The following is a 72,089-nucleotide window of genomic DNA, read 5'->3' as shown; positions in this document are numbered from 1 at the left end:
TGTAAATAGTTGGTTTGGGCTGCTCATTTTTAAGAATTACATGCAAAATAATTGTACCGCTTTCAGCACCTAAAATCGGAAAGAATCATACCGCCAGGGAGGTTAATGCATACAGTAGAATGCATTAGCGTGAAAAACTTTGAGACTTTACAATCGCTTTAAGTATTAATATTAAGAACAACCTAAATTGAAGCAGTACAGTGGCTGGGTGCTGCTTAGGGGTTATGGGTTCTACCCCACTTCGGAAACAATGTGCATTGAGTCCAAACTGGTTTTGTGTTTTTTCTCCAGAAGCTGTTTTTTTTCCCCAAAAACCTAAAACCATTCTGGGAAGGTTTAGTATTAATATTAAGAACAACCTAAATTGAAGCAGTACAGTGGCTGGGTGCTGCTTAGGGGTTATGGGTTCTACCCCACTTCGGAAACAATGTGCATTGAGTCCAAACTGGTTTTGTGTTTTTTCTCCAGGAGCTGTTTTTTTTTCCCCAAAAACCTAAAAACATTCTGGGAAGGTTACTTGGCATCTAACTATATACAGCCCTCGGCTCAGTTTCCTACTCTAGTATGGCTGATCCCAAGCTTGTGCTGAGAAATGATGTGAATATAGTAATCTGGGATTTGGCTGTTATAGTTTATAGCACTTTGCATGTACAGCAGTTACTGCATTTTGCTCTGCCATGCTAATTAGGCTAGTATGTGTTGCTAGTTTAAGCTTTCACAGTAAACTAGATTTTATTTTGCAGATAGATATGCTCTATTCCGCAAAGAGATTACGGGTTAACCCGTTATAAGTCATATGGAATTTCACACTCTATAATTTAATAAGGCTGTAATTGAAGTTTAACACAAACTATTTAAGCTCACTCTAGAGTCAAGGCTGCTCATAATGAAATATGCCACTTTTAGAATTATTTTTCTTTTCTGTTGTGGTAAGATTCATCCCTGACATTTCATTAAATATGATCATTTAACTGTACAAGTACAAATGCATTTTTAATTTAGCTTTCTGCAGATATTACAGATTTGAGGAAATGAATTCCTATTGCTCTAGGACAAATATATCGTTCATATATGCAGTGCCACCGAAGAAAAATTATTAAAAATTGCTGAAACTTCACTGGCAATTTATATTTAACTTTTCAACATCAAAAATTGGTGCTGAGAGTACCAGACATTGCTAGTTACATAGCAACATCGTAAAAGAGGATGAAAGAAGACCAAAGTCTTATTGTAGTACTGCTGTAAAGAATTGGTCAACATACAGCACTTTGCACAGAGCTATTTCATCTCCGAAATGTCAAAAGTTCATTTCTTCTGATAGCATACCCTTTGTAATGTATTTGTGCATTGAGTAAGTGTTTGCATGTTCTTTATTCCTTATGACAAGAATTTCTCGATGTGCGGATGTAAAAGCTATTTTGTTTATTATTATTAGGGCTGCTGTTAGAAATCATGGAGCCTTATACAGCCTTCCAGACGGTGCACCCCCCTACCCTTCGAATTAAAATGAAACAGTGGCGCTGACTTTATCCACCTACGCTCTATAAATGAAAAAAAGTCCCTCCACTGCTCCCACCTCCTTGGCCCCTCTATTGACCTGATGGGGCCCAGGGAAATATATTTAAGGCCTGGTAAGCAAGCAGAACTGGGGGTGTGGTCTGGTAAAATCAATTTATTCACTTAGGCAGAAATGAACGATAAAGCTGCCTCGGGCCCCCCTGTTTAGCTGATGGGGCTGGGCCCAGTACAACAGGACTGGTTGTACTGCCTTATCAGCAGCCCTGATAATAATAACAAATATGTTATTCCTACCTGCCCTGGGTAATGGTATTGCACAGATTTAATTCAAAAGGGAAAAATAGAACCATACCTGGAACCTAATTAAAGTTTAACTACTGCACTGCTGCTGCACTGCTAAGATTAAAAAATAAAAGGTAGCTTCCATGCTATCGACCTAAGAGAGTGTATGTCACTGTAGCTGCTGCCTCCACTAAAACAAATACCTAGGTAGATGTCAGTTTTGAAAAAAAAGAATAAAAAGTGAAGTGGATGTGGCACTCCTTGTGATAAATAGTGCTATATGTATTATAACAAAAACAAATGTAATTGAAAATAAAGTATAATGGTAATAGATCAACATCTATAACAATGATGTTCAAAAAATAATAATAAAATACACTTGCACAAAATCTGCAGGTGCAAAATAATAATAGTAGTGCAAAAACATAAAAGTGACAAGTGTTTTGATTGGTGAATCCATGAGTGGTTCAACATAAAGTGACAAGTGCTTTAATTAAACAAGTCCAGGCCTTTTTTTCAGCTGGAACTTGGTGGAACTCAGTTCCACCACCTCTGGCTCAAGCCCTCTGCTCCCTGCTCACCACTATCACTTGAAAAACAGAAGTCTAGCTTACGTGCTTACAAGTGATAGCTTGTCTCCCGGTGGCTCCCATTGAATGCAGGATGGGGACAAGGGAGATGCAGATGCCAAGGGTGCAGCGGGGATTATGACATTCCCAGTGGATGATCTCCCTGCAAGTAAAAGAGTCAGAGCCACCTACAGTGTGTGGGGGGTTACTAGAGCCACCTGGGTGCTTCAGCTTAATACAGCAACACAACTAAGATATGTGGATGGGGGGGGGGGCAGTGGAGGGGGTTCTGCATGCAGGGGTCAGAGCTGAAGAGTGGTGATGGTGAGGTATGGATGGGGGATGCAGGGGTAAGCAGCTGTGGGAAAAGGCTGAACTCTGCACTCTGTGTGTAGCGCACCCCCGAACTCTGCACTCTTTACGTAATGCACTCCTGGTATTTATTGCCCCTTTAAGACCCTTCCACTGTTTGTTAAATTTGACCACACCCACTATATGATGCAGTTTGGAGGGTGTGTGGAGGGGGAGGTGAGTTTTGGGGGTCGGGGTTGAGTTCCTGCACCTATTTTCTGATTTAAAAAAAGCCCTGAATAAGTCCTTTTAAAAGATATTACAGAAACATTGCATGGACTTGAGGTTAGTGCTGCAAAGGGTCACGCAATCATGCGTTGTATTAGTGCCTCCACTCGTGCTCCCCCTTTCTTGCTGCGCTCACTAGGGGGTAGCCAGCATTCACAGTGTCAGTGACTTTAGGCAGTTCCTAAGCCAAGCGGATGTCTGTGTATCCTTAATTTCCACTGCCCCAGCAGTCTCATGCAAAGACAATAAAAGCCTCTATAGCATAATTCCATTTAGCAAAATATATTCAGCAAATAAGGTAATGAATTTACATGTATGCAGAAGATTACAGGCGTTTGTCAAACCAGGAAGTCCGGGAAGCAATGAGCTCCACAGACATGAAAACCAGATGTGATCCAGTGACGCTGTAGCTCTTCCTTACGTGTTTTATCACTAAGACGTCATCAGAAGCAGCCACTGCTGAGATTAACTCAACTTAAAAATGATATGTTTGTAAAGTGACAGCGCTATGAACATTTGTATTATACTTCAATAAATGCCTAATCATAAATAATGTATCAACAATGTATATAACAATACTATGAATGTATGTGTTTATAAAAATATGTGAAAATTGTTATTATCCTCAATAAAGTGCTAAAGTGCAAACAGAAATGGATCATTATAATATCTAGTGGTATAGATCTGAAAACTGGTGGATATAGTGTGAAATATCTCTAAAATATTATAAATCAAACAATAACAAACAAAATGCACAAAAAGTCCCACAAAAAGAGTCCTCATATCAAATATATCATTACACTCCATGTGAACAACACAAAGCTTCTTCAATGTAGTGAATCTTGTTCTTTTAGTAAACCCTCTGTGCAAAAACGTATGCCTCAATGAACTCCCCAAATAGAAATGTCAGCAGCACGTTTTCTTTGTAAAATCAACTCTGCATGGACCATATGCAGTAAAATCAACTCTGCATGGACCATATGCAGACAATCTCTCTCGAATAATGTAGATGTCTCAGAACCTTAGTTAGGAGCTCAACATGCAGATATGAGGAAAAAAGCTTACATAGTGTAAAAACTTTTTTTAACACAGCTGAAAGTTTATTAAAAATAGGTGCACTCACATTTTAAGGTGTCTCTCTTGACACCGGTAAGTAGGCATAAAATCAAATCACAAGCCGAGTACCTTCCTACTATACAAACACTACTTGCGGATACACATTCAGCTGAGATTGATAGTAGCACATCAATACACCCACCCTACGTATGTTTCGTCATTTGACGTTTTCCTGGAGCAGTCTTTTGATTGACTTTTAATTGACTTGGCTCTCCTTGTTGTGCCATACCCTCAATATTTATATCTATGAGCATATTTTTTTTTTTTTTTTGTCTGGAGGCAGGACCTTTAAAGCACCACATAACAACAAACAACATAAAAAAAATTACAGCTTTATTAGTACAAAATGTATAAAAGAGACATACATTTAAGTTAGTGAATGTCTCTTTTATAAATGTTTTACTAATAAAGCTGTGTCATTTTGGAAAAAAATAAAGTTATCTTTGTTTTGTGGTGCCTCAAAATTCTGGCCTCTAGACAAAAAATATGCTTATAGAAATGGTATTGCAAAGAGTGGCCGCAAACCTCCTCTTCTGGGGTCCCCCACCAGCACTGTCCGCTCTTCCACTTCAGTGTCTGCCCTCACAGCAGTCATTTGCCAGGGGGGCAGATGTGCAGGCTCACTCCTGGGCCAGGCTCTATGTGTGTCTTTAGACACATATAGTGTGGCCTGGCCTTGCCCCCCTCTATGTTGTGGCCTGGTATGGTTCAGCCCTATAACCCCCCCCCCCCTATCCTGGCCAACCAGGCTGCATGCTCAATTAATCCATACCAGAGTCAAGGGTCCTATGCATTTTCCAGGAGACGCTACACAATTATTTTTTTCATTTTTGTTGCAGGACAGTTTAAATTGCTGGCAAATTACATTATTGAGCTGTTGGCTCTTCTTTTTAGGCTCGGTTCACATACAGAATATGTGAATCGGAAGCATTTCTACTGCATCTGATTCACATAACATGTAAATCGGATCGGCTTTCAATGGAGCCAGTTCACACATGTCCGGGGTTGCTGAAAAATGTGTAAAACAAGTAAAATTTGCATCTGAATCGCACCTGAACCGGTAAACAAAATTGCACCTGACTCCAGACTGCAAACTGCAGCTGGACAAGTGTGAACCTAGTCTAAGGCCCCTTTTACACATGTGGACCGTTAATCAGTTCAGTTATGTCAAAATTGATGAAGCATTTATGTATTTATTCAGTGCTCAGCAATTTTTCATTTTTTTTTTCATCAGTGCTCATCAATTTTTTAATTGTTTTTCATCAGTGCTCATTAGTTTTTCATCCGTTTTTCATCAGTGCTCGTCAGTTTATCATCAGTTTTTTTTTACATCCACTACCAATGCAAAAACAGATAAAAAAACTGACCATTTGGCAGTTTACATCCATTTTTCGTCATATCCGTTTTTTGTTTTTTTTTTAAACGGAAGAAAAATAGAGCTTTGATCAGTTGATGGTGGATGTAAACTGATGTAAATGGATGATCATCCATTTACACCTGTTTTTCCATAGAGATACTTGGATGTCCGTTTTTCATCCGTCAACCGATGGATGAAAAACTGACAAACGGACAGCATGTGTGAAAGGGGCCTTGGAGTTTCCAATCAATTTTACATACAATGTCCTCATTAACCATCACCTAATTTTCTACCATGAGGAATTATTCGGCCTGTATCTTGGGCAGTATCATAACCAGTGGTAGCACCAAAGTAAAATATTGAAAGTTGGTGTTTACATGTTATTTTGCCACCTTGGAGTACTTGTGGATAACCCCAGCAACATAAATTACTGAAAAAATGATTCAAGACCTGCTGGAAAGGATTAGAAAACTCTCTGGAACTTATTTCCTTTTATTTTTTCTTTTTCAATTCTGACATTTTCTCCACTGGTAAGATTCAGCCTCTCTTTTTTGGTTGACCTTTGTCAGCAGGACAGAATGTGATGGGAAATACAAAATTTTACACTTGTCACTGTAGCTGGAGATGTGGGGAAATATTTCAATGGGTACACCTGTTCCAGTGACAGCTGTCTCAAACTGGCCATACATTATACAATTTTCTTGTTCAATTTCTATTAGGTTTACCTTCAATCATGTAGTACAAGGGCCTGCCTGATTGCATACAAATTGAAAGTGTTTAGGTTTGACCTCATATTATATGGTTTTGGTAAATCTAAAGGAAAATTGTGGAAGATAATTGTATAATGTATGGCCAGGTTAAGAGGGGATCGCACTATAGAAAGACTTTCTCTCACTTCGTGCTGGTGTCCAGAACAGGATGTAAGAGGAGACAGCAACAAAAAAAAGAAGAAGAAAATTCTAACTTGCTAAAACATTTAACTAATTACCGTGCTTTAAAGCAGAGTTCCGGCCTCAAATACCTTTTTTAACTAAAAAATCCCCCTATAATACTAATCCCTCGCCCTTTACAGAACCGCTATTCTCATACTTACAAGGTGTACAGTATTGGATTTTAGTCAAAATCTTACTTTTAAAAATGCTGTCTGGGCGCGGCCATCTTAGACGTGGGCATCTGAAGCCGCAGTGTAATCTGCTGTGTCCTTCTTCCTGATTCCAGGGAGTGTTCTGGGAGTTCTTCCTGATTCCAGCCTCCTGGGAGTGATGACAAACAGCTTCCAGGATGCAATGCAAAGGCGGAAGTGATGTCGGTGGTACAATCAAAAATGCCCTGAAAATAAGGTAAGGGACCCCCGGGAAAAAATGCTTTGCTGAAAATACCCAATTGTTGATCAGCATAGCGAGCACACCAGGAATCACTAAAGTTGCAAAATAGGCCGGAACTCCACTTTAAAGTGATACTTATATATAGTTACATAGTTAAATAGCTAGGTTGAAAAAAGACACCAGTCCATTCAGTTCAACCTATGATGTGTGTGTGTGTGTGTGTGTTTATGTCAATAGTACTAAAGTCTATAAAATATAAAAGCAAAGGGTAGTGCGCTATTCAGGTGTGTGATGAAGCTATAACTGTGTGATAATCAAAGAAGTGTAATAAATTACAATTCTCAATCTAAGAAACCTTATCCAAGATAATAAATATAAAAGGCATGAATATAAATAAAATACTAAATGAGTAGAAGGCACAGATGTATAACTAATAATCCCAATTGCAGTGAATATCTATACGTGCAAACAATGCCAAAAAAATGTATAAAAATGTAAGTCCAGAGACAAAAATCTTATTTTATAAAGTCCAGAAGGAGAAAGTTCTAAAATATTATGTTAAAGTTCATCCACTCATTGATTGGGTAATCTGGTGATCTCACCTCTATAATTAGAGTCAATACTTGTAACTAAATGTGACAAAATTCCACTCCGTGGAGTGACTTCTCCTCTCGACGTATTCTCCCCAGATATGTAATTGAAAATAAACAATATATAGTGTAATATTGTCAGGAAAAAAATATATTATCTTTGAGTGACAAAAAAAGGTTCATCAATCAGTGCAATGCATATGAACCAACATGCTGTGAAAAGGGAAATTGTGCCAGTAAAGTGATATCAAGTGGAAACATCTATTCCACCTATGCAAAAAACACTGTGCAGTGTCCCGAAAAAAAAAAATTAGGTGAATCTTCTTCCAACAAAGTGTGTGGCTAAATTGCATGCTCACTTGAAGCATATAAAGACAAAGCCTTTAAATATCCTATGGTGTCTCTTGAGAGAGAACTGGGCTGTCTTCATATAACAATCAGCTCAATGTGTATAGAAAAGAAGAAAGGTCCAAATTAAAGTAGCATTCATAGACTTTATTTCTTTAAAAACACTTCTCACTTACAACTAGGAAAGGGTTAACCATCTGGTGCATTGCTCCCCTGAATGGTCAGTAGATAAATTGCAGTTCAAGTTTCTTTTTCTTTTTTTCGTTAAAAATAACAAACATGTTATACTTACCTGCTCTGTGCACAGAGTAGCCCAGATCCCCCTCTTCAAGTGCTCCTGGCCCCTCCCTTCTGTTGAGTGCCCCCAGAGAAAGTAACTTGGCATAGGGGCACCTGAGCCGAACCACAGCTCCCTGTGTCCATTCAGACACAGAGCCGCAGCCCGGCCCTGCCCCCTTTCTCTCCTCATTGGCTCACTGACTTTCATTGACAGCATCAGGAGCCAATGGCACCACGCTGCTGTCTCGGCCAATAAGGAGGGGAGTCCAGGGAAGCTAAGTCTCTTGTGCAAAATCACTGCATCTAGATGGGGCTCGGGTAAGTATTGGGGGGAGGGGGCTGCTGCACACAGAAGGCTTTTTTATCTTAATTATAGAAATTTGGTAACCCAAAAGAAACTGCGCAAATGGTGATATCTGACAATAATAAACAAATAAATATATATGTCAGTGTAATTAATTAAATTCAAATAAATATGTGGGGAATTCCTTCCACAGTGCAAGCTGCAATAAAAAACGTGTAAAAACGCATAAATGTGAAATAAAATTGTTAAATTGCGCTCAACACTCAAGACACAAGAAAGTGCTTGTGTGCATAAATATAAATATGAATAGTAAATATAGGTATAAAAAAGATAAATTCAAATAAATAGTCCTTAGGTGAATAAATACAGTGATAAAAAGTCCTTAAAGTGCCCAGTGCAACACGGATCTCTCAGCAAAGACTGAATACACTTTATCTTCATGTGAGGGACCTCCACCATAAAAAACTCTCTCCACCCAGTGCTCAGGGTAAATACTCCTTACCGAAACTGGTGGACCCCTTGATTATAGGGGGTCTCAAACAGCATAAATAATCCACAGATGCCTCCAAGCTATCCTTAGGATGTCCTTATAGGTCAAGCTCAGCTAGCATAGGGAACTCCAGGATGTATAGAGAAAAGATAAAGGAAACTCCAATAGCGTAATACGTTATGATACTCGGGGTTTAATAATCGAATTGCACTTACTCAAAGATAGCTGAGCTTGACCTATAAGGACATCCTAAGGATAGCTTGGAGGCATCTGTGGATTATTTATGCTGTTTGAGACCCCCTATAATCAAGGGGTCCACCAGTTTCGGTAAGGAGTATTTACCCTGAGCACTGGGTGGAGAGTGTTTTTTATGGTGGAGGTCCCTCACATGAAGATAAAGTGTATTCAGTCTTTGCTGAGAGATCCGTGTTGCACTGGGCACTTTAAGGACTTTTTATCACTGTATTTATTCACCTAAGGACTATTATTTTAATTTATCTTTTTTATACCTATATTTACTATTCATATTTATATTTATGCACACAAGCACTTTCTTGTGTCTTGAGTGTTGAGCGCAATTTAACAATTTTTTATCTTAATGCATAGAATGCATTAAGATAAAAAAAACCTTCTGACTTTGCAACCACTTTTGCTGAATTAATTGAAAGATCCGGACTACACTGAACATTTGGTACTGTGAGCTGAAAAGAAAAAAATATCACTCTCAATCTTTAAAACCTTCATATTAGAATTCTTAATTTCCAGTGATACAACCATATTATAAGCACACTCGCATTTTACTATCATTACAAGTATTCACATCAAAGATTGAATTAATGTTGTAATTAAAATACAGCTTGGCATAAGACAAAGTCTGAATGTTGAGGATTACAATAACAAGCAAAAAGAAATAAATTAAACTTGCCACTACCTCTGAAGTATGTTAACATCCGCTGGAGGAGTTTATTTTTCTGTAAAATACTGTACCATGTAAAGTGTGAATCTACTAATAAATAATGATTCTTTGTATACATTAACTTTGGATTGTGGATGTGCTACAAAGTCACCAAGGAGTCATCTTCAACTTTCAGGATATGTTCAAGAAAAAAATTGCAAATGACCAACTTACATACATAACTGTGACACCAAGCAAGAAAATGAATATCTCTTATGTGGAATACATTTTTTTAAGTTGCAGGTAGATTCAAGAGTGTTGAGAGTGCAAAGAAAGAAATCACATTAAAAACAACTTTGTGCAGTATTTTGCCTCTGGGGTCTTTACATTGAGTGAACAGGTAAGTTAAAGTGACATGTTCATTTTTATAACTGGGAACTTGTTTGCGCATTAGCTTCTGCGGTGTGCTTGCCTTGTCATTTTTCTGAAAAGCTGTGATCACCCGTACCCACTCATTGCTTAGTGGCACTGGCACGGTGATGGCAGAATGCATTTCTTTCAACCACTAAAGTGGGAGCTGGTATGATAATCCAATTAAGTAGTGGTGACTGTTTGCAAGGGAAGTATCAGGCAGGTCATGAATTAATTGAATTAGTGAGTGCTTACCATTAGGATGTAGAGGAATGTAAGCGGACAAGGTTCTAAAGCTGTGGGCAAAGCAAGCAATTCCACTGGTGACAAGAGTTCACACCACCCTATGTGTGTGCTCTCTAGTATAAAATGATAAATACTTTAAATGCAGAGCACAAAATGCTTTGGTTACGACCAGCGCACTATTTATTTGCTTACGTATTCACAGAGGAAAAAACGTTTAGTGATCTGCAGATATACTGCTTAAAGGGTAATTGCAATTTATATTTTTAGCATATACTGCAAATCTATTATATCTATCTATTATATATACACTATATTGCCAAAAGTATTGGGACGCTAGCCTTTACACACACATGAACTTTAATGGCATTGTGACGAAAGCCCCTTTGTCTGGACGATCGGAACGAGCTTCTGGAGGAGTGTGGAGGCTAGCCTCCTGTCCACTGACTATGGGTCCTGGAACAGGCTCATAAAAAGACTTGGTTTGTGGGATTTATTTGTAATGTTCGGGCACCGATCCAACCCACGAACTGCGGACCACCTCAGAGCTTATTAACCCCTGTTAACCTCAATGGACACTGAGAATATGGTTTTGATTACTTCAATGGGGACAGTGATGTTTATCCACAATACCCCTCAAGAAATCTATGATACATTAATTCCACTGTATCAGAATGATGGGACATTGTATGAGAATTGCCTCAAAGACTATTGTAGACCATTACCATGAAGTCTGTGACTTCTGAATAATCAAAGCATTGCTTAGATGTGGATTCCAAATACTTCAATGAAGAAGACGGACATTCTGCTACTGGGGTCTTCTGCTATTGTCTGTTTAATAAGGTGTTCTGTGTTTATACTTAGGATAATGTGTAATGTACTTTGTTTTGGAATCGTTGCAGTGCTGAGTTAATTAGCATGGTAATTATAACATTGTCTGGGTCTGGTTTCCCGATCACCTATTGTTTCTGTCCAGATGGCTAGGTAATTAGCTCAGATTAATTATGTTTCTGTATACAATTTAATTTGCTGAGTCACGGTGACTTTGAATTTTGGGGACAATTTGTGGGTGTGTTTAAGAGAGTGTCATGAGCATGTTTACTGTGTCTCTGTATTGTATAAAAGTGAGCCATTGAGCCTGGATTAAAGAAATTTGTTTTACCCTTCATCAAGTCTAGGCTGATGTTTGGGGAACTGGAGAGCTGTAATCACTACATCACTCGGGATTTGGGGGACGAACAACGGATATACTCAGCGGGAGTATTGGGGATCCTTTTAGGTTGTGGCAGCGGTGGGATATTTCTCCCATAGTCACCCTGTGCCCCTAATAGACACATGTAAAACAGTCACAAAAATGGCGCCACAAGCTTGTGGCCCGTGCCAAACAAATTAGGCCATCCATCCCATGTCTCCCCTCATAGAAATAGACAGACCTGTGGCCAGACCCACGACGGGCCTGCAACAAGTCGGGTTGGACCCCCCTCTGAGTCTACAGTCCAAGTCCTTGGGGGCCCAATGTGACTAGACAAGTGGGTGGCCACACGTGGGTATGGCAGTCAGTGATGGCGTTTCCTCACAGCATTCCAGTCTTGAAAATAATAAATAATTTTTTTCCTTTGCAAATAACTTTATCATGCTTTGTACCAGAAACATCATTTTAGTGTAATTTTAAACGAGAACAATTAAAAAATAAAATATATACTATTTATTTACAGTAAAAGTACCTTAAAATAAAAAAATAACACTGTTTAAAACCTTTTTAAAAAATGTGCTTTTCATTTTAATATTTTTGTGTATATATTACATAAAAAAAAAATGTTGCCAAACAAAAGCCTAGTTGTCTCCAAAAAAAATATGTATTGATTACTTTGTTATCATAAACACTGACAAAGTTATCGCCAAAGAAATAGGGTGATCATGGTAATGTAAAATGTGCTCTAGTCCATAAAGGGTATAAACGTACAAGAACTGAAGTGGTTACAGCATATGTAAACCCTAACCAGGAACTTCTCTTATTTGTTCCTTTTTGGCTATTTAATCAAAGCATTAAAAGAATGTAGTATCTTTGTAAGTTATTAAATGTTGTGTATCACACCTAATGTAGGAGCTGCAGATTAAAGGGATCCCCCACTCCTCCACAGCCAGGCACACTGAATCTTCACAGGCACACAGAGTCAGAAAACAATCTGTAGCTTTGTTTTTGTTATTTATTAGTGGGTTACCAGCTTTGATAGAGGTGGGAGGTTATGGGATGCACACTTGACATTAGCAATCTTCAGGAACAACTTCCTATATACAGCAATATGCAGTCTCCTCTACACTTTCCTCCTACGCACTCTTAGCGTCTGCCGGTACACTCCTGAGGGAACTTGGCAGTCTCCTTGTCAGTTCAGTAGCAACCCATTACAGGCAGGAACTCATAGTCCATTAACAGTAGCACACATTGAGTGACACAGCATGTAACTTTACCCTCTGCTTCTTTTGTGGTCACTGGTCCCAGCACCACCTCTTCAGGTCCTGCCATCCCATCTGGCTGCAGCTGCCTCTCTACATCAGTCCACCCGACTGACTCTTCACCAGCCCACCTGGCTGACTCTTCACCAGCCCACCCGGCTGACTTTCAGGAGATCTGTCAGGGAAGGATTGAAGACTTAAGCACACCGCTGTCTTCAAGGGAGACTGGCTACATGTGGCAGCCTCCTTGTTAATCCCTAACAGTGTTGAGCTACTCAATCTGTCCTCTCTTGCTCCCGTGCCTTCAGGAAGACCTCCTCCTTTGTGTTTTGTCAGGATTCTTCCAGCACCAGAACCTAGACTAGGGGGCACCCTTTAGGGCCACCGACAGCCTCCTCAACATTACATGTCCATCTTACACCTGACTGCACTTGCTGGCAAGGCCTAAGTCTATTTATGAGGTATTCTCTGCCCCCTGCCAGCCCATTACTGGCGATTGGCTGAGGCCTCATAAATATGCATAGCAGCTCCTCCTAACCCCCGCCCACAAATTCTAGAAGATTCTCCAACCTTCCAGACCAAGGGAAGGCATCAGAGAGCTGCCAGGATGAGTCATCCAGCCCTGAACTCTAATAAACCCTGACCCAATTAAGACTCACCAACTTACAATGTGAGTCAAAGTATGGTTTGCCTACTCTAATTCTAGCACACACACTAAAGGATGCTACAGCATACATACCTTTTGATCCTCTCAGAATATCAGAGCAATCCTGTGTCCTGTAAACTCTTTCTGTGCTTTATCATGGAGTTCTTTATCTTATAGTTCTTATGTTAGATTACAGAACAATTCTTTCCATCTTGCAAAGCTGAGCAGAGGGGGGTTTAGATTCTGTAGTTTAGAAAATACACCATTTCTTGCAATATCAGTGCAAAAAAAAAAAACTCCCTGGAATTCATAAATAGTGTCTAAGACACTCTTTAACATTTTCAGTGTGGGTGACAGATTCATGTTCCTGTTGTACAGGTCCCTGCTGCTGAAGCAGTCATACAGACAGCGCAGCAGCAGACAGTTTTGTACCTGGGGGGTGGAGCCTGATAGGGACTGACAGTTGACCATCAGCTCTGCTCCCTTTGTGATTGGCATCAGGCAGTAGGTGGAGCCTTAGCCAATAGACAGCCTGCTATTGGCTAAAGATTCAGCATACTGTCTGCCAATTACAAGGCAAGAGCGGACCTAATGGAGAACTAATGTCTCAGCTTCCCATCAGTTTCTGCCCACAACAGCATCATTGATTTTTAAAAAGGCCAACGGCTGTGAACTGGTGATGGGGGGGGGGGGGTAGCGGCAGCAAATATGCTGCTCTGCTACACTGAAAACAGGGGCAGGCAGTCTGCCGGTCTCTGTATGCCAATTTTGATTAGGTCTTAATTACCTCCAGTTTTGTTATCTACAAAATGGATAAAATTATTTTTGAATTTGGTGCATTAATAGTACCACTTTGTAAAAGTGGTTTTATTGGGAACTACCTAAATCTGTTGCCCGTGTTGGTAAAGTTAACAAAATGGGCAGTAGAGATTTTTTAATTTGGTGCAGGCCAATTGAAAGGGCCATAGTACCAAAAAACTGCCTCTATTTCTTTAATGAATTCCCCTTACTGTATTGCCAGCACTAAAATGAAATTAGGAGCTACTGTAAGTACATTTTTGACAGTTCAACAAGTTGCAGTGTGCCTAACCTGTTATGGACATGCTAGCTACGCATGCCCCAAAAGAATACACAGGCAGTAGTTTAGTACATGTGGGTGGGGTTTAGGGCACCCTAAAGAGGAACTAAAGGAAACTTTGGTCGGTAATGCCCAACTATGTAAGTGGAGGCCCCGGTCCTGAGAAATCTACATTTAGGTGCATTTTCCAATTTAGGAGTGAGCCAGCTGGCAGCTTAATCACCAACACACTACCAGTTACTAATGGCAACAGCAATTAGAACTTCTCTTGAAGCATTCTCCACTTGCAAACCTTGGTAGCACATACCTCCTGTTGTAAGCCCTTGTTCTTTTGACACACCTACACACATGCACCCCTTTGAGAGACTTCAGATCAGGTACTTAGTGAATTAGGAATTTTTACTGAGATCCTTGCAAATACAGGGTTAACAGATCACAGTCTTTCACAGTTCATAGCACACTCAGTTCCAGTTCATTTTAACAAACGAGAGCTAATTCAGGCTGCCAGTGTCATACCTCTTAGCAAGGAGGAGTCCACTAACAGAGTCCAAGTTCTGACTTCAGTACCCCGACTGGGTACCCAAAGAGGGTGGCCATGTGTTCCTGCAGGACCTACATCTTGCAGTAGGGCTTTCTGCTAGATTCCATGAATAAGGAATGGAAACCTTGAGAGACTTCCTCACCCTTGTATTTATAATCCAGCACAAGGGGCAGACTTAAACCCTGCCTAACTCCCTAAGCAGATTGTACACAGAAACTCACTAACACAGACTTTACATGGTGCAATACAATAGAGTTGTTGTAAACATAAGACATGAAATATGAACAAAACATATCCTTCTATAGTGTGTACTAACCTCAATTAAGAGCACCAAGTGTCTTTTCTGCCTTTCAGTTTATTCTATTAGCTATCAGTATGAATCACTTCTGACAAGTTATTCTGACACCTAAAGAAAAATGGTGACAGATAAGGGGCCTTCAGAAGATTGACAGCTTCAGCTCGTTTTCTGTGTGTTATGTAAAGGGGGGTGTGTCCCTTCCCTCCAATCAGCTCTCAGAGCTCTCCTCACTGAGCTCTGCAAAGTGTAATGTCAGCTCTCTGCCTTTTTTTATACTCTCAGACAAGCTTATAAAATCTGCACTTTGAACAGATGTAGAGAAGAGAAGACTGCAGATAGACAGATACAACATATTTTGCAGTATTTGTTTCATCAACTGAGGATACTCCCTTCATTGGGTATGTCTAAGGGTTTACTACCACTTTAACATAACATAGTGTGCACCCCAGAAGTTGGCACCTGACTACATGTAAGCTCTGTTTTTCTTTCCTGCTGTCACCAATCACAGCAGATCACATCAAAATTGTACACAATAGAGGGTTTCCATTTATACACATTATTGTGTACTATTGTGTTGATTTCTGTGATTGGTCACTGTGGCGAGACCAATCTCGCCACTGGGCGTTGGAGAAGCCTGGTTGCTCGCCTCCTGCAATGGGACTATGGACCCTCTCATCAGCCCAGGCTAAACGTAAACCCCATGGCAATTTGACTGTGTTTGTGGCATCTGAGCGCTGTTTGGATATGTTGAGCGCTCAGATCCAGGCTATCTGGGGATGGGTTGAATGTAGGGGTTCTGTTCAGTAGACTGGGAGTTATGCATTTTTGTGTCTTTTTGTGTTTGTTTAAACATGTGGCTAATGGAGCCTTGCCTCTCCTGGAAGCTAAAACGTATTCCTGTAAACTGTAAGGAACAGGAAGCCAACTCCTAATATGGGCATTACAGGAAGTTCTGAGGAGACGGGCGGTCTATTGACACTCAGAGTACTGTGTATTGAGGGCTCGTTAGGGAACCATTGTTCTGTGTCTGACTATTGTGTACATTGATTGCCCCCTGGGGCTTCTGTCTCCTTGCATTGGTCAAAGCTATCTGACCAATCCCTGTTGACTCATTTTCAAGCCCTCATTTGCATATGATGGAGAGGACCTTAGTGAGAACTGCAAGTACTTTACAATTGACCAATGGGAAAGCGGTTGTTGGGGGAAGGATGTTCCAATTTCTGTATAAAAGTGTGCTCTGTTCTTCCAATAAATGTTGTTTCTGTTTTACCCTCATCTCGGAGCTTTGTCTCGTTATTGGGGGAATCTGCTGCAGGGATTGCTATGGTCTTCCATACTCCCTTAGAGAATCACTAAGCTCTTATAAGAGCTTGTGTAAGAGCTTGTTCGTGCTGCACTCTCTGGGGAAAGAGAGGTTCACCCACAGGAACCTGGGGCCTTGTCGTTGGTCCAGGGTGGATAGGAGATGCCAAGACCCTAACCAAGCTGCGGCGGTTCGTGTAGTCTGAAGTGCTTACGGTGTCTGGTGGAGTGCTTGGAGCCCTCGGGAAGCACTAGGAGCATCTGTCAACGGAGGTACCTGCTCAGGGGTGCCCTGTTCCGTAACAATTGGTGGCAAGCGACGGGATGGAACCAGCAGTGGAGTACAGATACTCTCTGAGAGAATATGACCGTATGGTGTGGTTACGGCTGAACTTTTTCGGACCCAATCCACTGGAGAGATCCAAGCGGTTCGTGAAGAACTTAGTGTTCGGGACTCTGCTAGACAGGGCAGAGAGAGAGGGCCAGCTGGCACGTTGGGAGGAACTCCAGCGGCAATTACAGTTAAGGGAAGAGGAGAACCCAGTCTCCATTCCCCAGCGGCAGCCTGATTTATTGGGAATTGGGAGCCCAGTCTCCATTCTCCAGCGGCAGGCTGAGTTAAAGGGGGCAGAGACAGTCGGTCCTGTCGCCCAGCAGCAGGACTCTGTGTTGGGAGGAGAGACAGTCGGTCTCCCTCCACAAAGACTGGAAGTATGTATGGGAGAGGAGATTGTTACCCCCTCTCCCCAGCGGCAGCTTAATGTACCAGGGGGAGACTGTAAGCCCCCCACCAGTGCAGATGGGACCGAGGTCTCTCCACCGGTCCTGCAGGGAATTGGGAGCCCAGTCTCCATTCCCCAGCGGCAGTGTAAAGTGCAGGAAGAGGAGAGCAGTGTCCTCCCTCCCCAGTGGCAGTGTGATGTGCCGGGAATTGGGAGCCCAGTCTCCATTCCCCAGCGGCAGAGTATCCTACAGGGAATAGAGAGCCCAGTCTCCTTTCCCCAGCAGCAGGACTCTGTGTTGGGAGGAGAGACAGTCGGTCTCCCTCCGCAAAGACTGGAAGTATGTATGGGAGAGGGGATTGTTACCACCTCTCCCCAGCGGCGGATCAATGATGGGCAGAGTGTTCTATCGGGAGAGGAGCTTGTTACCCCCTCTCCCCAGCAGCAGCTTAATGTACCAGGGGGAGACAGTAAGCCCCCCAACAGTGAAGATGGGACCGTGGTCTCTGCACTCACAGCACAGGGGGTAGGGACAGTCGGTCCTAACCCCCAGCAACAGGGATGTTTAGCCAAAGGGAAGACAGTCGGTCTTCCCCCACAGCAGCATGGTGGTGTATCTAAAGGGGAGACAGGCGGTCTCCCCCTCCAGCAACCAGGCTCCAACCAGACTACTCCGGTTGTAGTGCTGGCACCAGGACAGAGTACCGCTGGTCTCTGCCCACTCAGCAACCCACCAAGGCAGCCTACCAGTCTCCTACACAGCCGTGGTGAGGCACCTGGACATGGACAAGTTTCTCCTCTAACCAGGTGTAGTAACCATTTATTGTGGGTGGGCCGTACTGTTTTTTCTGTTTTGTGGGTGGGCTGCTGGACTAACAAGGGCACTGACCGGCAGGAGGTCAGGTACCCTGTTAGTCTTTTTGGAAAGGGGGAGAGATGTGGCGAGACCAATCTCGCCACTAGGCGTTGGAGAAGCCTGGTTGCTCGCCTCCTGCAATGGGACTATGGACCCTCTCATCAGCCCAGGCTAAACGTAAACCCCATGGCAATTTGACTGTGTTTGTGGCATCTGAGCGCTGTTTGGATATGTTGAGTGCTCAGATCCAGGCTATCTGGGGATGGGTTGAATGTAGGGGTTCTGTTCAGTAGACTGGGAGTTATGCATTTTTGTGTCTTTTTGTGTTTCTTTAAACATGTGGCTAATGGAGCCTTGCCTCTCCTGGAAGCTAAAACGTATTCCTGTAAACTGTAAGGAACAGGAAGCCAACTCCTAATATGGGCATTACAGGAAGTTCTGAGGAGACGGGCGGTCTATTGACACTCAGAGTAATGTGTATTGAGGGCTCGTTAGGGAACCATTGTTCTGTGTCTGACTATTGTGTACATTGATTGCCCCCTGGGGCTTCTGTCTCCTTGCATTGGTCAAAGCTATCTGACCAATCCCTGTTGACTCATTTTCAAGCCCTCATTTGCATATGATGGAGAGGACCTTAGTGAGAACTGCAAGTACTTTACAATTGACCAATGGGAAAGCGGTTGTTGGGGGAAGGATGTTCCAATTTCTGTATAAAAGTGTGCTCTGTTCTTCCAATAAATGTTGTTCCTGTTTTACCCTCATCTCGGAGCTTTGTCTCGTTATTGGGGGAATCTGCTGCAGGGATTGCTATGGTCTTCCATACTCCCTTAGAGAATCACTAAGCTCTTATAAGAGCTTGTGTAAGAGCTTGTTCGTGCTGCACTCTCTGGGGAAAGAGAGGTTCACCCACAGGAACCTGGGGCCTTGTCGTTGGTCCAGGGTGGGTAGGAGATGCCAAGACCCTAACCAAGCTGCGGCGGTTCGTGTAGTCTGAAGTGCTTACGGTGTCTGGTGGAGTGCTTGGAGCCCTCGGGAAGCACTAGGAGCATCTGTCAACGGAGGTACCTGCTCAGGGGTGCCCTGTTCCGTAACAGTCACAGTGATCACATGGTACAGACAGGGACAGTCACAGTCTATCTGTACCATGTGATTAGCTGTGGCCAATCACAGCTAATCACAATAGTCCATACTAAATAAATGGATTAAAAAATAAACAAAAAAAGCCTCCTTATCACTTTTCCAGAGTAGTACAGTGTTAATATGGTAACACTGTATTGCTCTGGTCACTGTATTTAAAAGAAAAAAAAATGTAATAAAAAAAGAAAAGAAATATTTTAAAAAATTGAAAAAAAAATATTCCATTTTTTTTACATACTGTCACCAGGCAATGTCTCTGATCACCGTCACGCCAGTTATATGATGACACTGTGCTGTACTGGTGACAGTATGTAAAAAAAAAATTATATGAAAAATACTTTTTTCTTTTTCCTAAAAATTGTAACAAAAAAATTACAACTTCAAAAAACTCACCATGTCCAATACCTTTAACTGTCTACTTTTCAAAAAGTGAAAAGGAGATAAGCCATCAGTACATCAAGAATTATTGATTTTCAGATACTGTATATATACTTTAGTTTGTGGACTTTATAATTTTCCTACAGACTAAATACTCTACACTATTTTGGGTTATTGTCACCAAAGAAATGTAGCAGCATACATTTTGGCCTACATTTATGACGAAAGATTATTTATTTTAAAAAAACATATAACAGAAATAAAGATATTTCAAAATTTTCAGTATTTTTTTAAAATGTATTTAGAAAAAAAAAAATAAACCTAGTGGTGGTTAAATACCACAAAAAAAAGCTCTATTTGTGTGAAAAAAAAATATTCATTTGGGTACAGTGTTGCATGACTGTGCAATTGTCATTCAAAGTGGGATCGCACTGAAAGCTGAAAATTGGCCTGGACAGGAATGGGGTGAAAGCGTCCAGTATTGAAGTGGTTTGATGAAATTTGTTCCTATTTTAGCCATTACTACTGGCTCCTATCGCCCCTTTTAGAGTTATTTGGATATTCTAAACAAATTTATTGTTAACAAAATTGAAAAGAAGATATATCTTGAAGCCCATTGCTACTTTCTGGAATTTAATTTGAATTTTTAGAATTGTCACACTTTTCCTCTTACTGTTAATGCCCATTGTACACTTCTGTATGCCATGATGTGGGAGATGCGTTTATTCCTGAGTGGGTTACACTTCATCTGAGCAGCAATAGCAGGAGAATCTTTCCGTTCATCTGTCTGATGCTGCGCTCATGCAGTGACCCTCTTGCTTCCAGCAGTGTTGCAGTGACAATGATGGATTTCAGGTGCATCCCTGAGCACTGCCATTTCTGAGTAAATGTCTAATTGCACGGGACATGCACAGAGAGGCCATATTGCTGCACTCTATGGGCAGTGTATCATCTGTGGGGGGGACAATATATCTAAGACCATCCATTTAACATCACATGTAGGGAAGATACATTCTTAACCTCCTGTATCTATCATCTAGCACATGTGCCTATCCAGCAGTTTCAGTTATAATAACGTCTGAATAACCTAACAGTGGGAAAAAAAGGTTTCCTTCTGCTGGCATGGTTACATGCAATATATAAATTAATGTCTGAGAACAGATGACTGAATGAATATGGTGCTTATGCCATGCAAATCAAATTATTTATCAGGATGTTCTGTATTTCTTTAAAGGGTAACTCCACTTCCGTGGAAAATAAAATAGCAAATAAAGAAAAAATGATTTAGCATATACAATTGCAAATCAAATTGTAAAAAATTACCTTTCCTTTACAATCTGCAGCCATTGTAATTTTCTGAAAATGCAATGCAATATGGCTACCTGGAGCTGTTCTGTACACAGAATGTGTACTGACCACACCCCAGAAACATAATTTCCTGCTTGTGTGATTGGCTCACCAATTTCCCCAGAAGTTTGCCTAAGATACAAGTCAGATTTCAGGCATCCCCTGCAACAAAAATGTCATTTTTGGTGATATACTCCCAATAGGAACTTGTCTAAAAGGATGCAGGCCCAGCAGATTTCCTCATTAGAGCCCTGCAGCTGCACAGCTAGTTGATAATTATGAAACCACTCCCATTAGATACACTCAGCACAGAGGAACAGAGAAAAAAACAAGGATTTCTTCAGAATAGCAAAAGGTAGGAATCTGCAACAAAGTTTGTTAAAATCCTTCTAATGTACATAGATCACCCAGAGGGGAATGTTTAAGTCTCAACAAAAGGGGGGTTCCGCTTTAATTTTGTGAGCCCCTATGCCTTATTATAATATCTGGAACTCGGTGACACATGGACATGCATTTGTAACAATGTGCTATTGCATTTGTAACGATGTACTATTCAATTTGCAAAGTTGAATATTATTGCACACTTGTTAGTGTCTTTTATAGCTAGGATATCAAGTGTATATAAAAAAAATTGCAGTACAGGGGTTTAGCAAGACCTTAAGACTTGTTTAGTCTATGAACATTCAAATTTTTAGATATTCATAACATACTGGGCATGATCTGTAAAACAAGTCCTCACTGACCTCCACAACTCCAGGCTCTGCAGAACATACCATTCTCAACATTTACAAGAAAATATTTTAACCACTTAAGCCCCGGAGGATTTGGCTGCTAAACGACCAGGGGGTATTTTGCGATTCGGCACTGCGTGACTTTAATGGACAATTGCGCGGTCGTGCGACGCTGTACCTAAACGAATTTGGCGTCCTTTTTTTCCCACAAACAGAGCTTTCTTTTGGCGGTATTTGATCACCTGTGCGATTTTTTGATCACGCGCTATAAACAAAAATAGATCGTAAATTTTGCAAAAATAGCAATATTTTTCCCTTTTTTTTATATGAAATTCCCCCCCAAAAAAATGTAAAAATCAAAATTTTTTAACATTTTTGGCCAATTTGTTTTATGCTACATATGTTTGGTAAAAAAAATCGCAAAAAGCGTATTTTGATTGGTTTGCGCAAAAGTTATTGCGTTTACTAACTAAGGGAAAGATTTTTGTCATTTTTGTTGTTTTTTTTTTAACGCGTAATGGCGGCGATCTGCGATTTTTTTTGCGGTACTGCGACATTGCGGCGGACAGATCGGACCCTTGACTGACATTTTTGACACTTTTGGGGTTACCAGTGACATTTCTACAGTAATCAGTGCTATACATATGCACTGTTACTGTAAAAATACACTGGTAGTGAAGGGGTTAACTTTATTTGAGAGGGAGGGGCTGTGTGTGTCCCTAGGGGCGTGATTCTAACTGTGATTGGCTGTGGCTTCAGCTGTATGCAGAGTGATCAACGGATCTACATAGTAGATCCATATGATCATCTCTCATACAGAGGGGAGAATGACAGGCAGCTTGTTTACACAAGCTGCCTGACTTTCTCCCTCCCCCCCGCCGATCGCAGAGTGGCCGGCGGACATCGGGTCCGCCGGTCACACGCGCGGGGGGGTCCGTGACCATGCGGGAGCGGGAGCGCGCCTCCGGCGGCGCGCGCTCGCTCCCTAGACCCTCACAAGCTAGTGACGTAGCCCTACGTCACTTTGCCTGTGAGGGGCTGACCGCCGCCGTAGATAGTCGTGCGGCGGTCGGCAAGTGGTTAATATCCAATTATCCATAACCTGTCCACTTTTGCACTCTTAGGTGTACTAGTGCCCATGTAGGGCAAAGTAACAGTTGCACATTGATATTATCTCCACCGGCTGCATATACGTTACTTACTTTCCCAATATTGGACCACTGCTTCTTTCAAGTATGGACATACTTTATGTATAATTAGTACTCCCATGGCACAGCTTAACTACCATGTCTTTTTATATATTTTAGTATTTGGTTTGTTCATCATAATAGAGATCTAACAATTCGCACTTAAAACTTTTGTAATGTTTTTTTCCCCTTTACAAAGTGAACAATAGGGTTAAATACATTTCACACATTCTTTACCATTTCATTTAATCCCTGTACCATGGAGATTGTCACACAGGACCTGTCAAAGTGAGCAGCTACAAATACTGTACCTGCTGACTTTTAATATTGGGACACTTACCTGTCCACAAATCCAGCGGTGTCTTCACCCCAGCTGATTTTTCAGTGGTGCTGCTGCCACCATTTCTTGTAAAGGAAACCAGCAGTGAAGCCTTGCGGCTCCACAGCCGGTACCCTACTGTGCATGTGCAAAGTGCACTGCACTTTGTGAATGGCAGAGGAAGGAGGAAGGGGGCTGAACCTCCAGGTGACTTCACCACGGCAGATTCAGCTGTGCCAGGTACCCACTCCCCCCTGAAAGGTGCCAAATGTGGTAGCGGAGGGGGGGAAGGAGGCAAACAAGTGGGTGGAGTTCAGCTTGAACTAGCTCTCTTAGACCCAGTAAACTGCAAATACCAAGACCCATTAACAATTCCAGGCAATAAATAGAAGCAATCCTTAAAGTAGATGTAAACTCTCACATATACTCAGTGAAGTAAACAGCCTCAGATGATACTTAGAAATGAAACAAATTTCCCTACATACATTTTACATGTATATCTGCTGTCTTCAGCTTGCTATATTCTTTAAAAAGTGCACATCAAGTTAGAGATTTTTTTCTTCCTGTTCAGCACTGGGTGTGGATTCTTGGCATACACTGTGTGACAGCTGATTGGAGGAAAGGCACACACACCCACTTCAGATAGGCAGAGGAAGGAAGAAATGTTCAGAGCTTTGCTGTGAATAGACAAGCTCTCTGCTAATCTATTTACCCACCTCGACACAAAATTCAGGCTGGTTTTTATTTATTACTTTTCAGAAGTTATCACACTGATAACAGGAAAACACAGCAGCAGAAAGACACAGGACTTAGTGCTTTGGAGAGAGATAAGAAAACACTACAGATATATCAGGTTTACATCCACTTTAGGCTACTAATGCTATCCAGAACAAAACACTGGAACTGTGCTAAAATGGGACACTACAAATTTTTTTGACAAAAACAAACCAGCACCACCATATGTGCAAACAAGGGAGCGGGAAGAAGACAGGGCGGCCCTGCAGTGAAGATTTCTACAAAGTCCAGCAGCCTACACATCCTTCAGCATACTTCATAAAAGGTACATAATGTAACTAAAGCTGTAAAAAAATGTTTTCTAGCTAACCTTCAGCTTTAACCACTTGCCGACCGCCTCCTGTACATTTACTGCGGCACGCAGCCACTTACAGGCAAAGTGACGTAGTACTACGTCGCTTGCCAAAGAGCCTGTAGGGGGCGAGTGCGCACCGCCGGTGGTGCGCTCCCACCCCCGCTCGTTCCCTGCCAAGCCAGCGTGTGTGACCGGCGGCTCCGATGTCCGCCGGCCACTCGCAATCTCCCTCAGGAGTGGGAGAAAGACAGACGGCTGATGTAAACACAGCCGTCTGTCATTCTCCCTGAAGTAATGACAGAGGCTATGCGATCCTGCTATGTAGGATCGTATGTCTCTGTGATTACTTCACTAGCCACGCCCCCTAACATTTAGAATCACGTCCATAGGGACACACTTAACCCCTTGATCACCAATAAAGTTAGCCCCTTCCCTGCCAGTGTCATTTTTACAGTAACAGTGCATATTTATAGCACTGATTACTGTAGTATTGTCACTGGTACCCCCAAAAGTGTCAAAAATGTCAGTTAGGGGCCTGATCTGCAATGTCGCAGTCCCACAAAAAAATCGCAGATCGCCGCCATTACTAGTTAGAAAAAAAACAATAAAAATGACATAAATCTTTCCTGTAGTTAGTAAGCGCAATAACTTTTGCGCAAACCAATCAAAATGCACTTATTGTGATTTTTTTTACCAAAAATATGTAGCAGAAAACAAATTGGCCTAAAATGTTAAAAAATTTTGACTTTTACATTTTTTTTGAGAATTTCATATAAAAAAATGTGAAAAATATTGCTGTTTTTTCTAAATTGTCGCTCTTTTTTTGTTTATATTGCAAAAAATAAAAATCGCACAGGTGATCAAATACCACCAAAAGAAAGCTCTGTTTGTGGGAAAAAAGGACGTCAATTTCATTTGGGTACAGCGTCGCAACGACTGCGCAATTGTCCGTTAAACTCACTCAGTGTCAAATCGCAAAATAGGGCCTGGTCTTTGAGCAGCCAAATCCTCCGGGGCTTAAGTGGTTAAAGTATAACTAAAGAAAAAAATATTTTTTTAGTTTTGGACACAGTGAAGAGCAATTAGAACTCCTGTTAATCAGCCTTGCCATTCTTTTACTGGGAATTTTGGTCCTTTTGTTATGTGAAAAAAGGCATAAATGCCTTACAAAAACAGGAATATAGACACCTCAATATAACTTTCAGATAATAGTTTTAAGCATAGCATTCCACAGTCTGAAAAACATATGCTACAAATAAATATTTTTATGGGACGTAATTTTATATGAAAATAGCTAGATTTCCTCTATGACAAGCTGTATTACTTTTTCCTCATCAGTTCTCAGCCTCCTCTAAATGCGTACTATGGTAAGAAGCCTACCCACACCATTAGTAATGCACAGCAGAGAGCTAGTAGTCAGCCTTTCATTTCTACATGAGTACTCTATATAACTATGTTCCCTTAATGGGAATGTTCTTCACCATGTAACATGACAGGCTAAGCTGGAAAAATGATGAACATGTATATTTAAATCATAATGTAAAAGCAGTTTACCTAGAGTTTGATACATGCTAAACCTATCTTCTATAAACTAAACTAGCAAAACTGTGATTTTTGTATATGCTTTAAAGTGGTATTAAACCCAAAAACGAAAATGTATTATATTTCAGCTTACCACTTCTAAGATGTGGTGGCTGTATTAGCTTTCTGTTTTTAGGCCTTTTTTCCTTTTTTTACCTGGTGATCCGGCTACTAAATCTGTTATTTTTCTATTTCCTTTAACAGACTAATTTGTCCAAAAATATGGCAGTTGGAGTGTTGGGACAAACCATTTAACACTAACAGGGGAGCTAACAATGATCAGCGTTTATGGATTTATTTTATATTTTTATCCCAAAAGGAAACAAACTGTTGCTGTAACTGCTTAAAAAGTGTTTAGCGTTAATTTGCAAGAAAAGTCCTAATAAATCTACTAGTAATCCTAAAACAAGCCGTAGATTACTCGATTAGACGTGTGGAAGGAAAGGAAATTGCTTAATTCCTCCATCAACACATTCAGTATTGATAGGGGAATGCCTCCCGCAGCGCTATTGTTTTCTGTCAGTGGGGGGGTGCTGGGGGCCCTCCTGGCAGGCAGAACACATGGTTACTGCTAGTGGCTATAGCTGCTAGCAGTAATCTTATGTAGAAAAATCCGAAAGGCTGGTTGTACCCAAGTAGATTGAAGGATCGACTTGGGTACAATCAGCTCAGCTGATTTTTTGAAATTTGGCTGGTCCCTGCTAAACCGGCCAAATTTCAATTCATGTATGGCTGACTTAAAACTATCCTCTCACCAGAACAATAAACTACTGTCATAAGACAATCCAATGATATCTATCCTGGTGTGTGCTACAGGGCGGCAGCTTTGCCCAGCTGTAAAAAAGGAAAGTCACCATGGAATTATCACAGTAACAGTGCCAAGCACAAAGACATTCAGTTTTTAGACCATAAATATTGTCCATCCCAGCAAAAGTTTGTTTTATTAGAAACCATAAATAGCTGAAAAAGTGAGATGAAGGCCTTGGATTGGTATTGTGGGGCACTGGTTGGCAGGATTCTAAACAGCGTGTATGTTAGGTTTTCCACTTACACATTGAGAAGGGGTTTAATGGTTTATACAATGGAATGGTACTGGTGCAAGCTATTAATCAGTGATGATGAGGGGGGACCATTAATCTAAGAGTAGGTAGTCTATAGGTGGGCAGTGGATGGTAGTAAGTAGGGGGAAGCAAGTCTTTAGAGTGATACAGCAGATGGTAATCCTACAGTGGTGGTAAACAGTTAAGAACTTAGGGCAAACCTCTTGAGGGAAGAAGAAGCACACTCCAGGAACATGTAAAGACAGAAGCAGAGGTGCCTCTTAAGTAAAGCTGTGTAACATTTATTAAAACAATGTATAAAAGCACTTACATCTTAGGAAATTAGGTAAGGCACATCAGGGAGTCCTGTGATGGTGAGTCTCTGTGCTCGCTGGATTCCTGCTTAGAGTGATTCGTCCTACTTGGTCTCCTGTAAACACAGATCATCGGCTCAGTGTATAACTGGAACAGGATAGAGGGCTGGAAAGCACATCGACCGTGTGGCATCACCGAAAATGATGCAACGCGTTTCTGAGCCTGCGCCCTGCCGATGTTTGTGACAGGCACACTCCTTTTTTAAGCTCAAGAGCTTAAAAAAAAGTATTGCATTTGCTTCTGTCTTTTACATGTTCAATGGGTTATGACTGTTGCGAAGAAAACATATGTTGTTTTTCTTAGAATTACAAAAAGTTCAGTTCTGGGTCATGGAGCCCTAAAGTATAACTAAAGGCAAACCTTTTTTTTTAATTTTTGGATTTATAGATACAGTTAGGATGGCTTAGAATGCCTGTCAGTTTTTATTGCTGTCTGTGCCCCCGTTAAAGAATAATGCCTCGTACACACGTACCGATCGTCGGCCGACCGATCGGCCGTCTTTTGTCCAGGGCTGTCCTGTCCGCTGAAAAGTGCAAAAGACTGCACAAGAATTTTGTCCGCTGACTGCAGAAGTGATGTCATGTGATGGTTAACTTTCCCTGTGTTTTTTCTTCTCTGAGCATGCCCAGTCTTGCAAATCTGCTGATTGTCGGCCGAATTCTGTACTGACTGGCGAACAATCAGCCGTTCTGGTGTCGGCTGTCGGAAGCATCATACTAACAAGCCTACAATCGGCGGATCGGTTGTCGGCCGAATATTTACGGCCGACAATCGGTACGTGTGTACGGGGCTTAAGTCCACCCTAAAACTAAAATCCCTGCATCTATAGATCTCCATATTCTAACACTAATCTATCTAGCCCTGTAAAGAAGAAATCAGTATACTTACCTTTTTGAAGCTGATCTGACCCGATCTCCAGCAGGGGAAGCTCTGCAGAGGACATGGCCGACAATAGCTGTGAAATTAATGGGATATGACGTCACCCATAGACTTACTATGGGGCTTCCGTTGTCAGCTGTGTCCTCTGCACCCACCTACACTGTGAAGCCATCTCTGACAGCTCAGCATGGAATGGGATCGTTTCGGCTTCAAAAAAGGTAAGTATACTGAATTCTTCTTTACAGGGCTTGATAGATTAGTGTTAGAATATGGAGATCTATAGATTGGTGGACTTATCCTTTAAGGAGATTCTCCCTCTCTATTTGTCCCCTTTACCATTATCATTGAAAGTGAAAGAAAAAGCTAATTCCATCTTTTTGGTTGTCCCCAGAAAAGTAATAGAGGGGAAATCTTCCAATGGAGACACTAGTTCTAGTGACCTGGGGGTTCCCAAGGAATTCTCCTAATTAGCAGGGATTTCCTCTCACTTACTGTTTGGCTATGGGACAGGAAATAAAGAGAACTCTCTGCAATGAAAACTAACTAATGCAGCCTTCACATCTAAGGAATGGTGACATGTAGTATATGTTACATTTTCTGGTTTTGGGTTTAAATTTGCTTTCTTTTACTCAGGATAGTCAAAGATATAATGTCCCTTTCCCATACAGAATAAACATAATTTCTGATCTTGTCAGTTGTTATATTTGTTTTCAAAGAACTTCATGTAGTTAACCTGTACTGGTTCTTTAGCTGGAAAATTGTAAAAACAGGGCAAGGTGTGGCATTTGTATTAAATGCTAATGTTTTTGAGAATCCCCCCCCCCCTTCCCAATAAAATGATCCAATCTCATGTACAGGTATATCAGATCATCACATGTAAAGGGGAAATCATGCTCAGCCAAGTAATCTTTAAAGCTAACTTGTCCGCCATTTACACAAATAAAAGTAAAAATAATGCCTAAAGCCTGGTACACACTATTAGTCCTTTTCAGTTCAACCCAGCGGGTTGAACGAAAAAAAAAAAAACTGTCAGCTCCAGTCGGAGCAGCTATACTAACCATGCAAAGTTAGTATAGCAATCTCCCCCGCTGAGCTTTTGTGTTCTAACAGGGGGACCCACTCCCCGCGCCGGAGCACTCCAATCAGCGCTCTTTGCTATTGGCTGGGAACGCTGATTGGGAGTCAGTCTGCTGCTGGTTCTCCAGCATGCACGTCTGACAGGAGCCAGCAAAACAGTCGGCTTCTGTCGGACAGACCGACATTTACACAAGACGTCGGCCATTTTCTTTTTGAACCGGCAAAGGTCTTCTGACATTCTGCCCGTGTGTTCCTGGCTTAAGAGCAGGCACTAGAAGATGCCTGTTATTACCTTTATCAGCTAGGAAAGCCTCCTCTAAAACCATATGTTTTTGTTACTAGAATTTCAACTTCAAGACTAAGCCCTGTCAAATGCCATACCTTCAGTAAAATAACAGCATTTTTCTGGCCAATGACCACTGATCATTCAGTTCTAGGTCATCTCTGACCAGAGTCAGTCACTGCTCTCCACTCTGACCCCCCAAGCACTCACTGGAGCCCCAGGCTGGAGAGGGGGAAGGCGCAGAAAGTTTAATCTCTCAGCCAGGTGCTGAGAGCAAAAACCAGCTGTCAATAAGGCATCTGGGTGGGTCCCGACAATATGGTCAACGTCTTTCCAGAATGTGTAGATGCTCTGTGACGTATGCAGGCCTAAACTCAGGGGTCAGTAGTAAGTGACGCAGAGTTTAGAGGTCAATAGTAAGTGACATGGTGTTCAGGGGTCAGCCAAACCTGATATTAGAGGCCAGCAGTACCTGACTCAGAGTTCACAGGTCAGTAGTAAATAATGCAGCGTTTAGGGGTCAGGAGTATGTGACACAGAGTTCAGGGTCAGGAGTAGGTGACACAGCGTTTATGGGTCAGCAATAAGTGACAGTAGTAGGAGACACAGAGTTCAGGGGTCAGGAGTATGTGACGCAGAGTTCAGGGGTCAGCAGTGAGTGGCACAGATTTCAGGGGTAAGCAAGAATTGACTCAGAGGTTCAGAGGTCAGCAGTAAGTGGCACAGAGTTCAGAGGTCAATAGTAAGTGATACACAGTTCAGAGGTCAGTAGTAAATGACTTAGAGTTTAAGGGTCAGTAGTAAGTGACTCAGAGTTCAGGGGGCAGTAGTAAATGATTCAGAGTTCAGGGGTCATTAGTAAGTGACCAAAGTGTAGAGATCATTAGTAAGTGACCAGAGTGTAGGGATCAGAAGTAAGTGACACAGGGTTCAAAGGTCAGTAATGACTCAGGGGTCAGAAGTAAATGAGTTCAGAGGTCTATAGTAAGTAAATCAGAGATCAGGGGTCAGTAGTAAGTCACCTACTGCTAACCCCTGAACAAGTGCCCCAATGTCTAATGTTGGGCCCTGGCCCCTCCAATGTATCCTCACAGATACTGTGCTTTACATTACCTATTCAACACTTTCTCATTCTATACTATATAAGTCAACTCTGACTCTATTTAACCATATCTCTTTAAGCCACGTGCAGTATTTAGTGCAATTGGAGACACCCATTTTTGCCACTGTGCACCGCATTTTATTATTCTCTGCCCAGAAGGTCTAATTTAGAGCCTTGCACACAGGTCCACTGCCTCCATAAACAAATCAGGCCCCTTTCCTGCTATCTGTGTCACTTATTTCCCCATGTGGGAAGTATTATTTAAAATCTTAAAAGTAAAAATTCACTAAATACTGTGTTAATGCAGTTACTGTGTCAATACAGCATCTACCAAATGCAATTCAGACTGTCTGTCTATAGTTATGTGACTGTAATCATATGCTCTGCTTAATCCAGAAAAACTGAGAGGCATGAAATTAAAAATCAAGCTTGAATTAAAGATTTATGAACATCTGGGGATAGTTTATAATCATAGATAAATTGAATTCTACAGCAGAGGGGTTTATTTACAAAATTTTACATATTTATGTGAATTGAAGTGTGCAATTATTAGCATTAATATTAAAAGTCTGTATGAGAATAACATCTACCATGCTTTATGGTGTAGGCAACACATACTGGAAATTACATAAATTACAGAAAGACAAAGTAGAAAGAAAGTACATGGCAGACAAAGTAGGAATAAGGAGTTTCCTACCTTTAAAAATTAATTAAGGTGCACTTTGCAGGTGAAAGTCTATTCATTATCTAAGGGCTCCCTACACCTTTTTCAACTGCTATATAATAGTTGCACAAAAATGTACCTGTGGGGAAAAATATCGGCACAAATACTTATCTAACAACTGTCTCCCTCACTGCAAGTAGTGATATAACCAGCCTTACTGGCCTAATTCCTGGGGCATGATGTGCACCCCAAATCATGCAACATGGCAATCCAGTCCAGTGCAGAAACATTTTTTGAGATGTAGGTATCACACCATTCCCAAATCACACCAGAAGGATAGTGACATCTCCTTACCCCAGGGACAGCAGGTTAAAGCTGGGGGCAAGGTAAGTTCTTGTATCTATTCTAACTTTTTCCCCACAAAAATATTTTAGTACTATGATATAAAGCAATATATAAAGGGCAATGGGTGCCTGATCTACTGCCTGGACCTTGCTTTCTGGAGCAAGGTCCCTTGAAAAAAAAAAATAATAAACAAGTGAAATATAAAGAGAGAGAGGGTATTATTGCTTAAGGCAGCCTTTTTCAACCAGGGTGCCTTGAGGTTTCTTCAGGAGTGCCTTAGCAAAATACCTAAAAATTGCCCAAACATTGTTTACAAGCGTGTATGAAGACACTAAGGGGATGATTTACTAAAACTGGAGAGTGCAAAATCTCATGCAGCTCTGCATAGAAACCAATCAGCTTCCAGGTTTTTTTTGTTGGCAAAGCTTAACCTCCGTGGCGGTATGATTCTTTTGGATTTTAGGTGCTGAATGCGGTACCATTATTTTGCATGTAATTCTTAAGAATGAGCAGCCCAAACCAACTATTTACATATGATTTTTTTTTTACTGTGCGTTCTTCTTTATAACATCTCGGGTATGATAAAGTTTGAAACAAAAAATCATAAATTATAATATAATAAAAAACTATAAATAAGTTAAAGTATGTATGTATGTATACATATATATATATATACTGTATATATACATATATATATATATATACTGTATATATACAGTGGGTACGGAAAGTATTCAGACCCCCTTAAATTTTTCACTCTTTGTTATATTGCAGCCATTTGCTAAAATCATTTAGGTTCATTCTTCTTCCTCATGAATGTACACATAGCACCCCATACTGACAGAAAAACACAGAATTGTTGACATTGTTGCAGATTTATTAAAAAAGAAAAACTGAAATATCACATGGTCCTAAGTATTCAGACCCTTTGCTGTGACACTCATATATTTAACTCAGGTGCTTTCCATTTCTTCTGATCATCCTTGAGATGGTTCTACACCTTCATTTGAGTCCAGCTGTGTTTAATTATACTGATTGGACTTGATTAGGAAAGCCACACACCTGTCTATATAAGACCTTCCAGATCACAATGCATGTCAGAGCAAATTAGAATCATGAGGTCAAAGGAACTGCCTGAAGAGCTCAGAGACAGAACTGTGGCAAGGCACAGATCTGGCCAAGGTTACAAAAAGATTTCTGCTGCACTTAAGGTTCCTAAGAGCACAGTGGCCTCCATAATCCTCAAATGGAAGACGTTTGGGACGTCCGGCCAAACTGAGCTATCGGGGGAGAAGAGCCTTGGTGAGAGAGGTAAAGAAGAACCCAAAGATCACTGTGGCTGAGCTCCAGAGATGCAGTCAGGAGATGGGAGAAAGTTGTAGAAAGTCAACCATCACTGCAGCCCTCCACCAGTCGGGGCTTTATGGCAGAGTGGCCCGACGGAAGCCTCTCCTCAGTGTAAGACACATGAAAGCCTGCATGGAGTTTGCTAAAAAACACCTGAAGGACTCCAAGATGGTGAGAAATAATATTCTCTGGTCTGATGAGACCAAAATAGAACTTTTTGGCCTTAATTCTAAGCGGTATGTGTGGAGAAAACCAGGCACTGCTCATCACCTGTCCAATACAGTCCCAACAGTGAAGCATGGTGGTGGCAGCATCATGCTGTGGGGGTGTTTTTCAGCTGCAGGGACAGGACGACTGGTTGCAATCGAGGGAAAGATGAATGCGGCCAAGTACAGGGATATCCTGGACAAAAACCTTCTCCAGAGTGCTCTGGACCTCAGGCTGGGCCGAAGGTTTACCTTCCAACAAGACAATGACCCTAAGCACACAGCTAAAATAACGAAGGAGTGGCTTCACAACAACTCCGTGACTGTTCTTGAATGGCCCAGCCAGAGCCCTGACTTAAACCCAATTGAGCATCTCTGGAGAGACCTAAAAATGGCTGTCCACCAACGTTTACCATCCAACCTGAAAGAACTGGAGAGGATCTGCAAGGAGGAATGGCAGAGGATCCCCAAATCCAGGTGTGAAAGACTTGTTGCATCTTTCCCAAAAAGACTCCTTGCTGTATTAGATCAAAAGGGGGTTTCTACTAAATACTGAGCAAAGGGTCTGAATACTTAGGACCATGTGATATTTCAGTTTTTCTTTTTTAATAAATCTACAACAATGTCAACAATTCTGTGTTTTTCTGTCAGTATGGGGTGCTATGTGTACATTCATGAGGAAGAAGAATGAACCTAAATGATTTTAGCAAATGGCTGCAATATAACAAAGAGTGAAAAATTTAAGGGGGTCTGAATACTTTCCGTACCCACTGTATATATATATATATATATATATATATATATATATATATATATATATATATATTCATATATTATATATATATATGTATATATATATATATATATATATATATATATATACATACATACGTGTATACATATATATATTCATATATTATATATATATATGTATATATATATATATATATATATATATATATACATACATACGTGTATACATATATATATATATATATATATATATATACATAAAAAGTACAGTAAAACTGCAGGAAAGGGCACTGGGGGGCAAACTAATGTGACTATATTTTATTTTGCATTGTATCAGTGTGTTTGGTGTGTTTTACATTTGAATTTGCCGCCGGTTCCACCCCCCTGCGAACGTCACGTCGCAGGAGACGGAAGTCGGGGCACAGAGAGGATCGGGAAGAAGCCCCTCCGCCGCACATCGCCGGAATACATCGCTGAATCCCAGGGACAAGGTAAGTAACCCCTCTACCAGGATCCAGCGATCTTCCTAGCATTAACCCGAGTGTGGCTCGGGGTTACCGCTTTTGGCACTGAAATTTAACCTCGAGCCACACTCGGGAATACCGCTAGGAAGGTTAATTGAACAAGCTGAAGTTAGAAGCTGATTGGCTACCATGCACAGCTGCACCAGATTTTTCACTCTCCAGTTTTAGTAAATGAATCCCTAAGTCACAGGTTTTTATTGTGCACCATTACAACCTTCCAACTGCTGGCATCCTAACAACCAATGGCATCATCAGTTTATATGGAGGATGTCAGTCGCCTGCATAGCATCCTTGTTTGACCCTCCCTGGCCCCTTTCCATCAGCGTTGGGGTCACATTAGCTGAGTGATGGAGAAAAACTGAGGGAGAGGAGAAACATTGGAATACTAGTCAGTACCAGTTTGCAGAAGTGTATTTGCTTAGGAAGAATAAAGCACCTCTATGTTGGGTGTCTTACTTGTGTGAATGTTGTGTGGATGTTGTTGCATTATGTAAAACTATTAGAATAGTTTTTACATTTTAGAATGGGGTGCCTCAAGATTGTCCATCATTTTTAAAGGCTGCCTTGACTTAAAGGTTGATAAAAAAAGGTTGATAAACGCTGAAAACTTTACTTTCAAAAAGTTGTTTTGTCAACCAAACATCCCCCTCTCCTTATCCTTTACTAGAGACCTCAGATTAGCCAGTGACCTCCGTCATCCAATTCTACTCTACTTTGGTTCTACAGTAACCTTTCTGAGCCTGAGGAACACTATGCACTGCACACATGTGACTTTTCTCTTAGCCCCATAGTGGAGAAGCCATTTCCCCCGCAGCCACAGGAGTATGGCTTAAGGCCAGGAGATGAAGGGGCTCAGTACTGAGTTGGTGAGAGGTTGAGTCCTACTGTAGTGTGCAGTCAAGGCCTAGGATCCAAGCAGTCACCAGGGAAATATATGAAGACTAACACTTGTACTTCCAGCCACCACAACCTGTGTGTACTTCAGCATAATACTTCAATACTTCTATTACCTTAGGCAATTTGGGGCAGATCAAAACTACATTTCTAACAACCCCTTTTATGAGAAACAACTTATCTTTCAAATGACACAAAACTGAATAAATTCACACAAATATTTGCGGGCAGTTTAAATTTAACAGATAATCTACGAATGAAATAATCAGCTAGAAATTTTATCTTGAGCAGCAAAATTGCTGTGTGAAAAAAATCCATGTGCCATTACCCTTGAACTCATCAGCTGTTAATATTGCAATGTTAGCTAGTGAGCCACTATCGTATACAAAGCCAACCATGGACATTGCTTTCTCATGAACATGTTATTACAATATATTAGTATTTTTCTAAGTAAAGCATTTTTCCCCAGCTTAAATAAAATTCTGGAAAATGAGTGCACTATAGAAATGTGGAGCAAAAAAAAATCTTTATTGTTTTATTTCAAATAGTTAACCAAAAGCAGTCATGTATATATATTATTTTGATGTTGCAGTAAAACATGAAACAATTATAACTTATCCATATGTGATGCCACTCACACACATTTGCTATCTTTGGGCAGTTAACTGATACACTTTTCACCAAACAACTCTTTTTCCAGAATTGTAACTGCTAAAAAAAAAAACAAAAAAAACATGCATTAATAGATGTGATTAATAGGTTTTTTATACAGCAGTCATTTTTATCCTTTTCTACTGTGACAAAAAGTGTAGTGAAGATATTAAACCAATCAGTCAATTCAGTGGAAATGGAGAGATATATTCATCAAGGAATGCTTCCAGCATACAGCATCTGTATACCGCTCCAGGTCTCTTGTGTCTTTTGAAGACCAGATATAATCCTCAATAAATACAGTATTCATACATATATAATCCTCAATAAATAAAGAATACATACAGTTTATATATATATATATATATATATAAAGTATATACATACTGTATATATAACACTTTTTTTGGGAAGGCTTGTGGAGTTGTAGAGAATGTTTTGTTTTAAATGTCATATATATGTATATACTGTATATATATATCTATATATATATATAGTATATACACTATATTTTCAAAAGTTTTGGGACACCTGCCTTTACACGCACATGAACTTTAAAGGCATCCCAGTCTTAGTCCATAGGGTTCATTATTGAGTTGGCCCACTCTTTGCAGCTATAACAGCTTTAACTCTTCGGAGAAGACTGTCCACAAGGTTTAGGAGTGTGTCTATGGGAATGTTTGACCATTCTTCCAGAAGCGCATTAGTGAGGTCAGGCACTGATTGTTGGACAAGAAGACCTGGCTCGCAGTCTCCACTAATTCATCCCAAAAGACTTCTATCGGGTTGAGGTCAGGACTCTGTGCAGGCCAGTCAAGTTCCTCCACCCCAAACTCACTCATCCATGTCTTTATGGGCCTTGCTTTGTTCTCTGGTCCAAATCATTTGGTGGAAGGGGGATTATGATGTTGTTTTTCAGGGGTTGGGCTTGGCCCCTTAGTTCCAGTGAATGGAACTCTTAAGATGTTAGCATGCCAAGACATTTTAGACAATTTTTTGCTCCCAATTTTGTGGGAAGAATGTGGGGATGGCCCCTTTCTGTTCCAACATGGCTGCACACCAGTACACAAAGCAAGATCAAATAAAATTAGTACAAATGAAAAATCCTCCTACAAGCTTTAACCAGTAATTGATAGAAGTCACAAGAAGTCACATAGATCTAATATAGAGCCCTATGATAATATTAATTCACCGTTCTTTAGTCCCCCCCGACCATTACATCTACACCTTTTACACTACCGCTCCTAACTTTCTATAAATACACTTGGTCTCTACAACGAGCTCACAAACCCCCGTATACATGTTTATATCTTAAAACTATTTTGTTGCGCTCATTCCTAGCTAATACCTGCACCTAGTTCTGTTCTGCGTTTTATGTTATCTTTAAGAAACCAAAAATTTGGGCCTCTTATCTCTATGCCCTGAGTGTTGCCACAAGTTTGTTTAGTTTTCACTACTGTTTTGTTTTTTGATGTTATTATCTTATCCTATGACCATAGGTGCCTTAATCTGTAATAGACTATTGTACGGGACTGAAGCCATTGTCTTGTAATGCTCTATGATGTTTTATCTCAATAAAAACATTTTTTTTTTGTGCAAAAAAAAAAGAAGTCACAAGACTACTACAGTATATACTCCTGATGAGAAAAGTATTTAGCAGTTTGTATTTATTAAAATAATAGCATTTCCATGTTTTGTGTACTGTCAGAGACCAGATATAGTGAATGTACCACTTTAAGGGAGCGCATTTGGGGGGTCCTAAAATTGCAGCACAATGAAACTCTTTAAATAATGTGTATATATACCGTATATATATATATATATATATATATATATATATATATATATATATATATATATATTTATTTATTTATTTATTATTTATTTCAGGTTCTTATATAGCGCTGTAAATTTACTATTTAATTTACAAATTTAATATTTTATATATATATAAAATGACTACGTTTGAGTTTCTTTTTTTCAGCATATACAGTTTAAATGGTTTTCAAAATGTTTTAAAAATAAATATCTGAAAAGTGTGGCGTGCATTTGTATTCAGCCCCCCTGAGTCAATACTTTGTAGAACCACCTTTCACAGCAATTACAGCTGCAGGTCTTTTTGGGTATGTCTATACCAACTTTGCATATCTAGAGAGCGAAATTTTGACCCATTCTTTGTTGCAAAATAGCTCAAGCTCTGTCAGATTGGATGGAGAGCGTCCGTGAACAGCAATTTTTAAGTCTTGCCATAGATTCTCAATTGGATTTAGGTCTGGGCTTTGACTGGGCCATTCTAACACATGAATATGCTTTGATTTAAACCATTCAATTGTAGCTCTGGCTGTATGTTTAGGGTTGTTTTCCTGCTGGAAGGTGAACCTATGCCCCAGTCTCAAGTCTTTTGCAGATAATAACAGGTTTTCTTCTAATATTGCCCTGTATTTGGCTCCATCCATCTTCCCAGCAACTCTAACCAGCTACCCTGTCCGTGCTGAAAAATGGAGTGTTCAGGGTGATGTGCAGTGTTAGTTTTCCACCACACATAGCATTTTTCTTTTTAGGCCGAAGAGTTAAATCTTGGTCTCATCTGACCAGAGCATCTTCTTCTACATGTTTGCTGTGTCCCCCACATGGCTTCTCACAAACGGGACTTCTTATGGCTTTCTTTCAACAATGGCTTTCTTTTTTTCCACTCTTCCATAAAGGTCAGATTTGTGGAGTGCATGACTAATAGTTGTCCTGTGTACAGATTCTCCCACCTGAGCCGTGTATTTCTACAGCTCCTCCAGAGTTACCATGGGCCTCTTGGCTGCTTCTTTGATTATTGCTCTACTTGTCTGGCGTGTCAGTTTAGCTGGATGGCCACGACTTGGTATGTTTGTAGTTGTGCCATACTTTTTCCATTTTAGATGGATTGAACACTGCTCCATGAGATGTTCAAAGCTTGGAATATTTTTTTTATAAGCTAACCCTGCTTGAAGCTTATCCTCAATTTTATCCCTGATCTGTCTGTTGTGTTCCTTGGCCTTCATGATGCTATTTGATAACTAAGGTTCTCTAACAAACTTCTGAGGACTTCACAGAACAGCTGTATTTATACTAAGTTTCAATTACACACAGGTCGACTGAAGGCAATTGGTTCCACTAGATTTTAGTTAGGGGTCAAAGTAAAGGGGGCTGAATACAAATGCACGCCACACTTTTCACATATTTACAGTATCTCACAAAAGTGTGTACACCCCTGTAACGCTCCTGCGTTTTTATTATAGGCTGGATTTGCAGCTGCAGAATCTCCACTCAGTAGTCATGTAGAGATGTGTTGAATACCAGATCCAACTCTCCAGGACTCATCACCGTGGGCCTGTCAGCTTCAACATACAGATATATACACACTCAATGAGATGTTCCTGGAGTGATAGGATGTATATGATAGTATGAAGGTGATGTGCTGAAGGGACAGGTGTGAACAGTGACAAGGATGGTAATCACTTGATAGGTTTTGTATAGGAGAGTTCAAGATGGTATTTAGGAATGCAGATAGGTTAGTATCGAGTATGCTAACAGGTGGTGAGGACAGCAGATGACAAATACAGGATAGACTAACCCAGTGCAAGGATAGATAGTAGTAGACAGGAGAGCTAGCAATCTATGCAGCAGTGCAGATGATAGATGGTAGTAGGCTGAAGAGCTAGCAATCTATGTAACAGTGCAGATGATAGGATAGTATAGATAGGTAGTAACAGTCCTTAATGTGCATAGGTACAATAAGGTTATGGAGGGTTCCCCTGCGGGGTACTTATCACTTGTAATGTTAGTAGTTTAGAGAGGTCCAGTAGATAAGGAATGGTCGGGTAGCGAGATACAGGGATCAGTAGCGAGGTTCCGGTCTGCTCCAGGTAAAGGGAATAGCTGGAGGTTCCGATCGAGAGACAGGCTTGAAAGCATGTGGATAACAAGGCAGGTTGAACGAACAATGTGAGTGAGACCGCCGGCGGTTGAAATAGCCGCTCTGCGGCGCTCAGCAGTGACATCATCGTTCTTAAAGGTATATGCGTACCACCTGAAGAGAAAGGTGGGACGCATTACAGAGAAAAGTGGTGATTAGGGGTACCGGATGGTACCGGAATCTTACAGTACCCCCCCCCCTTAAGGCCGGCTCCGGAAGGCCTATAGGACAGGTTTCTCTGGGTGTTTCGAGTGAAAGTTCCGTATAAGTCTAGGCGCATGAATATCAGAGGTATCTAGCCAGGTGTCGTCTTGGGGTCCATAGTTCTTCCATCTTATGAGATACTGGAGTCTTCCTCTATGGATGCGAGAATCCAAAATTTCCTTGATCTCATACTCTTCTCCGCCTTCAACTTGTATTGGAGGTGGAGGCAAGATGGTAGGCCTTATTCCTTGGTTAGGAACATGGGGCTTCAGTAGCGACACATGGAAGATGGGATGGATCTTGAGATCTGCTGGTAGGATGAGCTGTATTGCAGCTTTTCCGATAAGTTTTTTAATTGGGAAGGGTCCCAAAAATAAAGGTCCAAGCTCCTTGCTAGGGATTTTTAATCTTAAGTTCTTTGTCGATAGCCAAACAAGGTCCCCAATAGCATACTGAGGAGAAGGTCTTCTACGAAGGTCGTAGTACTTTTTTTGTTGACTGTGAGCGTGTGATATAGTGGTATTTTATTTAAGGTAACAAAGCGTGTATCAATATAGTTTCCACAAGATCCAGTGTCGACCATAGCCTTGGTGGTGATCCTAGTTTGGTCCCACTGTAATATTAAATGTACAAAAAGATAGGGGTTAGAGAAGGAAGTCGTTAATCCTCCCAGCAAGACATGTGAACACTCACCCTCTTTTTTGCGGACAAGGGGACAGGTGTTTATCAAATGATCCGAGGATGCGCAGTACATGCAGAGATTTCTGGATGTTCTTCTAGCTCGTTCAGTAGTCGTTAAAGGTGGGCGTATGGTTCCTACATCCATGGGAGTAGGGTCAACGGCCGAAATCTGAGAAGGACTAGACAATGGCATTCCCATCTTTTCAGCCCTTCTTTCTCGCAGTCGTCTGTCGATGTTGATACTAAGTTGTATCAAGGCCTCCAAGGTGCCAGGTAAATCCGCTCGGGCGAGCTCGTCTTTAACAGCTTCCGATAACCCGAGTCTGAATTGAGTTTGCAAAGATGTGTCATTCCACCCTGAATCAAGGGTCCATCTTTTGAACAAAGATACAAAGTCTTCTACAGGTCTCCTTCCTTGTTTTAAGGCCCTCAACCGAATATCAGCAGTACTCTGCCTATTGGGGTCATCGTATAAACTAGCGAGTTCCGCTAGGAATAAGGAATAGGTGTTGAGAATCTGATCATTACTCTCAAAGAGAGAGTCTACCCAGGCCCGTGGATCACCTGTCAGGTATGAAATAACGGTACAGACTTTTATTTGATCAGTGGGGTATGTACGAGGTATTAACAAAAAAAGCAATTGACATGCGTTTTTGAATTCACGAAATTTTTTCCTATCACCTGTAAACACTAGAGGAGGGTTTATTTTAGGTTCAGGAGGCTGAATAGCAGTAAGCCGTGAGAGCTGGGTTACCTGATGTGTCAGAGTCTGATTCTTTTCTTGTACCTCAGTCAGAGCAAGTATTAACGCTTTTACTTGTTGTGTTAATTTTGTCACTTGAGTGGGTAATTCTGCTGAATCCATTTTTAAGGTTCGTTCAATCTGTAACGCTCCTGCGTTTTTATTATAGGCTGGATTTGCAGCTGCAAAATCTCCACTCAGTAGTCATGTAGAGATGTGTTGAATACTAGATCCAACTCTCCAGGACTCATCACCGTGGGCCTGTCAGCTTCAACATACAGATATATACACACTCAATGAGATGTTCCCGGAGTGATAGGATGTATATGATAGTATGAAGGTGATGTGCTGAAGGGACAGGTGTGAACAGTGACAAGGATGGTAATCACTTGATAGGTTTTGTATAGGAGAGTTCAAGATGGTATTTAGGAATGCAGATAGGTTAGTATCGAGTATGCTAACAGGTGGTGAGGACAGCAGATGACAAATACAGGATAGACTAACCCAGTGCAAGGATAGATAGTAGTAGACAGGAGAGCTAGCAATCTATGCAGCAGTGCAGATGATAGATGGTAGTAGGCTGAAGAGCTAGCAATCTATGTAACAGTGCAGATGATAGGATAGTATAGATAGGTAGTAACAGTCCTTAATGTGCATAGGTAGATAGTGCAATAAGGTTATGGAGGGTTCCCCTGCGGGGTACGTATCACTTGTAATGTTAGTAGTTTAGAGAGGTCCAGTAGATAAGGAATGGTCCGGTAGCGAGATACAGGGATCAGTAGCGAGGTTCTGGTCTGCTCCAGGTAAAGGGAATAGCTGGAGGTTCCGATCGAGAGACAGGCTTGAAAGCATGTGGATAACAAGGCAGGTTGAACGAACAATGTGAGTGAGACCGCCGGCGGTTGAAATAGCCGCTCTGCGGCGCTCAGCAGTGACATCATCGTTCTTAAAGGTATATGCGTACCACCTGAAGAGAAAGGTGGGACGCATTACAGAGAAAAGTGGTGATTAAGGGTACCGGAGGTACCGGAATCTTACAACCCCTCACATTTTTGTAAATATTATATTAAATCTTTTCATGTGACAACACTGAAAAAATTACACTTTGCTACAATGTAAAGTAGTGAGTGTACAGCTTGTATAACAAAGTGTTATTTCTTCAGTGTTGTCACGTAAAAAGATATAATAAAATATTTACAAAAATGTGAGAGGTGTACTCACTTTTGTGAGATACTGTATTTGTAAAAAATTTTGAAAACCATTTATCATATTCCTTTTACTTCATAATTACACGCCACTTTGTGTTGGTCTATCAAATAAAAAACATTTATGTTTTTGGTTGTAACTTGACAAAACATGGACAATTTCATAGTTACATAGTTACATAGTTAGTGAGGTTGAAAAAAGACATCCGTCCATCCAGTTCAACCTATGATGTGTGTGTGTGCTTGCTGTTAACCGTACATTGTATACCCCTGTATGTTGTGGTCTTTAAGGTGCCCATCTAACAGTTTTTTGAAACTATCAATGCTCCCTGCTGATACGACTGCTTGTGGAAGAGAATTCCACATCCTTACCGCTCTTACAGTGAAGAACCTCTTACGCACATTAAGGTTAAACCGCTTTTCCTCTAGTTTTAGTGAGTGGCCACGTGTCTTATTGTATATCCTGTCTCTGAATAGTTTGTTCTTTATGCTAGGGTCACCAGTACAGTATTTGTACATTGTTATCATATCCCCCCTCAATCGTCAATCATCCTCAATTTCAAGGGGTATGAATACTTTTTCAAGGCTCTGTATATACACTGCTCAAAAAAATTAAAGGAACACTTTTATAACAGAATATAGCATCAAGTCAATTAACCACTTGCCTACTGTGCACTTAAACACCCTTCCCATCCAGGCCAATTTTCAGCTTTCAGCGCTTGCACACTTTGAATGACAATTGCGCGGTCATGCTACACTGTACCCATATGAAATTTTTATCATTTTCTTCACACAAACAGAGCTTTCTTTTGGTGGTATTTAATCACCTCTGGGTTTTTTATTTTTTACAAAAAAAAAGAAAAAAGACAGAAAATTTTGAAAAAAAAAAAAGTTTTTCTTATTTTCTGCGAGTAAATTTTGAAAATAAATTTTTCTCCCTCACTGATGTGCGCTGATGAGGCTGCACTGATGGGCACTGATAGGCTGCACTGATGGGCACTGATGAGGTGGCACTTACGGGCACTGATGAGGTGGCACTTATGGGCACTGATGAGGAGGTACTAATATGCCGCACTGATGAGCACTGATAGGCGGCATTGATAGGCGGCACTGATAGGCGGCACTGATAGGCGGCACTGAGAGGCGGCACTGCTGGGCACTGAGAGGTGGCACTGCTGGGCACTGAGAGGCGGCACTGACTGGCGGCACTGATGGGCACTGATAGGCAGCACTGATGGGCACTGGCGGATGGCACTGATGGACACTGACGGGTGGCACTGATGAGCACTGATGGGCGGCACTGATGAGCACTGATGGGCAGCACCATCAGTGCCCACACTCAGTGCCCATAGTGCTGCCAGTCAGTGCTCATCAGTGCCTAGATGAGCAGGCACTGATGGGCACTGACTGGCAGCACTATGGGCACTGATTGTGGGCATTGATGGGGGCACTGATGGCGGGCACTGTGGGCACTGATGGGGGGGCAATGTGTGTGGTTTTTTTACCTTTAGTAATCAGGGCACTGGTGATCAGTGCCCTGATTACATTTCTGTGTGTCCCCAGCGGCTGTCGGCTCCCCCTCCTTCCTCACACTGCAGTGTCTATGTGAGGAAGGAGCGTCGGCGATGAGAGATGATCTCATATGTTTACATATGAGATCATCTCTCATTGGACGGCTTGATCACGTGGTGAATGGCCACTGTGATTGGCCATTCACCACGATCTGTGATCAGCCGTGTCCAAGGGACAAGGCCGACACAGATTCTCCCCGATGCGCGTTTAAAAACGGCCTCCCGAAAATTCAAGTCCGCGCTGCAGCCGTATATAGGCTGTAGCGCGGATGGGAGAAAGTTAAACTCCTGGGATATTGATCTGGTCAGTTCAGCAGCAGAGGAGGTAGGGATATTGATCTGGTCAGTTCAGCAGCAGAGGGGGTTGTTATTCAGTTTCAGCTGCTTTGGTGTTAATGAAATTAACAACAGGTGCACTAGATGGGCAACAATGAGATGACCTCCAAAACAGGAGTGGTTTTAGAGGTGGAGGCCACTGATTTTTATTTTCTTACTCATCTTTTTCTGACTGTTTTTCACTTGTTTTTCATTTGGCTAGGGTCAGTGTCACTACTGGTAGCATGAAGTGATACCTGGACCCTATAGAGGTTGCACAGGCAGTCCTACTTCTCTAGGATGGCATATCAATAAGTGCCATTGCCAGAAGGTTTGCTGTGTCTCCCAGCACAGTCTCAAGAGCACGGAGGAGATTCTGCAAAACAGGCATTTTTTCTAGTAGAGCTGGACAGGACCGTAGAGGGTCCCTAACTCATCAGCAGGACCAGTATCTGCTCCCTTGTGCAAGGAGGAACAGGATGAGCACTGCCATTGCCCTAGAAAATGACCTCCAGCATTCCACTAGTGTGAAGCTCTCTAACCAAACAATCAGAAACAGACTTCATGAGGGTGACCTGAGGTCCCGAAGTGCTCTAGTGGACCCTGTGCTAACTGCACGGCACTGTGGAGCTCGATTGGCATTTGCATTGAACACCAGAATTGGCAGGTCCGCCACTGGTGCCCTGTGCTTTTCACAGATGAGAGCAGGTTCACCCTAAGCACATGTGACACATGAAAGGGTCTGGAGAAGCTGTGGAGAACATTATGCTGCCTGTAACATTGTTCAGCATGACCAGTTTGGGGGTGGGTCAGTGATGGTTCGGGGAGGCATATCCATTAGGGAAGCACAAAGCTTTTCATGATAGACAATGGCACCCTTACTGCCATTAGGTTTTGAAATGAAACCCTTGGACCCATTGTCAAACCCTATGCTGGTGCAGTGGGTCCTGGGTTCATCCTGGTGCATGACAATGCCTGACCTCATGTGGTGAGAGTATGCAGCCAAAGAATTTATATCATTGAATGGCCCCCACGCTCGCCTGACCTAAATCCAATAGAACGCCTCTGGGACATTATGTTTTAGTCCATCCAACGCTGCCAGGTTGCACCTCAGTCTGTTCAGGAGCTCAGTGATGCTCTTGTCCAGATCTGGGAGGAAATACCCCAGGACCCCATCAGTCGTCTCATTAGGAGCATGCCCCGATGTTGTTAGGCATGAATACAAGCATGTGGGGGCCACACAAACTACTGAGTACCATTTTGAGTTGCTGCAATGAAATTTCAGCAAAATGGACTAGCCTGCTGCATCATTTTTTCACTTTGATTTTCGGGGTGTCTTTTGAATTCAGCCCTCAGTAGGTTGATAATTTTCATTTCCATTAAACAGTGTGGCATCATTTCATTCCTAACACATTACCCAGTCCATATCAGTATAGATATCCAGCATGATATTTTTACCCATTGAGATCTGATGTGTTTTCAAAGTGTTCCTTTAATTTTTTCCGCATTATATATATATATATATATATATATATATATATTTTTTTTTTTTTTTAAACATGCTGAGTGTATTTACACTACATCCTGCCTATTAGTGTACATTTATTTACTAGAATGAGCACGCCGCGTTATTCTATCATCAGCGTGTCTCTGAATACCCAACACATCAAAAAGCAAAGGGAAAAGAGAAAAATGAGCCTGAAATAATGGTAGCACGTAAAGGAATGATAAGCAAAATAATTGCTAGGAAGCCAGTTCGCTTGTTAATGTTTTCAAGTTGGGATTGTAACATTGGAGCACTAAAGGCACAGCCAACTCTAAATAATAAAGCTTACTGGGAAGGCAGGTCTGGGTCAATTCCACAGTCAGGCTGCACAAATCTGATTGGCTGTGACAGGCAATGCTGAGTAATTGCTCTAATCAGTGTGCCAGGCAGTGTACCTTAGCACAGCAAAAGAATGATGCAATAAGTGGCTTCAGAGTCCTGAGTCCCTTTCAACCTGACATTTCTGACAGTGATGCATTGTGTGTAATAGAAGGATTATGTAGAGTCTCTGCCATTCAACAGGAGAAGAGAGCATTGCAGGAGCCTAGTGAGAGCATCTTAAGTTGGCTAGAGATAAGGGTCTCATTAAAGTGCTCTACAGTGCTCATTTGCAGGTTGACTTGCTGCGATGATCAGTTGGTGGAAAACACTGGCAATAAGAAGCGCAAAGACATGTCAGATAGAATCGGCTGCAGGTTTGTCCTCTTGTAGAGTAACCAACAATTATAGTGGTACATGATCAAAAACTTTTATGTCAACAAAGTAACACATCCAGCTTAAATGAGACAAGGTCAACTTTACTTACAGAAATTCTTTCTGCTTCTGTGTATATTACTTTATTTATGACAAGGGCACATTACACAACCCAACTGCCTTTTGGTGAATATTCAAAAAAGTGCAATTAAAGGGGCACTGGTGGAGTTTATTAATTATTATGTACATCTTCATCTGAGGAGCAAGCTATGCATGATAACGCATCTTTTCTTGAATGGCTAGGTTCTTCTCTACACTTGTGCTGAAATCTTCTTAGTTTACTGGATTATGAATTACGCTTCAGTCTGCTGATATGGTGCTGTATCGCTTGCCCTTTAAAGCAGTATTAAACCCAAAAACAAAACTTTAAAGGATTAATTCCCCCTTACCAAAAAACACCTATGCAAGTAAGGGGTGCCTGTAAATAAAAACAAACTGTGCAACTTTGACCAAAGTTAATTATTGTAGGTGAAGGCCATTTATGTTCCTCCCAAAGCCTGGCCGAAAAACTCCCAAAGATGGCATCATTTCATCCTGCCTTGTTGCTCGGATGTTGTTAATACACTCCCAGCTGATTCAAAAATCATTGCATGCCCTTTTTCTCTCCTTTCACAGTGTCTCTGAGCTCAAACCAAACACATGCGCAGAGACTTTAGAGCTCGCTCCTGCGATGGTGATGGTGAGCAGCTGGGAGTGACTAAGGCCCCTTTCACACACAGAGTCCGTCAGGCGGACTCCGTTTTTCTCAGCGGGGGGATCGATACGCGGATCCCCCGCTGAGCAGGAGGAAGACAGCTGTGTCTCTGCGCTATGTGCGGAGACACAGCTATCAGGTCCCCATGCATCTCAATGGGGACATTGGATGGGAACGGACCTTCTGTCCATTCTCATCCAATCCCATCCGATCCCATCCGCTGGACGGATGGAAAATAGGGTTTCCATCCGTCCAGATTTGACGGATCGGATGTCAGCGGACATGTCTCCGCTGACATCTGATGCCCCATAGAGATGCATGGGGTGACCATTCAGATTCTCCAAAAAAACTGACAGGCGGATCTGAACGGTCCGCCTGTGTGAAAGGGGCCTTAGCAATGTTCTATCAACAAGGCAGGACGGGATAATGCCATCTCTGGAATTTTTTTGGCCAGGCTTCGGGAGTATCTAAATGGCTTACACTCATAACCAGGGTATTATCCAACTTTAATTAATGCTGCACAGTTTGTTTTTATATAAAGGCATAGCTTACTTGTTAGATAGGGGTCAATTCACTAAGCTTTACTGCTTGCGGTAAGGGTATCATGTTATTAATTTGCATAAATTATTGCATGAGATAAATAAAGTCCAATTCATTTAAAATAAATAACAATTTTGGGGTAAACAATGAAAAAAAATTGTTGGTAACTATCGCAAAAAATTGTGCGGTAATCTATTAAGTCCAATTGACAAACAAAACAGGAACTAAAAAAAGGTATGACATTTAACACCACCTTTTGGTGGCGGTAATGAGTGCAGTACCAAAAAAGGGGCCTATTCAAACCCTCAGAAAGGGGCATTCCACCCACCGGGAGCCTAATTCAACCCACAGAAGACCCACAGAAAGGGGCCTAATTCCACCCACAGAACACCCACAAGAAGGGGTACTCTTCCATCCACAGAAATGGGTGCATTGCTACCCTCAGAGAGGGATCTAATTCCTCTCACAGAGGACCCACAGAAAGTTGACACTATTCTACCAGCAGTGGACACACAAAAATGTGGCATTATACATCATGAGTACCTTCCACTTTTGCTGCACAGCTTGGTCTGTTAAAGGACGTTGAGAAATAACTGGATAAAGTTATATCAACTGATAAAGGATCAACTGATAAAGGATCAACTGATAAAACACGGGAAGTTACAGGGAGTACTGCTTTGTTAATGCTAGTGACAGACTGCATCATATGTGACATTTTTCATTTTGCCTTTAGTAGCACTTTAGGTTTTGAACATAGTCATAGGTAAACGAACATCTTGCTGAAGGTTAAAGTTGATGACACAAGTTGATGACACAGATTGTTTTATTAAATATAGAGTGTTAAAGTGAAAGAAAACTTCAATAATGAACTTCTCATGTTTAAAAAATGAAATTCGATAATGAACTTCTCATATTTGCTCACTTTTGTTTTGTTATACATTATAATCCATTAAAACTGTTTTGCTATCTGTCCTGGTTCACAGTAGTGCGACTTCAGATGCAACTTGAGTTACACAGAATGGCATAACAGAATTGCATAACAATTGAAATTACAATGATGTCCGTTCACATCAATGCAACTCAGCACACAACGTTGTTGGAAAAGGTTCCTGTACTTCATTGGTGCAATTTCAGTGTGACTTTGGCCCCATAGAAAATGCAAACCACATCCAAGTAGCATCCAAGTATCAGGCACTGTATAAGCACTGAAAGTCAAATCACAGCAGTGTAAATCAAGCCTAAGTGCAAAAAAAATGTCATCCGTGTAGAAATCTAGATAGCTTGTAACTTTCTGTGCACCCTTTCTTTGCTGCCCTGAAATCTTAAGCAGGGTTGTCAGCACTTCAATCTGAAATACCCTTTAACCCCTTCCCCACCAGCGCATTGTAAAATGATACCGCTAGAAACAATCCCTCCCTCAGGGCGGGCATCATATGACAGCCACCCATTCTCTCAGGACGCAGCCTATCCCCGATTAGGGTAAAGAGCCAATGAAAATGGCTCTAATTATGCCTCCTAGGATATACGTTGGGGTGTTTGCTTTCCAAAATGGGGTCATTTGGTGGGTGTTTCCATTGTTCTGGTGCTCCAGGGCCTTCAAAATGTGATAGGTCAACAGGAAATGATATGTGTAATTTGCTCCTAGAACACCTGACGGTGCTCCCTGCATGTTGGACCACTCTATGTGGCCAGGCTGTGTAAAAGTCTCACATGTGTGGTATCGCCATACTCAGGTGGAGTAGTATGTATTTTGGGGTGTATTTGCAAGTATGCATATTCTGTGTGTAACTAACGTGTCATTATGACAATTTTGTGTAAAAAAAACAAAAAAATGAATTTCTTCATTTTCCCAAGAATTGTGGGAAAAAATTAAAACTTCAAAAAACTCACCATGCTTCTTACTAAATACCTTGGACTATCTACTTTCCAAAAAGAGTCATTTTGGGGTATTTGTACTGTCCTGACATTTCAGTGACTCAAGAAATGAGATAGGCCGTCAGTACATCAGGTGTGATCAATTTTCAATGATTGGCACCATACCTTGTAGACTCTATAATTTTCACACAGTTAAATGATATCCAGTAATTTGGGTTATTTTTACCAAAAATATGTAGCAGTATAAATTTTGACCCAAATTTATGAACAAAAATTACTTATTTGCAAAATTTTATACGTTTAAAAAAAGTGCCCTGTATTGAAGTGGTTAAGGTAAATGTATTCAGAAATCTTAGTAAACAGGCCAGGGTGTATCCGTCTGGACACACATAGACTTAATAACATTTGGGAGGACATTTGGGAGGACAATTTCTGCGTCTGTTCATAAGGTTCTCATATGGAATGATCTGGTTTATTATTAGTTTTCATTGAGACATGCTGGGGGTATGAGTTCATTCAGGTAATATAGCTAAGGCCTTGAATGAATAAATAATGTTTCCCATAGACAACTGCCCAAGTAATGTGGCCAGCGTTCTTTTTCTAATAAACCAAATAGGCAAATTGTAGCATACTAGACAGGTAGGCATAAAAGATTAGTGAGGCAGGCAATCACCCCATCCAGAAATTGGTTATAACTTGATTGCTTAGGTTCAGTTCATCAGAAGTCCAGTACATCATATAGAATTTGGGGTGGTCATATGCCCAACTTGTGGAGACAGACTATAGATTAACATGCCTGAAGAAAAACTGAGAACTGGATCAGCTGGTTGTGGATTGCTGATGATATATACTTCAGAAGAACCCATCATCCCAAACTTAGTATGTCAAAGTAGGCATAAGTAGTAAGTACAGTGGGGGAAATAAGTATTTGATCCCCTGCAGATTTTGTGAGTATGCCCGCTGACAAAGAAAGTAAGGATTTATAATTTTTTATCATAGGTGTATTTTAAATGATAGAGACAGAATATCAACCAAAAATCCAGAAAAAAACACATAAAACACATGCTATAAATTAAAATAAAATAATAAATAAAAATGGGGGTTTGGTCCCACCATATGGCCATATCGTGCTCAAGCCCACTACTGCGTCAAAGTACCCCATTATCAGTGGGTCCTACACTATCCATGAAAAAGAGATGAATCCAGCCTTTCTAACCCTTGGAGATAATACTCCTTGCTGGGAAAAGATGTGCAAATGCACCCCCATTTTTATTTATGGACTCTCCTCAGATTTGGTAGTAATTTCTTTTGCATTTGCGCGCTATTCTTTTTTAATAAACATGTCTTTTGGTTCATAGCTGCAGCAGCTTTGGAAATACATGGGTATGCTCCCCCAAATTTTTTGCCTGTTTATTATGTATTCGGTCTGACCAGACTATCGAGGTTGAGCAGCCCTCCCCACCCCCCACACACACCTGTACTCAATCAGTGTCCACCATCAAGTGGATATAGGAGGAGTCCCCTGTAGTGCATTTGCACATCTTTTCCCAGCAAGGAGTATTATGTCCAAGGGTTAGAAAGGCTGGATTCATCTCTTTTTCATGGATAGTGTAGGACCCACTGATAATGGGGTACTTTGACGCAGTAGTGGGCTTGAGCACGATATGGCCATATGGTGGGACCAAACCCCCATTTTTATTTATGGACTCTCCTCAGATTTGGTAGTAATTTATTTTGCATTTGCGCGCTATTCTTTTTTAATATACATGTCTTTTGGTTCATAGCTGCAGCAGCTTTGGAAATACATGGGTATGCTCCCCCAAATTTTTTGCCTGTTTATTATGTATTCGGTCTGACCAGACTATCGAGGTTGAGCAGCCCTCCCCACCCCCCACACACACCTGTACTCAATCAGTGTCCACCATCAAGTGGATATAGGAGGAGTCCCCTGTAGTGCATTTGCACATCTTTTCCCAGCAAGGAGTATTATCTCCAAGGGTTAGAAAGGCTGGATTCATCTCTTTTTCATGGATAGTGTAGGACCCACTGATAATGGGGTACTTTGACGCAGTAGTGGGCTTGAGCACGATATGGCCATATGGTGGGACCAAACTCCCATTTTTATTTATGGACTCTCCTCAGATTTGGTAGTAATTTCTTTTGCATTTGCGCGCTATTCTTTTTTAATATACATGTCTTTTGGTTCATAGCTGCAGCAGCTTTGGAAATACATGGGTATGCTCCCCCAAATTTTTTGCCTGTTTATTATGTATTCGGTCTGACCAGACTATCGAGGTTGAGCAGCCCTCCCCACCCCCCACACACACCTGTACTCAATCAGTGTCCACCATCAAGTGGATATAGGAGGAGTCCCCTGTAGTGCATTTGCACATCTTTTCCCAGCAAGGAGTATTATGTCCAAGGGTTAGAAAGGCTGGATTCATCTCTTTTTCATGGATAGTGTAGGACCCACTGATAATGGGGTACTTTGACGCAGTAGTGGGCTTGAGCACGATATGGCCATATGGTGGGACCAAACCCCCATTTTTATTTATGGACTCTCCTCAGATTTGGTAGTAATTTCTTTTGCATTTGCGCGCTATTCTTTTTTAATATACATGTCTTTTGGTTCATAGCTGCAGCAGCTTTGGAAATACATGGGTATGCTCCCCCAAATTTTTTGCCTGTTTATTATGACTTAGTACTTGGTGGAGAAACCCTTGTTAGCAAGCAAGCACAGAGGTAAGACATTTCTTGTAGTTGGTTACCAAGTTTGCACACATCTCAGGAGGAATTTTGGTCCACTCTTTTTTACAGATCTGGAGACTGGCTAGGCTACTCCTTGACCTTAATGTGCTTCTTCTTGAGCCACTTCTTTGTTGCCTTGGCGGTATGTTTTGGGTCATTGTCATGCTGGAAGACCTAACCATGACCCATCTTCAGTGTTCTGGCTGAGTGAAGAAGCTTCTCATCCAATAGTTTACAATACATGGCCCCATCCATTGGCCCCTCGATGCGGCAGTAAGGTCATTACCTTTAGCAGAGAAACTTTTTCACCTGTAGGGATGGTGTTCTTATGGTCATAGTCAGCATTTTTCTTCCTCCAAACACACAGCGAGCAGAGTTAATGCAAAGACCTCAATTTTGGTCTTTTTCTCTGCAAAAGATACAGACCAACTCTGCTGCATTGAGTGGCCAATGAACGGGGCCATGTATTGGAAGCACATTAACCTGTTCCGGACTGCCTGCCACAGATATACTGCGGTAGGCAGCCCCTCCTGCGCGAACTGACATAGGGGTACGTCAGTCGTGCATGTGTTGCTAGGAGGCGAGCGCACACCCCCGGTGTCGCTCTCCCCCTCCCACCCCCACCTTCTATATGGGATCACAGGTCTCTATGGTCATTTCGAAAGCCCAACCCCCCACAGTTAGTAATCACTCCCCTAGGTTTACATTTAACCCCTTGATTACCCACTAGGTTAACCTCTTCCCTGCCAATGTCATTACTACAGTAACAGTGCATATTTTTTGCACTGATTACTGTAGTAATATCACTGGTCCCTCCAAAAATTTCAAAAATGTCAGTTAGGGGTCTGATCTGTCTGCCGCAATGTCGCAGTCGCGCTAGAAATCACAGATCACCACCATTACTAGTAAAAATAAATAAATAAATAAAATTACATTATTTGAGCCCAGGCCAAAGTGCGTAAGACAGGCCTGCAAGGAAGGCCACTCTATAGATTTAAAGGCATTTGCTCTACCTAAAGAGGCCAAGGTGCATGTCTCTAGGATATGTCGTGCAAATTAAACCATCACCTAAGTTCTAGGAATATTGATCTTAGTTGAATTGCCAGTCACACATCCAGTTTGATCATTGTGTATGAGATCTAGTATACCAGAGTCTAATCAGGTAGCCAAAATTCTGACTATTATTTAACAATCTATATTTAGGAAAGAGGTAGGCCTTTATGAAGTACACTTAGTTGGTCCCATAAGAATGAATACATTTTTAAATGTTTTCTAATTTATTTATTTTTTTTAATGACACCAGGGTAAGTACCTGAATGTATCATGGTAGTCAAAATCTTACAATTCCTTATGCAGCAGCTCTCAGACTAGAAAAGGAAGAAGCAGGAACAGGAGCCAGTCTGGTGTGCAGCATGCAAATGCATTGACAAAGAACATGCTTGATGCGAAAGCAGAAAGATGAGCTCATCTGTCTGCTACTAACTGCAAGTGGTGTCATCCACCTAACTATGCTGTGTGAATCTCAAGATTGGCTGGACACAAATATAGATCCTTCGTCAGCGACCTTATAGGTGTTTCCTCTTTGTATTTATCTATTCGCCTGGAGTTCAAAAAAATGATATGAAACAAACACACTGCCAGCACTTGATTGTTAAACGGTATAGGTCAGGGTTATGATAGGAAAAATCTTCTCATACACAAGTACAGCTCCTATAAAGTTTTAGACTGGGTTCACACCTAATACGGATGGGGCTCACATCAGGGGTATGGTGCATCCCTGTTCTCCGTTTCAGGTTGGGTTCACAATAAGTGCAGAGCGGCTCACAGCAGGAGGTCAGGTGCATCCCTGTTCTCCATTTCAGGGACGTATCAGGCCCCAATTATTGCCTGAATTCAGACCTGAAATGGAGCCTAAAGCCCCGTACACACGCAACGATTATCGGCCGACCGATCGTCCGTCTTTTGTCCAGAGTTGTGTTTTGTTGGTTGGAATGTGCCTAGACTGCACACGAATTTTCTCACCCAACAAAATTCTACTTCAGAAGTGATGTCATGTGTTGGGTTGCTTTCTTTGTGTTCTTTCTTCACTGAGCATGCCCAGACTTGCTCATCAGATTTTTAAATGGTAAAATTTCTGCGCTAAAATCGTTTCAAAACATACACGAATGAATAAAATCAATGAATTAAAAGTCAATCTCAGGAAAGCAGCTGACACAAAAAGATAGAGAACATATATCTTCAAAGAGATGTTGTAAAATGGTGTCGCGCTAATCCATATCCAACAATGCTGATAAACAGACTGATATATAGGAGTAAGTCCCAAATGTGCTGGCAGAGTCCACATCCACTGTAATGATGGAGAAATGTGAAACAGGAAAGACCACCACCAAGCAAAATAACAGGGTACTCTTACCGACTGTACAGACCCCTACGGGTCAAAACAAGCCCAGAATGTATTGCTGACACTGACAGGAAGGGACCAGACAATTTCCAGGAGCCTCTTTCCAATGATAATAGAACTGGGTTCCCCCAACTCCTCCTTCAGGCACTCGGGAAATATAAAAGACAGAATCCCCTCATGGTGTAGCATTTCAACAAAGCGTTTATTTTGAGAAGATAAAAAGCAGCTTACATTTCCATAGATGTATACTCGCAAATCGGTAGCGTGGGTTTCTAACCGACAAAATGGCCGCCGCGTCCCTCGTCTGCGCATGCGTCTCGGCGCCAGCCAATCCCGACGCGTTTCGTCATAGAATGACGTCGTCAGGGGTGTGGCTTGGCCCGAGACGCTCGCCAATAAATAGCAGAGGGAGGCAGGATAATCAGGCCTAGTCCGGAAGTCCGCCTATCATAGGCACCTTGTGAAAACCGTACGTGACACCTAGCCCAGAAGTAAACGCCCCTCATGGGCACTATAGAGACCGGACCTCACTTACTCATAGCTGTCTGCAATTGCTGTCTACCCACGGAGAACAGACAGATACGAGTAAATTGTAGAAAACCCGATGGAAACATCTTAGCATACAACGGGCCTCTTAGATCATTTTTAATGATCAAAACTAATCCCAAATTAAATTAAGAATAGTTGTTTAAGCAAAAAGGCACAAACTGGGAAGCAGCTCCATCTTGTGGCCAAGAAACCCATTACACCGCTACACCGAAAAGAGCCAAATATACATATTTCACATTAAAAGTTAACATATTCTAAAGTTATAAAAATGACATCCCAATGGCTTAAGCCTTTAGATGGTAAATTTAAACGGCTACATGACCAACAAAATCAATGGCCGTGATGTCATAATACTCAACTTAAATGACACAAAAAACACTACATAAAATGATAATACGTAAAAAACAAGAATAAGGAGGTACTAGAGGAAGAATCAAAGGAGTGGAGGATACTAGGAATTGTTAATGAAAGCGTTTAAGTCCCACTGGATATTCAAACCGAAAGGGACATAACATTTCATCCTGTAGATCCAGGAGGTTTCAAGCTTAGAAACACCTTTCGTCTTGTTACCTCCTCTCCAACTACCCTCAAAGCGGTCTATGTCCAAAAACAAAGTGCCACTAGGATCCCGATTATGACATATGTCATAATGACGGGATACACTGTGTTTTGGGAACCCTTTTGCAATATTCGCAACATGCTCTTGTAGGCGAACATGGAGCTGGCGAATAGTGCGGCCTACATAATCTTTACCGCATGGACACCTTAATAAGTATACTACATGCGTAGTACAACAGGAGATGAACCGGACCAGACAATTTCCAGGAGCCTCTTTCCAATGATATTAGAACTGGGTTCCCCCAACTCCTCCTTCAGGCACTCGGGAAATACAAAAGACAGAATCCCCTCATGGTGTAGCATTTCATGGTGTAGCATTTCAACAAAGCGTTTATTTTGAGAAGATAAAAAGCAGCTTACATTTCCATAGATGTATACTCGCAAATCAGTAGCGTGGGTTTCTAACCGACAAAATGGCCGCCGCGTCCATCGTCTGCGTATGCGTCTTAGCGCTAGCCAATTCCGATGCGTTTCGTCATAGAATGACGTCATCAGGGGTGTGGCTTGGCCCGAGACGCTCGCCAATAAACGACTGCTATCTGATCGGAACACTTATGTTCCTTTGCCCAGGAATCCCACGATTAGCTACAAGAAGGAACTTCAGGTGTTGGTAGATAGGGGTTTTCAGCAAAAGCTGTTGACCGAGAAGGAAAGGGACTTTTTGGTCCCCTCGGCACATCGGATCCCGGTGATGTATTATCTACCGAAGATCCATAAGGACTTGGTGAACCCACCCGGGAGACCCATCATCAGTGGCATTGACTCTGTCACCTCCCGGGTGGGTAAATATATCGACAGCTTTCTGCAACCTCTAGTGTTGAAGACACCTTCCTTCCTCCGGGATTCTACGCAGGTAATCAATGAATTAGCCCAGACAACATGGAAAGATAGTTACATCTTAGCAACTGCGGATGTGTCTTCTTTATACACTATCATTTCACATCATCACGGTATGGAGGCAGTTGCCCATTATCTGGGACAGGATACCTTGCTGAGTTTTCAGAGGGAGTTTTTGTTATCCCTATTAGAGTTCGCCATGCAACACAACTATTTCTGGTACGATAACCTCTATTACCGGCAATGTCGTGGTGTTGCCATGGGCGCTAAATTTGCGCCCAGCATGGCGAATCTATTTATGGCCAGATGGGAGGAGGATGTTGTCGGTGGTGTTCCTGTGCCGGGGTTGGTCCTCTGGCGCAGGTACATCGACGACATCCTCCTCCTATGGGATGGTGATTCCGATTCCCTGAGCCATTTTATGTCCACCCTTAATACCAATGACAGAGGTATCTCCCTGCAGTTTGAGTCCAGCAGGTCTGAGATACATTTTTTGGACCTCAAGATCAGGGTGTTGGAGGGACGTCTGGTTACTTCGACCTTTTTCAAGGAGACTGACAGGAACGGATTTATCGAGACAACCAGCTGCCATGGTTGAAATCCGTTCCTGTCAGTCAATTCCTTAGGTTGAAGCGTAATTGCTCAACTAGGAGTGACCTTCTTAATGAGGCCGTGATCCTCCGTGAGCGATTCCTGGAGAAAGGCTATTGCCATGAGGAATTGGATAGAGCCTTTCTCAAAGCGGACCAGAGAGAAAGGACTGATCTGTTGTTGAGACCAAAACCGAAGGTTAAGAGTGATGCTTTCCAGCATGCATTTTTTTCCTCGTATTCGGTGCAACACTACTCTGTCAAGAAGATCCTCAGGAAACATTGGCAAGTCTTAGGCAATGACAGTGTTCTGGGTCCCTCTCTCCCTGAAGCACCCTCAGTGGTGTTCAGAGGGGTACCACCACTGCGTTTGCAGATAGCGCCAAATATTCAAAATCCACCTAAAAGGATTTCTTTCAGGAGAGGGGAGGGTTTTATCCCTGTAGGAAATGTACCATTTGCAAAATAAACATTGCAGGGGGTAGGAGAATAGACTCCTTCCAATCATCAGCCACACAGGAATCCCATAAGATACGGCCGTTCATCTCCTGTTGTACTACGCATGTAGTATACTTATTAAGGTGTCCATGCGGTAAAGATTATGTAGGCCGCACTATTCGCCAGCTCCATGTTCGCCTACAAGAGCATGTTGCGAATATTGCAAAAGGGTTCCCAAAACACAGTGTATCCCGTCATTATGACATATGTCATAATCGGGATCCTAGTGGCACTTTGTTTTTGGACATAGACCGCTTTGAGGGTAGTTGGAGAGGAGGTAACAAGACGAAAGGTGTTTCTAAGCTTGAAACCTCCTGGATCTACAGGATGAAATGTTATGTCCCTTTCGGTTTGAATATCCAGTGGGACTTAAACGCTTTCATTAACAATTCCTAGTATCCTCCACTCCTTTGATTCTTCCTCTAGTACCTCCTTATTCTTGTTTTTTACGTATTATCATTTTATGTAGTGTTTTTTGTGTCATTTAAGTTGAGTATTATGACATCACGGCCATTGATTTTGTTGGTCATGTAGCCGTTTAAATTTACCATCTAAAGGCTTAAGCCATTGGGATGTCATTTTTATAACTTTAGAATATGTTAACTTTTAATGTGAAATATGTATATTTGGCTCTTTTCGGTGTAGCGGTGTAATGGGTTTCTTGGCCACAAGATGGAGCTGCTTCCCAGTTTGTGCCTTTTTGCTTAAACAACTATTCTTAATTTAATTTGGGATTAGTTTTGATCATTAAAAATGATCTAAGAGGCCCGTTGTATGCTAAGATGTTTCCATCGGGTTTTCTACAATTTACTCGTATCTGTCTGTTCTCCGTGGGTAGACAGCAATTGCAGACAGCTATGAGTAAGTGAGGTCCGGTCTCTATAGTGCCCATGAGGGGCGTTTACTTCTGGGCTAGGTGTCACGTACGGTTTTCACAAGGTGCCTATGATAGGCGGACTTCCGGACTAGGCCTGATTATCCTGCCTCCCTCTGCTATTTATTGGCGAGCGTCTCGGGCCAAGCCACACCCCTGACGACGTCATTCTATGACGAAACGCGTCGGGATTGGCTGGCGCCGAGACGCATGCGCAGACGAGGGACGCGGCGGCCATTTTGTCGGTTAGAAACCCACGCTACCGATTTGCGAGTATACATCTATGGAAATGTAAGCTGCTTTTTATCTTCTCAAAATAAACGCTTTGTTGAAATGCTACACCATGAGGGGATTCTGTCTTTTATATTTCCCGAGTGCCTGAAGGAGGAGTTGGGGGAACCCAGTTCTATTATCATTGGAAAGAGGCTCCTGGAAATTGTCTGGTCCCTTCCTGTCAGTGTCAGCAATACATTCTGGGCTTGTTTTGACCCGTAGGGGTCTGTACAGTCGGTAAGAGTACCCTGTTATTTTGATGGTGGTGGTCTTTCCTGTTTCACATTTCTCCATCATTACAGTGGATGTGGACTCTGCCAGCACATTTGGGACGTACTCCTATATATCAGTCTGTTTTCAGCATTGTTGGATATGGATTAGCGCGACACCATTTTACATCATCAGATTTTTCCCTGTCGAAATCTGTACTGACTGCACGAAAATCGGCCGTTGTGTTGACGGCCAACAAAAATTTTATAGTCTGCACACCAGATTTTTTTTCTGCCGAAAAGTCGGAGTTGGTTGTCGGAAGCATAATACTAACAAGCCGAAAATTGGCAGATCGGACGTTGGCTGAAAATTCCCTGCCAATTTTCGACGTGTGTGTACGGGGCTAAAGACGCACAGGACCCTTGTGCAATCCACTCTGCAGCCACCACTGAGGTGTGTGAACCAGCTCCATTGAGAGGAAACCTGCATCAAATTTGCATTAGTGTGACCCCAGCCTTAGAATTTTTCAAGACTTCACAGCTCTCTTCAGAGTGGGGGAAATCCTAAAACTGCAATAAAATACAAAAAATAAAAAAGCACAATAGTCTCATGCAACATGTAATCATCCATCACATCTCATGGACAGGACCTCCTCACATCTCTATCTTCAAAATGTTCAATGGAAGTGCTCCTTCAGCAAATTGCAGCATATACTGTACATACTGACACATTTCGAGGGACAAGCCCTCTCCCTTAGAGCTAACCTAGTTGTAGTCAAGCTTACCCTAAAATAGTCAAAGCTAAATGTAAAGTCATCCATTGCTTCACCAGTCCTGGGGTTGCCAACCATCCGTAAATCGTCTGATTTACAAACTGTCTGTACATGTCCATTACGGATAAAAAATATGGCCGTGCACCATTCTTACATCTTAGGGTGTTTACCAGAAGGCTCTCTGGTATAAAACAATCTATAGTAGAAGGTTTTTTTTTTTAGTTCATTCTTTCAAGCATTATTAATGTACGAGTGTTCTTATTGCTATGTATACCTAAAAAATGTATGGGTCCTTGTATGTGAAATTTTCTACCATTTGTATTTTCTTTCTTTCAATAAAAACATTAAACTATAAAAAATATGGCCACGGGCTGACTTCTGAACATGCACAATTCTGTAGCCAGCCAGGCTCGGATGGGCTTGGAGTCTGACAGGGGGGACAGGAGGCTGGGCGCACAGTGGCACCTTTTATGAATTACAGCAGGGGGAGCCAGGCCGGGATCGAGAGCGCCGATGGGACAGTCCTTTCTTGGTGGAGAAGAGGAGGAATCAAAGTAGAGGAGCGAGCCGCTCAGAATGGACCGTGTATGGCTGCCCTGCTGTACTTGAGTGAGAAATGGAGGAGCCTGGAGGTCAGGTCAGTGACAGCACCCAGCCAGCCAAACCACACAGTCTGTGGGGGTCTTTAGGATTTCCCCTTACATTGTAAAGGGTGAAATCTGTGGATCCTAATGTAAAGGGGAACCCTGATGTAAAGCCGACCCGTCCATCGGCTCCGGTTGCAGGCGCCGGCATCCTTACTAAGGAAAACATGAAGTGAAGCCTTTCCTACTACGCATGAGCGAGTCGCGCTGTACTTTCTGAATGGTCCCACTTTCCCCTGGGACCTGTGTGTGTTTCCCAGAAGGCAGCCGGGGGAAGGAGGAGAGGCTGCAAATGATGTAGGTTGCCATGGCGCCCTTACATGGAAAGGTGCCAAATGTGGCACCGAAAGGGGGGATGAAGCAGATAAGCTGAGCTTCCTTTTTTGGGTTGAACTCCGCTTTATGTACAGTTTGGATTTGACTGGACTTCCACTTTAAGGCTTAGCTTCCCAACCCGGACTCACAGGAGAAACCCGCAGAGAGTGGTGCCATGTGATTATGTAGACCCTCTTCTTTGCTGCAATTTTTCATTATGTCACATCACTAGACTAAGCCAAAAGCACCTGGCAAAAATGTAAGCATATTGATTTTTTTTTTGTACAGGGTCAGGGGTGCTCCAATGGGAAGGGAGTGAAAGGTAAGGCTGGGGATGGAAACAAAAGAAGAATTACAGGTGATAACGCAGTTTTACGACTATGCACACATACATTTGCTTAAAGTTCCCCTTAAACTTAAATAGGAAGTCTCAAAAATGTTCTGTTTCTCCTGTCTCCATACATACACATACTGTACTTTGCCCCATTTTGCTGCTGTAGCTTATGAGCTAGCATTGTTGACAGTGTGCCCCCACTCCCCCAGCTGCTGTTTGACCATACTGCTCAATACAAGTTGAATAGGTAATTCGTTGTGATTGACATTATATCCTTCAGCGAGCATGCACCCAGGATCAGAGCCATCACTACTCATGCAGGGGGAGGGGACATATCAGCATTCACAGATACATAGTACAGTGTCATTCATGCAGGGAGAGGGGAGTGAGTCAGCTAGGAGGAGGGGGCATGTAAACATACTCAGATCTATAATGCGTGTCCTGTGGACAGCTTCTAAACCAGCAGATGAATGATTATGATGTTAATGTGCCTGATGGACGCATTTGTAGCACAGACAGCAGAGTGTAGTGACAAGGCACTACTGGAGCTACAAAAAAGAAACACTTACAAATTTGGCTTCCTGCAGGGGTGGAGCTTACAGTCAATGATAATACATTTTACAATGTGCTCTTCCTCACAATCCTTCAGTGTTTTTTTTTTTTCTAAAACACAGATTATTGTCTTTAACCCCTTCCCAACTGGAGTCCCTTAAAATAGTTCGGAACACCTGAGCAAGGATCGTAAGCCGATACCGCTAGCTACAGATCTTAACCCGGGAATGGGGGCTGTCTTTGACAGTTTGGTTTTTGTGTTGAGAGCTTGCAGTAGGCATGTGCTCAGCACTAGGGATGGCCTGTGTGTTTGAGTCGAATGTAGGCGCTCAGCGGGAAGTTCGCCTGCCGATGAGAGCCCCATAATGCACTGCGCTCTTGCAGTGCATTGATTGCTGATGATTGGCCAAATCCCCAGATCCCGCCCCCCCCCCCCCATGTGAATGGGTACATAGTATCCCTACCTATTCACCAAGAATGTGTCAAAAGTGTCAAGCAGGAAATTATGTTTCTGGAGTGTGATCAGTACATATTCTGTGTACAGAACAACTCCAGGTAGCCAGCTTCCATTGCATTATCAGAAAAATACAGCAGCTGCAGACAGAAAAGGAAAGGTAATTTTTAATAACATTAAATTACAATATGACTGCAGGAGCAGGACCAGCGAGCCATCACGGCCCCCATCCTGGCTGCAATTGACAGTAGCAAAGCGGCGCTCATGGTCAAGATAGACCACCTTGCCTCCGAGTGCACATTAATCAGGCATGACCTGGACAAAATGAGGGGCCGCATTACTACAGCGGAGGAGCGCATTTCCGAGGTGGAAGATAGTACCCACTCCCATGCCTCACAGTTGGCGGACCTACAGCACCTGGTCAAATCCCTGCAACATAGAGCTGATGACGCAGAGGACCGCCAGCGCCGCAATAATGTCCGGGTGGTGGGACTCCCTGAAGGGGCAGAGGGGACTAGGCCGGCCATCTTTGCTGAACAGTTCTTTAAACAGCTCCTGTCCCTTTCGGATCTCCCGCCTACCTATGTGGTTGAGCGAGCCCACCGGGTTCCGATGGGTGCCCGACCGCCCGGAGCTCCGCCGAGGCCTTTCCTAGTTAAGTACCTGAATTATAGGGATCGGGACATGCTGCTATCGGAGGCCAGGAAACACCAGGATTTGCACTTTGAAAATACCCGGATTATGCTTTTCCCTGACTTCTCTGCGGAAACCCAGAGGAAACGTCGTTCGTTCACGGAGGTGCGCAAACGACTCAGGGATAAGGAGATTAAGTACAGCATGATGTATCCCAGTCGGCTCAGGATCCAATACAATGGCGCAGTTAAATTTTATGAAACGCCGCAGGAGGTTTCTGACTGGCTGGATGGTCTGCGCTGAAGTGCCGCTTCCTCTACCTGTTTATTCCCCCTCCTGGATCGTGCATGTGGTTCTATGCTGGCCGCATAGTGGGCCTGTGCCATCTCTCTGGTGCGATACCCTTCCCCTTCTGTTTCCTGCAATGCCCCTTGGCTGCCCTGTTGGTTCCGGGGGCTCCTCTGGAGTCTTTTCTATTGTCATCACCTAAGAGACTGCCGGACTTTGATCGCATTTGACACTCGTCCACAGTTCCAGATGTTGGGGAGTTCTGGGCTTAAGCCTCATACCAGCTGGATGGTTACTAGTTTTTGTTTTTTTTTTGTTGTTGCCGGTATAAGGGCATTGGGATTGTTTTGTTGGCAACTTGACCCTCTAACGTTTCAGCCTCAGTGGTCTTGGATCCTTTTGCTGCTACCTGCTCTCAGCTCACTACGCTATTTTTGGTGGAACATTTCTTTTTCTGCATCCCTGCTGACATTTTTTATTGATGCCCATGGCTGATGCAGTACGCTTCCTCTCATGGAATGTGAGAGGTCTGAACAATAAATATAAACGGGCCAGTGTATTTCAATGTTTGAAACAGGCGAAGCAGCATGTCCTCCTCCTGCAAGAGACTCACCTGGATGGTAATCTGGTGCTCACTTTGAAGAAACCGTGGATTCAAAAGGCGTTTCATGCCACATACTCCACGTATGCCAGAGGTGTATCGGTGCTTATCAGTAAATCTATTCCATGTTCCGTCCACCAGGTGATCTCAGACCAGGGGGGACGATATGTGGCTGTGGTGATGGAATTGTATTCGTTCAAATTTATTTTGGTTGCTGTTTATGTACCTCCTCCCTTTAATGTTCAGATGCTGTATGACCTGCCTGCTAAGCTCTCGGCTCATGCCTCCCTGCCTATGTTATTTATGGGTGATTTTAATGCGATTTTGGATGGGGCGTTGGATACTTCCAACCCCACCCGACAGGCCTCGGTGGATCTGGTTGCCTGGGCGGCTGCTCAGGGCCTGGTTGAGATATGGCGTTGGAAGCATCCGTATGGTAGGGAGTACTCTCACCTGTCCACTGCGTACCGCTCGGCGGCCAGGATAGACCTGGCTTTTGGTAGTGCTCGTTTCCAGTCCCTCGTGACTGCTGCTGATTACTTGGCTGGGGGGGTGTCTGATCATAACCCGCTTCTCTTGACAGTGCACCTCCGGTTGGGGGCTGGAGAGCGGGGTTGGAGACTGTCTTCGGGCTGGCTTCAACAGGATCAGGTCACCTCCCACCTGGTACAGGCGGTCCAGACGTACTGGGCGAGCAATGTAGACTCTGCCGAGCCTTCGGTGGTTTGGGAGGCCTTCAAGGCGGTGGCCAGGGGGGAGTGCATCTCAGCTATTAAAACTGCCAGGAAAGATCATAATGGGGAGCTCCGGTCTATGCAGGAGGTGGAGAGGGAGAGGGCGCGGGATCATGCTACTTCGCCATCCGAGTCCACTTATACCTCCTTATTGGAGGCGAGGCGTCTCCTCTCACTCCACCTGTCTGATCTGGCCCATACTGAGGCTTCCCATTTCAGGGCTGCTGCCTTTGCACAAGGGGATAAAAATGGCAAATTCTTGGCTAGGTTGGTGGAGGATCAGAGGGCCCCTATTAACATCCCACACATTAAGAGTTCTAGGGGGGAAATGCTCACTGATCCGCGGGATATTTTGGAGGAGTTCAGGAATTACTTTGAGTCCTTATATGCCCCTGTCCATGACTATGACGATGCTGTCATGGAGACTACTCTCCGTGGCCTGGCTCTACCTACCCTGACTGACGAAGATAGCGCCTTGCTAGACGCTCCGATCACTCCCCTAGAAGTGGAAGGGGCCATTGCCTCCTTCCCGCCGCAGAAGGCTCCGGGCCCGGATGGGTTCCCTGCGGACTTCTATAAGGAGTTCTCGGAGCAGTTGACCTCGCGCCTGAGTGCCCTGTTTCAACACTGCCTGGAGGGGGGGGCTCTCCCGCCGTCCATGATGGATGCATATATGGTGCTCCTGGCAAAACCGGGAAAAGACCCTGAGGACTGTTCCTCATACAGGCCCATAGCCCTGCTGAACGCGGACCTGAAGGTCCTAACCAAGGTCCTTGCGAATCGTCTGGCGAAAGTCATACATACCTTGGTTGACCCTGACCAGACGGGTTTCATGCCGGGGAAATCGGTGGATACCAATATTCAGCGTCTGTTTACGCACCTCCAACTCCCGGTTAGCTGCCTCCTCGCAACGCGTAGTGGTCTCTATTGTTATAGAAAAGGCCTTCGACTCTGTCGACTGGACCTATATGCACACGGTCCTGTCGCTCATGGGTTTTGGCCCCAATTTCCGGACTTGGGTGAAACTGCTATATTCTTCTCCTTGTACGGCCATTCGCTTAGGTCTGTTGACCTCGGTGTATTTTAGGGTGGGTAGGGGGACCCGTCAAGGTTGCCCCCTATCGCCCTTCCTTTTTGCGCTTACCATCGAACCGGTTGCCATTGCATTGCGCTCCTCGCAGGGTTTTGAGGCGGTCAGAGTAGGCTCCATAAAGGAGTGTGTGGCGTTATACGCTGATGACATGCTTCTTTTCCTTAATGATCCTGGTCCTTCCTTACAGGCTGTCTTACGGATCTTGGATGAATTTGGCAAGTATTCGGGACTCCGGGTGAATTGGGGAAAGTCCTCGATGTTGTCTGTAACAGGAGTGCCTGGTGCACTAGTTGGAGATGGCCCCTTCCCGGGTTGGGTTGACGCATTTACCTACCTTGGGGTCCGGGTAACTAGGCATCCGAAGGACTATTATAACCTGAATCTCCTCCCGCTCCTGCCTAGGCTTCAGCGCCTGGTGCAGGTGTGGAGGAAGATTCCGCTTTCCCTAATGGGAAGAATAGCCCTCCTTAAAATGAAGTTTCTCCCTGTGGTTCTGTATTTCTTGCGCCACTCCCCGCTGTGGGTTCCAAAGATGTTTTTTAGCAGATTAGACAGTATTATTAGCTCCTTCCTCTGGTCCCCCGGGGTTCCCAGGATTGGCCTTCGGGCCCTCCAGGAGCCTTGGGGTAGCGGGGGTCTGGCTCTCCCTGATTGGCGGAAATATTATCTGGCTGGGCAAATGGTTTTTGCGAGGCGATGGCTGTGGGCGGATGAGGAGGACTCGGCTACGGTCCTGGAGGCGGCGCATCTGGGTTCCTATGAAAGTCTCCGTCTGGCTCTCCACAGGGGGGTGGGTTCCGACCTCCCGTTGACAGCGTCAATGAAGGCTACCATTAGGGCGTGGAGCCAGACTGTACGACTGGCCTGCCCCAGCTACGTTGGCCTTTCCCCGTCTACCCCTCTTTGGATGAATCCAAAGCTCCCTCATTTTTACCGCTTACCTGACCCTATGGTGTGGGCTACTGTGGGGGTGAAGACGTTAGGGGACATAACGACAGAGGGAGAATTGCTATCATTTGACAACCTACGTACAAGACATGACTTACCCTCAACTCATTTTTTCAGATACCTACAGCTGCGTCACGCCTTTCAATGCCAATTTACTGACACCAAGATTGAACCGGTACCATCTGACCTGGAATTAATGCTAACTAATCCTGACCTTACCAAAACCCTATCTTCAGTTTACAAGGATTTATTCAGACTGACTCCAACAAGTATTGTGAAGTGTAGGGAGCGTTGGACCGCTGAAATTCCTGAACTCCAGGGGGAGGACTGGGATGACATGTGGGTTGACCCATTCAAACACCTCGTTGCTGCTAGAGACAAACTTATTCAGTTCAAGTTTCTCCACAGGATATACTACACTCCTGCTAGACTAGCTAAAATTTATCCCACGTCCTCCGCTGAATGCTGGCGATGCTCTGCCTCTCCGGCGGATGCGTCCCATATTTTCTGGGATTGCCCGCTGATTCAGCGCTACTGGTCGGAAGTTACCACCTGCTTAGGGGAGGTGCTGATGACTGCGGTCCCGCTGACTCCAAGTGTTTGTCTGCTGGGTTTGGTGGAGGAGGTGGTTCCCTCGGTGGCACATAGAACCCTTCTAACTATATTGCTATTTTATGCCAAGAAGGCCATATTGTTACAATGGAAGAAGGTGACCCCGCCTTCCCTGCTGTACTGGAAGGGTCTGGTGAATGCCGTGTTGCCCCTTTATAAGGAAACATATTTGTCCCGAGGGTGCCCCAAGAAGTTTAAGGAAAGTGTGGAGGGCATGGGTGGAGTCTCCTGTTACGGTACGGTAGATAGCGTTTGTAATTTATTATGATAATGTTCACCTAACTGTCTGATGCTTCCTTTATGTGTGGGCTGGGAGCGGGGACGGCTGGGCACTGGTACACCGGGGCTCAGTCGTTCCGGGTCCCATTATCCTGCTTTTTTCGGAGGGAATCCGGCTGTGTTTGGGGGTCTGGTTGCCAGGGTGGGGGGTGGGGGGGGGGACTTTACTGTTTTGATGTTGCTGTTTGTGTGACTCCCCCATGTTGGGGTGAGCTGGTCTATTGTTTTTGTATGTTTTGTTTGTGTGAAAACTTCAATAAAAAGAATTTTCCAAAAAAAAAAATTACAATATGACTTGTGTCGCAATTGTACATGCTATATTATTTTTTTTCTTTATTTGCTATTTTTTTCCCACAAAAGTGGAGTTACCCTTTAAAACCTACCTTTTTGCCATGGCACAAATGTGTTGGATGGCCATAAAGGGATTAAATGTGAATCACTAGACTAGCAGGAGGCTTGATTCCTGATGAGGCTTCTTCTTTAAGCAATGTTCTTAAAGGTATATATTGATTAAATGTGAATTAAAAAACAATTAAATTATAGGAAAGATTTTCAGATTCCTGCTGCCTTCACATCTTCACCATAGGTCTACAGCTGTCACTAGCTAATAATTGAGAACTTATAGAAGGCTTTCTCTTTATTTATGAACCATGCATACATTATCCCATCAAATTTTGCAATATAATCATACAGGATTTTTTTTTTAAATGCAACTTTCTTAGTTAATTAACATGCTCATCTGCAACTGTTTACCGATTTGTTTTCAGTTACAAATAAATCAGCCGAATTGTTTTAATTGCATGAATATACGCTGCAAGATTTGATTATGGCTGGGGTTTACAAGCATAACATGGTGTACAAAAAATCAATTCTGTTCATGTAATGAAGAAAAACAAGTTCTTTTCAAAAGGAAATAAGATTACACATTCAAAGCTCACAACAGTGGAGCAGAAGACACATTAATATAGATGGTGCTCCCTCACTGGGAATATCTTATATCCACATACAAAGTAATACGATTGCATTCCTCCTTTGCCACTTCACCTTTATGTCATCTAGTACCAATGTTAACTAAGTATTAGTAAAATCTTGATGCAACACAAGCACAGTACCTGAGGATAAATGATACAGTATATCAAAGTAGAGATGATCAAACCCCTTTAAAATCTTACTTCAGTTTGCAGAATGATGATCTGCTGCTTTTCAGAAATCTTCCACTTTGGACTTTTACGGCTAAACTCCAGGCAGACATAAAAACATCAACCAACGCAACTATGTTTTATTTATATATGAGAAAATCTAATTTTAAGCACAACCTGACTGAATACCTGAATTTGACATAATTTTAGCCTCTAGTAGATCCCCGTACAGCAGCACTAATAGTGGGAGTGGCAGGACTTAGAACTAGCCAAATGTCCTGCAATCACATGTGGTAACAAGAAACATGCTAACAGAATCAGAAGCAGAGATTGGAGGTGATCTAGCTGTGTTGCTTACCTGTAGTGAAGAAAAATCTGGTCACCAGCTGTTTGTACTGTGTGGCAGGGCTATGTAAATCTCAGGACTAGGTGGACAGAAATACAAATTCTTTGTTAGGTAAAGCAGCTCCTATATATGTTCTTCAGAGGTTTTTGAAGCCATTTGCCTGGAGTTTGACGTTTTAGTGTTAAAAGGTTTTTTTTAAAAAAAAAAAACAAATGTTCTCCCTTGAGTTCCTGTACACATCCCCACTTTATTGTTCCAAACACACGTATAGTGTGATAAGAAAGCTGATGTTAAAGTATTGTGACAGGAAGTCAGGTAAATCTGTGGGTGTTGTCACAGACGGGAGATACATTTCTGCCTTGTTTAGACAATTCACCAATTACTATCGGGTGTCCGCTGCAGAGGTAGCCAGAAAGGTTTAAGAACGTTGGAAAGCTTCAGCTATTCAGAATGAGGCAATTAAGGCCTCTATAAGTTATCCAGAGGATAACTACTGATTGCTGCATCCTGAGGCTTTGTGTGTTAAGGAGAGCAGTGAGCTGAGAGACTTCTGAAGATGAGGTGGTGTTGACTTTTTCTGTGTGAAAAGAAAACAAATAGACTATTGGTTTTCTGCTGTATGACCAGCAGTGTCTGCCCACCAGTAGGTTGGGACAGACACCATAGGTAGGTTCCTGTGTTGTGAAGGTAGACGCCCCGAGTGGCCAGGGTTTATTTTATGTTTGTTTGATTTATGCTGTTTGGATGCTTGCACTTGTTTCCAGCAAATTGGAAGAACAAACCATAGACCGTTGTTTTCAACCACTCCTCGGCTGTCTCTCTGTGTAACGACCCCCCCCCCCCAAGGGGTCACCCACACCCGATACCGAGCTAACCCCTTACGGTATCTAAATGTCTGCCAAATATTTACTACAAAGCTGTTGTTGGACAGAAACCACCTTGTTAATAAAAGGACACTCTCTAAGCCTTGTGTAAGACCAAATATGGTTCTTCACAGGACCAGCTTAAAGACACGCCTCTTGTGATGACAACATGGAGGGTAACCTTGTGGGTGAGAGTAGAAAGAGGAATGTCTTATATGGGTTCAAATAGCAGTTTTTGAAGAGCTAAAACTATTATATTATACAGGTTTTATATAGCGCCAATAGTTTACGCAGCACTTTGCAATATGAGGGAAGACAATACAGTTACAATACAATTCAATACAGGAGGAATTAGAGAGCCCTACAATCTAAAATAACCATATTATAATTCCATAGAGTTACAGATGGCTGAACAGAAGCAGTCACACGAGAGACACCCTGTACAAAGTTTTAACCAAAGAATGGGAGGCTAGCAGTCTTTGTAAAAAGATCACATGGGGGGGAAATATGACCCTTGATGGAACTTAGAGCCAGATGTTGATCTCGGTCCGATAGCAGAAAGGTCAGCATATGCCGTACAAAGTATTTTCTGGGATGAAATCAACTTTCCTTGTACCAAGCAAAGTAAACCTTCCATGTGGGATGGTAAATCTTACGTATAACTATAGGAAAAATGTTTTTTTTTAGTTGTGGATAGAAATAGATGGATTAAAACACCTGTCAGTTTTTATTGCTGTCTGTGCCCCTGCTGGAGAGATTCACCTGCTCTATTTGTCCTGTTTATCATTATCATTGAAAGTGAAAGCAAAAGAAAATCCCAAATTTTCGGTTGTCCCAGAAAAGTAATAGAGGGGAAATCTTCAAATGGGGACACTAGTTCAGGTGACCTGGGAGTCCCCAAGAGATTTCTTTAATTTGAAGGGATTTCCTCTCACCATTTTGGCTATGGGACAGGAAGTGAAGGGAAATCTCTCCATTGGGACAAAGAGGGGGTAAAAGACCTTACAGGGATTGTAACCTAAATAATAATAATAAAGGTGACTTAAAGTCACCTTTATTCATGAACTTTGTGGAGCACCAATGAGACATTAGCACGTGTCACGTCTCATGCACTTTATATCGAACTGGAATATTTGAAACACTCATTTATTTTGTTTATTGTATTTATTTATTGCTTTATATCATATATGCATATGTGTAAAACAATAGATTAATACCCGCGCTGTGATGAATAAATAATAGTGAATTTGTAAAAAATTATATATATATATATATATATATATATATATATCTGTCCTGAAGCTGCTGCTCACCAAGTAAAAGACTAAGAAAAACTAAAAAACATATATATGCAGCGCTAAGGTAAAATCTATAAATACGTGCTAAATGATTAAAATTGATATAATGTGATGAAAATTGTACTAAAAATTGAGTGTATATAATTCAGTGAATATATAAATTCATAAATACATAAAATGCAACAGTGAATATAGTTAAGAGTATACACAAATCAGAAATTCATAAAGTGTAACAATAAATATGATCCAGTGTCCAAAAATATAAAAGAATAAAGTGCAAGATATATTTAAGGTGCAGTCCAAACTTATATTCTTCCAAAGAAGTTTATGGTGCCAAAAGGTGCTCAAAATCCAAATAAAGTGCCCAAGTGCTCTTCTAAGAAAATCCCCCTATGGGGATG

Source organism: Pelophylax lessonae, assembly GCF_965119305.1.
Source record: "Pelophylax lessonae genome assembly, chromosome: 5".
Taxonomy (NCBI): domain Eukaryota; kingdom Metazoa; phylum Chordata; class Amphibia; order Anura; family Ranidae; genus Pelophylax; species Pelophylax lessonae.
Note: the sequence above shows the minus strand (reverse complement) of the source record.